Source organism: Cricetulus griseus, chromosome 5 (genome assembly GCF_003668045.3).
Source record: "Cricetulus griseus strain 17A/GY chromosome 5, alternate assembly CriGri-PICRH-1.0, whole genome shotgun sequence".
Classification (NCBI taxonomy): domain Eukaryota; kingdom Metazoa; phylum Chordata; class Mammalia; order Rodentia; family Cricetidae; genus Cricetulus; species Cricetulus griseus.
In genome coordinates, this window is record NC_048598.1 from 129,524,842 (window position 1) to 129,596,930 (window position 72,089).

A 72,089-nucleotide genomic window follows, 5' to 3' on the forward strand; every position below is an offset into this window, starting at 1 on the left:
TTCTGCTGCTCTATAGCCCACTTCCCATTTCAAAAAAAAAATTACAGTAAGGTACAAGCATCCACTTTCTTTAGACTCTCATTCTTCTCTATATTTTGGTGTAGGGTGGAGTGTATATTTGTGGGGACTTAGCAGCTTCTGTTGCAACATTTCTCATGAAGAGCTCCTATCTACACTAGTGAGGAACAATGAAAACTATTTATACAATGAACATCATATACATATTATGATGATTTTGAGTTTTAAAAAACATTAACACATATACAGAGAACTATCCTGACTCATTTGCTCATTTGAAACAGAAATGGTGAGGCATATATATATATAAAACCATGCAAGCCTTTAATCCTAGCACTCCAGAATCCAAAGCAGACAGATCTCTTTGAGTTCAAGGCCAGCCTGGTCTACATTGTGAAACCCTATTTCAAAAATAAAATAACACATCAAAAAATGTAAGTTATTGATGTGAAAACGTGTTTGATTTACTGTAAAGACAAGTTCAAGGGTTTTTTTTTTCTGTTTTGCTTTACTTCAAGACAGAATTTTGCTATGTAGCCTAGGCTGGTCTAGAAGTCATGGTCTCCTTGTCTCTATCCTTAGAGTATGGGGATTATAGATGTCAACAACCATGCCCTAAAGCTTCGCAGCCTTAATTACTAGAACTTTCTTATACTCTGGTATCTGTAGGACCAATTCAAAGACAGAAGTAGCTGAGACTTTCCCACACACAGAAAGTGAGATGGAGGATATGATTATTTGATTCCCCATGGCTATTTCCCAGCATTCTTTTTTTCATAGAAAACTTGGGAAGTTGACTTTTCTTCTATTAAACCTATAAAAAGTGGCCAAATTCCCCTTCTTTTAGCTAAAAATAAGCAAACTAGAAAATATTCAAGACTGTCTCATGTTAATCACATCCGGTGTGGAGCCCTATCCTGTGTCACTTACACCCAGAGCAAAGAAGGGAGAGGGTGGGGTCTTGCTCTAAACACTCCTAAGGGCACTTTAATTAAATCACTAATTAAACATGCCCAGCAAGTTTGGGATGACTCAGCAAGGTGAGTCATTTGGCACCATCCACCCCAGGAGTATATAGGCATGTCCAACCACCACATGACCGAGGAGAAGGGCTAGCAAAGCCGGATTCCTCAATGAACGTTCAAGTCCATCCCCGAGCGGAGCAAGGCTGGGGATCCTGCTGAACACAAGAGCATCATGGGTTACCTTGTATCTAACTCCTGTGTTTGCTAACTGCTTCTGGAGAGGGCGCTGAGCCAAACTCTTCCATTGGTTTTGATTTGAATCTTCCATATTAAGAGGGTCTTTGACTGTTGATATCCACATCTCTTCTTTGTTGTATTAGAATCTGTATCGCACAGATGTGTGTATACACATACACACAGATACAGACACACACACACAACACACACACACACACACACACACACACACACACACACACACACTGATCTAGTATTTAACATTAGAAATGCTTCTGACCATCCCATGACCACCTATGTCCTGCTTCTTTCTTTTTTCATTCTTGTATCTACCTGTAATTTAGAACACTCTGAATGTGTGCTCTGCTGAAAGCATGAACAGTCTGTGTAATTTGCTTGCCTTGCCATTCTGAGGTTTATTATGCACACAGTTCAGACATCCTGTTTGTTTAAGATGAACAATGCCAACTTATCTACCGCAACACATGTACTTTTTAGTTCTTCTGAGGAAAAAGAAAACCAAATACCAAAGACACATTTAAGCCCCAGTGTCTGATGCAGAGGATGCTGAGAAATCCATTAACACAACATCAGGGAATTCTCAATCCCACTTTTCTGGTGTGTGTACTGTATAGATATGATATTGTTGTAGTAAGGGCAGAAGACTATGTTTTGGGATCTGACTGATCATAGTCTCTTCATTCACTTTGAAAGGTTTAAAATTGTCCAATTCTGATAGAGGAGAGTTAAGAAATGAATATTTGTGGCAAATTGCACGCTCATGCTCCGTTTTGTGTTTCAGTGATTTTACACAGTCAGATGTTAAAATACCTGCAACTACCCTAAAAGTTCTGATACGTGATGTTTCTGTTGATTTTTGGATTATGCTTTATAACCTGCATGCTATTAACTACATGTTTGTGGGTTCTGCTACTTGGCTCAAAATATATGCTTTAGTTTTGTTTCTCAGCATTTTTGCATTTGTTGCAGAAATCACGAGTAAGAATTGCTATCAGGTAGCTCAGGCTAGGCTTGAACTCAGTAAGTAGCTGAGTTCTGGTCCTCCTGTCCCCACCGCCCAAGAGCTGCAATTACTTCATGGGTGCATGAATACACTGTCCTGTGTGGCAGAAACTTGTTCTTTGTAACGCATGTTCACTGGATTTTCCCTAGACAAAGAGCACAGTCACTCGCACTGGCAATGATTAGGCTCTCAGCGGGACCACTGCTGCAGATTGTCTGAAACACTGTATCCAAATTGATTTCTTACTGCTTTACAATGAAGGCCCTGAGAATTCTACACTGTCAAGAGCAATACTTTCTTAGATTCAACATGCTTTTTTGTTTGTTTGTTTTTTGTTTGTTCTGCGTGGTGGTTTTTGTTTCTTTTGTTTATGAAGTTGTTGCTAGGAAATCATTTAAGAAGTCTGGTCATCACTGTACCGTGGCATCTCACGCCCACCCACGGCTTTTCACTCTGTTACCCACCTGCTTCCCATGTAAACTAGAGCTGAAAGGAATCGGATTTAAAATGTCTTCACACATATGCATCTACAGACGGAGAGTACAGTCTTTAAAAATAGATAAGTGAACTCAACTTTTTCTTCTGTCTAGTGTATTAATCACTAGAGCATTTTGATCCCCAAAGGAAACCTCCAAAAGTCATGTAACCCACTCTCAGATATCTGGAGGGAAAGGCTACCTCTATGCTTATCTTCACCATTGCTTCTTATTCATTTTTATTGTGGCTTGATTTTAATCTTATTACTGCTTTAAGGGTGTTTTTATTTTTTCTCTCTCTCAGTTGAACATATCTTGTTCAGAGTAATAAGTCAATGGCAGCTTCCACCTAGAGAAGTAGAAAAGGGAAAAAGATGAGCCTGGGTAAATTTAATGGGAACAATTACAATATTTAATTTGAAAACCATCTAATACATAAGCAGATAGTGACAAGCAAATTTTTACAGCCCGGTTCAAATGCGACCCTCAAATCCTTTCTCTTGCTTCTACCTCCTAGCCATTGTTCTCTCTCCAATTTTTCTAGAAAAGCCACTCAGCAATGGAGATTTCACTGTCCTAGTCTAAAAGTTAACAGCTGTTGATCTCCATCGAGGAACATCTGGACGCCCAGTTCAAGCCACAGGCACCTAGACCAGGTGCTTATTTTAGGAATGGCGATGACAAAACATTCTTTCTTCCTTCTCTGGTTCAACAAGTTGGGCTTCCTTGTGGCTCTGTGACAGCTGTGCGCTTCTTACCCCACTCATTGGTTTCTTCTTGTCTGCTTCAATCCTTTCCCAGATTTTCAAGGTCCACCTGTAACTTAGCACATCCCTGGAATGATGCCCTTTGGGAAAGCACCTTTCTCAGGAATGTGGCTTCCAGTACTTTAGCAGTGTGATTCATCAGATCCCCTCTTCCACTCCTATCCTAGCTGCAGGATTTATTTAGGGTCAATTTATTTACGTTGGTGAGAGCTGTTCTTCTTACAAAGAACAGGGAGTTTTGATTGTGAAAGAAACCTGTCTAGTCTATTCATTTCAGGATTGAAAAAAAAATCAGACTCAGAGAAATAAGTGAGTCTTTCAGTTAATAGTAACAGGGAGCAGTTGACTAGAGTTGAGACTAGAAATTGGGTCTCTCTGACATCCAGGCCAGGATTGTTTCTCTCTTGTGTGTCTGGGAGAGAGACCATTTCATCCCTTACATTCATTGTTACCAAGCTTTTGAAAAATCATAATTAATCACATTATATCAGCAGTGCTTTACTGATTCTATTTTTTTTTCTGACACAAGGTCTCAGGTAGCCCAGGCTGGTCTCAAACTCATTATATATGTGAGGATAGCCTTGAAATCATTTTCTCTGTTCCATTTTCTAAGTACTGGGATTATGGGGAGTTTATCATCATTTCCAAATTTAGTGAATTAAAACGTATCCCAGGTCTAGTTTTCTCCCACTTGGAAGCAGGGATTTCTCTTTCCAGACCAGTGCTTCTGGGAGGTACTAAACACAAGTAAATTATTTATACTTAGGTGGATACAGTGTCCAATCATTTGGTTTGCTAGTCATTAATTGGTCTGTATCTTTGTGATGGCTGTGTTTGATTTTATTTTCTCCTTCCAAGAAACATCAGTAGTTCACAAACAGCTTACACTCACCTCCCTGCCTAAACACCATTAGAAAGAATTTCAGGAAATCACATGCAGATAAACCATACTCAGGAATTCAAATTTTATCTGCAAAAATAAGCAGGGCGTGTGTTTCCAAAAATCAAAGCAGTAGGCAAATCTGGGAAGAAGCAGAGAAATGGCAGCTCCCAGTCAACTCTTGCGGAAACAGGGATACTTGGTGCTCTTCTGAAGGAAGCCAAGTTGAAGCTCTCCAAGCAGCTCTTTTCACTGGCAAGTAATATTACCAAGTGGGGAGCTGGACTAATCCACACCTAGACTGACTAGGTAGCAATCAGCTTAGAAGACAGAAATGTATGGGAGCCTGTCTTTAAGGGAGCATGGGTGAAGAAAGGATGTGCTAGAATTGTGTTTCTCAAGTACTTACTGAGCTCCATTATGGTTTTCACCTCTTTTACACATGTGTATGTTCCTCCCCTGCTTCTCCCCTGCTCCTCCTCTTCTTCTACATAGTAGTCATCAGATCTAGGGGCTTTTGTATGCTAAACACACTTCCTACCACTAAGCAATATATACACCAGCTCTGTTTTTCCGTATGTCAAATTCATTTAAAAACGTATTTTTTAAATGTATTTTTAAATGTATTTTTTAAATGTAAAGAATGTATTTTCTTACAAAGAAAACCTCACATCTATAAATGAGAAACCAACATCATTTGCCACAAGTAGACAGTAATTGTAAAATTTTAAAAAATCATCCTTATCCCTGAGGAAAATAAGACCTAAGACCACTTGGAGATTCCATCTCATCCCATTTAGAATGGCCATCATCAAGGGAAAAAAGACAGCAAATACTTATGAGGGTGCAGTGGGGGATGGGGTGGAATGGGACACACTTGTGCACTGCTTGTGGGAATAGAAATTTGTGCAGTCACTATGGAAATAAGCATAGAAAATTGTCTAAAAACTGCAAGTAAAACAATCGTATTGTGGTGGGTTTAAAGAGAAATACCTCTCTTCAGGCTGGTGAAAAGACTCAGTGGGTAAAGGTGCATGCTGCCCAGCTGGTGACCTGAGTTCAGTGCCCAGGATCCACATGGTGGAAAAAGATAACCCAGTCCCCCCCCCCCCACACACAAACGTGCTCGTGAGCAAACATAAGAGTTGAACAAGTAAAGTGTAGTAAGAGAGAAAGAGAAGAGATTCTCCATGAACCCAAGTATTTGAACCCTTGGTTCCCCCATCAGTGATGTGGTTTGGGGAGGTTAAGGGCTGCAGGCATGAAGCCTTGCTGGAGGAAGTACATCGCTGGGGACTGTGCCTTGAGAGTTTATAGACCTACCTCACTTCCAATTCTTCACTCTCTGGCTTTCCTCTGTGCACTGGAGAAATACTCTCTGAGCTTTCTGGTTCAGACACCTATTGCCATGCCTCTCCTACCGTTATGGACTATATTTGAACTGTGAGCCCAAATAAATCCTTCCTTCTACAAGTTGCCTTTGGTCATGGTATTTTATCACAGCCACAAAAAGTAACTGATACACATATGGCCCAGCTCTGACACTCTAGAGCCTATACTTAAAGACTCTATATCAAAACAGCACAGAGATATATGTGCATCCTTATTTATCAATGCACTATTCACAATAGCCAAGAAGTGGGACCAGTCTAAATGTCCATCAGCACATGAATGGATAAGGAAAATGGAGTACATACACACAATGGGAGTTTCTTCAGCTGTGAAGATAAATGAAATCATGACTTTGGCAAGAAAATGGATGTTAAACAAAATAAGCTAGTGTCAGGGAGACAAATACTGCATATTTTTCTGTCATACGTGGAACCTAGATTTGTAATTATGTGTGTTATTTATACATGCATTATAATATTCATATGTGTGTATATGTGGATGTGTTTTATAAATATACATACATATATATGCATATATATCTACAACATATATGTTTGTAGATATATATATATATATATATATATATTATATATATATATATATAAAAACAAAACTAGAAAGGGCATCATGAAGAGAAGGAAGATATCTTTTTTTTTTTTTTTTTTTTTTTTGGTTTTTCGAGACAGGGTTTCTCTGTGGCTTTGGAGGTTGTCCTGGAACTAGCTCTTGTAGACCAGGCTGGTCTCGAACTCACAGAGATCTGCCTGTCTCTGCCTCCCAAGTACTGGGATTAAAGGTGTGCGTTACCATCGCCCAGCGAGAAGGAAGATATCTTAAGGGATGGGATGCAGAGTAACAGAATTCATGTGATGTGAAAGTAGACAGGAAACAGAATGTAGGGAGGGTACCAGCCAGAGGAGGGTCAGGAGGCATTGGAGAGGCCATGGTAGAGAGGGCTGGATTAGAACAAAGTATCATAACTCAGGTGAATGAAAATGCCATAGTGAAATTCATTAGTTTGTATGTTAACTTTAAAGATAAATAATAAAAAACAAGCAATATGCCGGGGGTTGGTGGCACACGCCTTTAATCCTTGCACTCGGGAGCAGAGGCAGGCGGATCTCTGTGAGTTCGAGACCAGCCTGGTCTACAAAAGCTAGTTCCAGGACAGCCTCCAAAGCCACAGAGAAACACTGTCTCAAAAAAAACAAAAAAACAAAACACAAAACAAAAAAACAAGCAATATTATTATGTTACAGTTAAACATAATTACCTCAAAAAACTGTAATCCCCAAATCTATCTTTGTGGAAAGTTATAAATGCATACATCAGCAGAATGTCAAGTATGTGTTAACATCAAACTAAAAGGGGTTAAAAACTGGAAAAAAAGAATTTCCATTGGCAACAGCACCTGTGGCCTCTCTAGTCTATATTGTCCTGTGCTAGCTCTTGGGTTTCCCTTGCTGTTGTTCAACCCTCTGGGCTCACTCCTGCCTCAGTACAGTTGCATGTGCATCTCACTTCCACTGTACAGGCATTTTTCTCTGGATTCTTGCAGTAATTCATCTGGTCTCTGATCACATGCTGGTTTTTCAGATAGGATGCGGAATTGACTAAAGTTAATAAACACAGTTATGCAATTGTCCACCAGTCAGCCATTTTGGGTGAGCATTCTTTGTAGTCTACCCATGTGCTTTCTTCTCTGTCTTGATCCTCTTCACTCTGAAGGGCTGGATTCTCTTTGATATTCAAACAACTACACAATGTAACTTATCCTCCTCTGGTCCCAGAAGCAATATGATTTGAAATATGTAGTAGGATCTTTTTTTTCACAAAAATATGAATATAAAAAAATACAAGCCGGGTGTTGGTGGCACACACCTTTAATCCCAGCACTTGGGAGGTAGATCCAGGCATATCTCTGTGAGTTCGAGACCAGCCTGGTCTACAAGAGCTAGTTCCAGGACAGCCTCCAAAGCCACAGAGAAACCCTGTCTCAAAAAACAAAAAACAAACAAAAATTCAAAAGGGTAACACTGAACATCTAACCATTTGACCTTCAGGTAGCAGTCACAGTGACTTTTATTTCCCTTGTTACCCTGCTCTGTATTGGCTGATTTTACTTCAAAACATATAAATCAGTTGTGCTAGTCTCTTATAAACAACAACAACAACAACAAAAACCAAAAACAAATGCTATTTAGCATAAACCCTTACCATGTGACCCCAGAGAGCCAGTAAGAACAAGGGCACAGGCTTACTGTGTGTTTAAGGGAGTAAATTCTGAGAGAGAACCTGGGATATACCAAGTCACAGTTTAGACCCTCAATTCCAGGCAGCTATTTAGATAATGATTTTCTTTAGTCACTCAAGGAGGCACTGGGTTAGTTATAATAACGTTAGAAAAACCCATCAGGGCTTCTATTCTGCTGTGGGGTGGGGAGGTGAGGGGGGTCTTATGTCTTCCTCCCGTGTGAAAGAGAAGGGGGTTCTATAATGCTATAAGCTTGCCAAGTCTGCAACACTGAGCACTTTGCCTCTGTCCTCACCCTGAATTCTGCTTGAGCCATTAGCACACAGACTGATAATCTAACAAAAAGAATAATTTTCCTATCCCATGAATAAGCCCATCTTCCCAATTAAGAATTATTTTGCACTTAGCAAAATTGAACAAAAATTTTAATGTGGGAAAATATTAGTGAAACAAACTTGTCATCTTTGTTTATGTATTTTGAAATAAGGTTCATTTGTACCCAGAGAAACAATAGCTTTCCTGGCAATTTCGTCTTTTCCTGCAACAGAAAGCTTAATCTTCCTGTCTGAAAATGATTCTATTTGGGCAACAAATCTCACACTGAACATTGCTCCAGATCTTGAGTTACATAAGCCAACAGATGGCATTTGCCTGGCATTGACATGTCAGGCTGCAATCCGAGGGCATGCAGAGCAAGCTGCTCTGAGCCTTCCAGATGGGCAGGCAGATCACATGTGTGGGTGGGTCAGGTGAAGAATTGCCCTCTGACTCAGCTCCCTATGGTCTTCACCAAGGAGCAAATTCCTCAAGATCATGATAGTTACAAATGGTCTTGATGAAACTGGTGTAAATTGGATTGTTCATCAAAGTCAACAAATCTCTCCTGTGGGAGCAAACAAAGCTTCCAGGGAATGCTATAGGAGAAGAATGGCTTAGTTTATGGCAATAGTTGAAATACCTTAGGTCGGTGAACCTTGACCTGGATGTGGTCTGATTGCACTTTGGGCCAGAGCATAAAATAGTAAGAAAGGGGGGAAAACAAAAACAACAATAACAAAAAACAAACCAAAACAAAACAGTCTTGATAGCTTGCAACTTACTTCAGGAGAAAGATAAACTGTCACTCCATCAGTAAGCACATGAACACACACTCACGTACACACACCAGTGTCAAACAAAGAAATAATGACAATAAAGAGTTTTAAAAGATGTATATATGAAAGTTTAAATGGAAGATTTTTATAAAAAGATGACATTAGAGTAGACATCTAAAGAAATAGAGAAACAAGGCATTGTGCATCAGGGGGAAAACCTTCTAAAGACAGCCTATGGGAAACCCAGCTGTGTTTAGTCCTTCAGTTTGGGAACTATCTAAAAATAAAAGATAAAACCCAGTGTGTCTGGTGCCGAGCACTTAGGGAGGAGTCTTGGAAGATGAGGATTGGTTACTTACTGATGTAAGATCACAGTTTTGAAGTCCATCATTTGGAAATTTGCCTTTTTTTCTAAATCAGATGGATTGCATTAGAAGGAAACAAATGAGGCATTCTGAATTAGTGTTATCTAGGACCATTCTTTGTGAGCAGCAAGGGCAGAAGCTTTTTATGAAATTTCCTGGAATTAGCTAGATGAGAAATAATTGTCTGGACCAGCATTGCATCAGTGGAGGAGGCAAGAATTGGGCAGATTATGATGCATTTTGAAGGTAGAATCAATATTTTTGGCTATTGGTAGTGGGGGAAAGCCCAAGAGTGGTCTGGGATCCTAGGGGGATGGAGTAGAGCTGAGAAGATTCATGAAAAGAATCATGGGACAGAAACATGCTTGTGGGGTATCAGGAAGTCAGCTTGGGATTCGTCAGGTCCAACATGACTGTTAGACTGCCAAGTGAGAGTATTCAGGAGGCAACTGGACATACAGGTACCATATGACAAGAAGAAACCTAGCTAAAGATACAAACTAGGGAAAGAGCAGACTGTCCCTGGTTCCTCAAGCCATGAGGCTTCATCATTCTCCAAAGGACAGTAAGTGTCAAAGCCAGGTGAGTATGGGAAGAGTGGTAATCTGTAGGGATCATTCCTGATAAGCTGACCATTGGATTTGGGTGTACATAGGTCATCACTGCCTTGTAGAATCTGCCATGTAGAATCTTGGCCAGATGTCTTGCCGGGTTGGGTTCAAGAGAGTGAGCAAAGACAATTCTTTCTAGAACATTTCCTTTAAAAAGAAAGAGATAAGTGGAGTGCTGATGGAAAGATGGGATCAAGAGAAAACCTGACGAATTTTTTTATGAAATTATACTATATGTGGTGAAAGGGATATTTTTTAAGAGTATAGCTCTATAATTTTCACAATGAAGCACACCCAAGTAACATACTCATTTCAGGAAAAAAAATTACACCCAAGATGTCTCTCCTGGTCACTGTCTCCACCCCCAGGGCAGCAACTATCCTAAGCTGAATTTAAAACCCACAGGTTTTTGGTCTGCATCTGCACTTTTCGTGAATGGAATCATAGTTTTTCTTGTTAACATGATGCGATCTGGAATCACCATGGAGACACATTTCTGTGTGTGTCTATGAGGATGTTTCCAGAAATGTTTCACTGTGCAGGAAGACCTGCTCTGAGACCCCTGAGCTGGAGTCTCAGCAGAAGGAAAACGATGAAATGGAGCTGAACACCAGTGTTCATCTCTCTCTGCTTCCTGACTGAAGAAATGCTTTGACTGGTGCTGTCACCCACATGCTGTTGGGATTGACCTGACTAGGTGAGATGGGGAATGAAGAAACAACAGTCACACATACAGAAAAGCTGGGACCAGGTAAGCTGTGTGGTCTGATGGAGAAGCAGCTGCAGTAGCCTGGACACTCAGCACATTTATTATATACAGCAGGAATGAGTAGGCAGGAGGTTATTGTATACAGCTGAATGGAGAGGATGGATTTATTGTATACAGCTGAAGGGAAAGACCAGTTAGCTATCTCAGTAGGAGGTCTCTGAAGGTCAGAGGTCTCAGGCTGCAATCATCCTGGAGGAAGAAACTGTGCTTCATATTTTCTACATGCTGTCAACATCCATATTCAGACCAGGCGAAGGCCTTGCCATTCCCATGGGTCTGAAGCATCAGGGTCCTTGACTCAACTCTACAACAAATACAACAACTCTGTAGAGGTGGTCCGTGTTCAACTCTATAACAAATATTCACTCAGGACCTCATCTGCTCCCTACGGACTAGCTGCCTCATGTTCTGGTTGCCATGACTTCCCTGCTGTGACTCTTCCATCAAAACTGTGACCAAAATTAAGTCTTTCCTCCCTTGGGTTGCTTTTATCAGATATTTGATTATAGCAACAAGAAAATCGACAACACAATATTATTTTGTAATTGGCTTCTTTGTCTCCATAGGGTGCTTATATTAGCCATCCACATTGATTCCTGTAGTTATGATTTTAATGTTGTATTTTTATAATAATCCTTTATGTGAGTATGACAGGATTATCTATCATTACACTATTGCAGAACAAGTGACTATGTTCTAGGTTTATACACAGTGCTACTACGGACATTCTAGTATATGTTGTTTCACGAATAACTGTGCATATTTTATTGAGTGTCATTCTGTAAGTGGAATTGCTGGGGCATAGAATATGCATATGTTCAATTTTAGCTTTCCCAAAATGATTAGACTAATATATGCCTTGTCAGAACTGTAAGGGATGCTATAGGCAACAGGGATATTACCTCTACTGCCCACTCCTCAATTTGTTGAGCATTAAGGAAGTGAAAGAGGATAGTGCTTTTACAAAAATAGCTCACTCTATAACTTCCACTGCCTCCTTCTGTCCCATCCAATGTTCCTCAAGATCAAGATTGCTGGCATGTGTGTGTGTGTGTGTGTGTGTGTGTGTGTGTGTGTGTGTGTGTAAAAAATCTCCTTAATTTCTTTGACTTACAAGACTTTCCAGAATTGTCTTATACACATGCTAACCCAAGAATCTCTGGTTCCTGTAACTGGAGAATGACATAAGAACCAAGATCCTCTCCTTTCTGGGGTGTCATTGCTCTCTGGGTTCTCTCATTGACAGAATGAGAAAATATGCATACACATGTGTATATTAGCTTCTGCATGTACATATGTGTGTCTACTGTATACCTACATAGAATCATCTGCATTAATGCTTAGCTAAATGCGAGTTCATACTTATATCTCCAGTTCTAATCATTTTTACACGGACCAGCATAGCCTATTCTCATTGTCCCTTTGTGCATTTGCTGAGAAACCTGGGTCTCAACTGCTCACCAGTTACACTTTTTATTGTTCAGCTGCAGTACGAATGTGGAACATATTAGAAATGTTAGCTGAAATAAGGGAAAGCAGATATGTCCATTAAAATCCTTGACATGTCTACTTCTTTTGCCTTTAGGCTTTCTGACTCTACCTCGAATCTCATTCAGCAATGTTGTTTCCTGCATCTTAATATCATTAGATGATATTGTCACTTCCTGCCTTCCGTTCTAGGAGCTCAACCTCTTATATGATTTTTTAGGTTTGCACATAAGATGGTTACTTCTTGTTCTGTAACATCCTGTATCAGTTATCCACAGCCACATTGCTGTGTAGAACAGCTTCACCGCCCCAAGGAATCCTCTATTTAATGTTCCTTCCCTCTTCTTGGGCTCTGAGAAACCACTCATGTTTTAACCACATCTGTAGTTTTACCTTTTCCAGAATATCTTATATTAGGAATCAAAAAGTATGTGGCTTTCATATTGGCCTCTTTCACTTGGCTCTATTCCTAATTTACTATTAATATCTCTATGTAACTTGATAGCTCATTTTTTAAATCATTAAAAGATGTTTTATCATCTGGATATATCACAGTTTATCCACTCACTGAATGTTTTAGTTCTTGATTTTTGTCTATTATAAACAGCTATATATAGTGGTGTGTGTGTGTGTGTGTGTGTGTGTGTGTGTGTGTGTGTGTGTATGTGTGTGACTATTTAGTTTATCAGTTATATTTTTCTTGCACATGTAGCTCCTCAAAATCAGGCAGACTGTTCACACAGCCCACCCTCTTTTTAGTTTTTAGCACACGAGTAAGTCCTATGTAAGAATTCTTTATACTTCAGTCTTTCTACACACAGTGTCCCAGCAACACTGCTGTGAATGGAGAATCTTAGCTTTGACCCTAACCTATAGCCTCACCCTGGAAAAGTGTCCAAATCCTTTCACCTACAAAAGTAGGTGCTAACAGCACCTATCCAAACCTACCACTCCATGTTGAGGAGAGCCAAGAGTGCTTAGAGAGGTAGCCTACTTTGACCAAGCTGTGCCTTTGTTTGAAGGCTCAGCCAAGGTCAGAATTGTGACCATGTCAATTTCTATGCCTATGCCCCCTCTACCAGAGATGAAGTTACACCTGTCCCAACCTCATAGTCCTACCACCTAATCACCATGTGGGCCTCATTGACATCCAAACAATTGATCTGGCCAGTTAGTTAAGGAAAGGCTCTGGTAATATTTTGCATTCACATAGGAGAGTAGGTTACATTTTTAATCAAATAGGATGATCCCATAACCATCAGCAGAAATTGCCTTTTCTCATCTTTGACTGAAATAAACAACAGGTTTGATTTTAACAGTGACACTCTTGACTCTTTTAGATCAATAAATGGCCTAAGCACTGAAAGAGTTTAATGAACCATGGATTGAACTGTAAGAACATGAATTAGTGTACTAAACTCTGCAGACATAAAATAGAACTGTTCACAAACAAGTTTGGGCAGTTCTCATGAGGTACAGAGTGTTTCCAGAGTGAGGTTTAATTATTTTAAGATGTTTTAGCATTATGTAGCCCAGCCAGAGAATGCTTATCTGCTTTATGCTAGTTTTTACCTGCAGAGTTTTTGTCTCTGTGACATCATGTATTATTAGCTCGTGTGTTTTTAAAATGCATTGTGCAACATTGGGAGCTGATCTACTAAGGTTAATCATACCCTGGCAGTCTCTGAGCATGCTGGCAGCAAGTGAGAAACCTTCAAGAAGGGCTTTAATGCAGGAGATACTAGGTTTTCTTCTCTGTGGTCAAGTGCTCAGTTGCTCATTCAAACAGTGGAAGAGGGAATGTCCTGTAGAATTAACTGATCAACAAAGGCAAATAGTGTTCCAATAAAATAAGCAAACCCCAGAAATCCACATCGCTCTCTCTCTTTCTCTCTCTCTTCCTCTCTCTCTCTCTCTCTCTCTCTCTCTCTCTCTCTCTCTCACACACACACACACACACACACACACACTCATGCACACACACGTACATGTGCAAGCACACCTTTGCTGAAATCCATTTGGCTTTGGCAAAGTGTACGTGTGAGACGTGACTGTAACTATCATAGAAGATCATCAGATTTTCAAATGACTTGCAAAGATGTCAGTCATCAAAATGAATTACCTCATTGATCAGGGCCACAGTAGAGTTTGGGAAGCACTGCAGATAAAATTATATTCTAGTCATGATAAAATTTAAAGATAAAATACCTTTATAAAATATTTCAGCTAAATGTTAATCATGACAGAATGCCATTGGGCAAGGACAAACAATGATCAAATCCATGCAGCATTTTGTTTGCAGTGATAATCAGGGTAGGTGGGCCATGTTTACATGTTGAATATGGGTGTCAGAATATATAAACATTTAGTGACACATGTCTCTACTAACAAAACAAAACAAAAACCAGGAGTCACAGCACTTATTTGTTCCTCATTTTCACTTTGCGTCTTCATTTTATAAATGTTCAGCATTTAATATGTATCAAGTTTTGGATCTAAGACAGTGGAACAGAAAACTCTACTGAGCATGGTAGGCACTTCTATAAATTCAGCACTTGGGAAGGAAATTGACATAGAAGTAGGGTTACCATGAATTCAAGGTCAGTCTAGGTTACTGAGCATGACCCCATCTCAACAAAGAAAAACCACAGATTGTATAAACCTGGATGTGCAGTCGTGGTATTACAGATGTGGAAATACCTGCATTTTAAGAACAGGGAGGCTGAGGCAGGAGGATCACTAATTTGAGGCTAGCCTAGACTGTATAGGAAGACCCTGTCCTTCAAACACACAAACTAATGAAAACTCACAAAACAAAACCAAAACCTAAAAATTCTTATTGAGCAAAAGATCTAATCAGACATTTTCACGTAAAATTTAAGAATTGGTTCCTGTGCCCACTCTATGTTTATACATGTCTTCCTAAGTCTTATATCCTAGTCTGTTTTCTAACCATGATCTATTGGCTCTTCTTCTCGATATTGGCTATAACTGACCAACTTAATGCTGTATAAATGCAAACAGTCGTGAACTTTGCTCTATGGGGGCCAAATAAATATGCCATTTTAGAAGGTGAGCCAAGAATGGTGGTGCACACCTGTCACCCAAACACTTGGAAGGCTCAGACAGGAGAGTTTGCGCATTGAGGCCATCCAGGGTCACACAGTAAATTCTTGTCTCAGAAAGTAAAACTATATTGAAATTTAAGTGAGGTATAAAGTTTTAAATTTCCATTTAAAAGCAGCTGGACCCAGACTTGACCATAGCAGAAACAGATTCCTTAGAAATTAAAAAAAAATTTCCATGCTTCTATTTCCTCAAATCTCTGGCTTGCTTCTTCATTTGGATCACAGTCAACTGTTTGCTAAGCGTGTTCAGCTCCTCTGCAGTTAGGTCTGCAGAGTGTGTTATTTCATTTTAATGGAAAGGTTTTTGAATCACAGCCAAAATGCTGTGGGACAAGCAGATTTTGTTTTCTCATAATTTCATTAGGAAAAAACGAGAATAGCAATATTGAAATGTCACAAATACGGAATTTTAAGTCAAACATCTGTGTTCCCTTAAAGAAGAATGTCATTTCTAAAGCCTGGGAGATTGCCTTAGTGAATAAATAAATTAAAAAGACATTTGTAATGAAAGAACTCCTATTAGTTTGGTTGACGTTCCTTTGTTTTATTGTGGGTTTATTTCATTACTAAAAAGAGAAATGGACATAAAATTATGGAAAAAGGGGATTCTTGGTCCCCCCTCAAATAATCTTGGCATGCTTCACTGAACACATGATCCAACCTGAGCCCACAAGAAGCCCATCACCACTCCTGGCTTCATAGAGCACCTGATTCTTAGAGATGCTCCCCGCAAAGTACTCAGCCCCTGGGGTTGCATGGGTTCACTTCTGGTCATTGCATTACTGGTAGCATATCATACATTCTCTTTGTAAGGGATGGAAGTCTATAGTATATTGTATATAATTCCAGTTGCATTTGCCCTTGTGTCAAAAATTAAAATCACAGTATGATCCTGGAGAGATGACTTAGTGGTTAAGAGCACTTGTTGCTCTTGCAGAGGACCCAGGTTCAGTTGCTGGGACCAACATGGTGGCTCACAACCATTTGTAATTCTACTTCCAGGGGATCTGGCCCTGTCTTCTAACCTCCACAAGCAGTAGTCATGAACACGGTGGACAAATACACGTGCAGACAAAACATACACACAAAAGAAATGTAATTTTTATTTTCAAAAAAGAAGAAAGAAAAACCATACTAAATCCATGACTCATGTTTATACAAACAGGGAATAGTGCATCCATCCTGTCTGCTACTTCAGAAAATTAATTGGAAGACATTTATAACCTCTTGTTTTTAATAATTAGTAGCAGTGAAAGTACTATCCCCAAACAAAGGAAGGGACAACTGCAACTGGTCTTAACTCTGAGGACTGTTAACTTCAACAACTTCAGGAAAAAAAAATGGTTTGGAGCTGAAACAGGGTGGGGGGTGAGGGGTGGGGGAGTAGAGGGTTAGGAGGGTATAGTTTCTGCTCTCGCATTTTGAACAGACAGCCCTTGTACAGCACACTCAGCAGAGGATGCACACAGTATTTGTTGAGTGAACGGAAGGAAAATAAGTACAAGTGAGGAGCAGTTCTAAAACGGAGACGGATGTGTAAAGGAAATGAAGAGATTTAACTGGAGAGGACACCACAGGGGACTCAATAGTTCTGTCAAAAGTATTTGAGAGACATTTTTATGCAGAGAGTGTTAGACTCAATCCAAGTCACTCTAGGGAACAAAAGAAGCAACTGCACAGAGAACACACAATTAAAGCAGCCCTAAATGGAAAGCCCTCTGGTAACTTGACCATTCACATTTGTAACTAGTTCCCCCATCTTCCTGTCACTAGAGGTGTTCATTCACTCAAAGACACATTTTAGCACACTGTGTACTTATCTCTAAACTCAGCAAGTTGTAAATATTTAAGTGTGTCCAGACTTCACAGGTGTCAATCATCTCTCCACAAGTAGCTTAAAAACCAGCACTGCCAACAAACACCATCAACAACCATATTGAGCACTGGGGGAAACAAACAGGGCCCTCTCCTCTCCCATTCAGTGTCTTAGCTGGTGAAGGAAAGACAAGAGAAATCAGACTCAACAAAGCCAACCACTTAAACTAACATTATGTGGCCATTTGAAAAAAGAAATCATAAAAATGGAAATTCTGAATTACATGTAAGGGCTGAGCAGAATGTTTTACACTGTTCCTTGCATCATTTGAGGACCCTGGGCTATCGCTTTTTCCCTGCATTCCCAGATAAGTCAGTGAGGCTTTGTGAGGACCACAGGGTGGCCTCCTCCTTCTTACTTCTGCCTTCAGATCGCACCATTGAGTTGTTTTAATTTGTTTGTTTGTTTACTTGACAGGGACTTGTGTATCTCAGCCTGGCCTTAAGCTAGCTATGTAGCCAAGGATGAACTTGAACATCACATCCTCCTGCCTCCACCACCATGTTCAGTTTATGCAGTGGTAGAGGTCAAGCTCAAGGCTTCCTGCATGCCAGTCACAGACTACCAACAGAGCCTACATCCTTATCCCTCACCACAGAGTTTTGACCATCTTAATTCTAGTCACCACACCCACAGGGTGATTGGTAGTATGGTCACTGATAAATCCTGGCCAGGCCCAATCACATCTAGTAGTTTGCAATGATAGGGTGAAACGTTGCATGAGATTATAACACAGATGCAGGAATAAGACGATTCTCAGTAGCGGGTTGAATGGTGCAACCCCCTTGAAGATATGTCTATGCTTGCATTCTAGACACTATGAATGCTACTTTATTTGGAAAGAGTCTGCAAACATACATAATTAAGGGTCCAAAGATGAGATTGCCCTGGTTTGGCCAGGTGAGCCTTCACTGTAATAGCAAACATCATTATACTAGAAGAGGAAAGAGAAACAGAGAGAAGGCAATGAGAAACACAGAGGCCGAAGGGTTGTGCTTACAGCTCAAGGAAGCCACCAGAGGCTAGAAGTGCCAAGGGAAGGCTTTCTCCTTAGGTCTCGGAAGGAGTTGATTTCAGACTTCTGACCTTCAGAAGTACATTTCTGTTGTTTTAAGCCAACCAGTGCGTGGTGCCTTGTTCCCACAGCCTCAGAAAACCTCTCCTGAACAACTACTAACAACTGTTCACACTGCAGTCAGGGGACTGAGAATCTGACTCCCCTTCCCACCTTAAACTCTTTGCTGTCACTCTTTAACCTTTAGCGGCATTTTGCTTCCATGGCTCCACTTGAGGTACATGTGAAGCTCTCTGCAGCTTTTGATACTGTCTACTCCTCTGGCTTAAGAAGAATTACTCTCAAAGTGGAACTGAGTTGGGAACTTCATAGGGATCAACACCATCATGTAATTATTGAGCAAAACAAACACAAACAAACAAACAAACAAAACAAAACAAAACAAATAACCAGAAAAGAACCTATTTTGAGCCTGCCTCGTGCCATTAGATTCCTGAGAACACATGCCTGGTAATGACCTTTTGCTGACTGCTGGGTGTCACCTGGCCCCTGCCTTGTTTCTCCATTTTCTTCCCTGGAAATGCTATGGCTCAGCAGAGCTAGCTCCTTCCTTCTTCCTGACAGGACTCACTTGCTTGGCCTATTTGCAGGCACACATCCTTTTCTCCTTTGCTTGAGATGCTTTCCCTGCAGTTAGCTGTCCTTTGGATTCTTCTTTACTATGTGAAGCCAAGTTCATGCTCCATTCTCTTCCACTCAAAGTTAGATAATGGATTCTCTTTTGGCAATGACCTCACCTCTTTTTTTTTTTTTTAAATAAAACATGAAGTCTTACTTTATGCACTGTACTGTATTATAATTCTTTATGTATCCATTTCTTTGAAGATTAAGTTATTTTAAACACATCTTAGTGTTCTCAGTTCTTGTGTAATAGTCAGTACTAGCCTACTGAATTATATTGATTCAGATTTCTGTTCTGGAATTGATAACCATATTTAAAAGCCATGTTACTTCTTTTCTGATGAAAGGGTTATAAATATCAATATTTAATGAAAACTTTCACCATTTTAGGGGAGAATTTATGGGAAATTGGCAGAGGAAATATATTTATTCCTCAGAGAATGCCACTACGAGGCGGCCATAATGAATTTCATGGAATGGATTTAAGAATGAAGGACATGATTGCTTTAGAATACTTTCATTTCTACAGGAGAAACACAAGTAACAGTGATTCATAATTTTCTCCAGCTGTTTGCCATGCAGATTTGTTGTGGGCCCCAGTCCTCCTATGTTATCATCTATTTGTACCCTTCCATGTAGCTTTCCAAGGACTACTGAGATGTCTTGTTTTTCCTAGTGACAGAGAAGAGTTCTGTGACTCAGGGTTCCTCTGGGGGTTTGGAATAAAAATAACACAATGGTATCATGTCCACAGGTCCTCTAAATGGCACAAAGGATGCCTCTTGCTAAAAGCAGCACCCTATGCTTGTCCTGAAACTGGGTTTCTGCCTGAGCTATTTTCAGCCTTGTTTCCAGTTGCCTCTGGCCAGTGACAAGATTTCACACTCGGCTGCCACCGCTTCTCATTATGGCCCCCACACTGCTCCCTGTTTCTGAAAGGCTTCTCCCAGGCCCATGAGCTCACACTTAGAAACAGGCTGGAGAATTGGGCCTTCCTTACTCTGCCTGGGAGGCACTGGGGCAATGTGGTATGCTTGAGTTTGCAGACCAGGACTCCTCTGCCTTCTGGGGAGAGTTATTTCCTATCTTAGCTACAAGCACAGAAACTTGATTCCTTTCTTAGGAAGTTGCAGTCTGCAAATTTTATTCAGATAAATGTGAATGTAGTCAGCCTTTTTTTTTTTTTTCTACATCAGTTCTGAGAAATGAAACCATGTAGACACACGAAGAGGTCTCCATTGCATGCTGACTCCATGCCAGGATGATATTGGAAGAGGGGAGCTTATGGCAGGCAGGCTGTCTTCTCAGGCTGCCTTTGTTCTTTGGTCTAAAACACTGCCTCTCAGAGATTAGAGCCAGAGCTCTCCAATTCTGTGTCGAAGTCATATTGGGTACATAGTAGTACTTCCCTTTCACTTTTCAAGCCCCGGAATAGCTACCTCACTACAGATTTGAACCTCAGGCTACTGCCCTCTTCTCAATGTTCTGTCACAGCCCACATACACCTGAACAAACAGTACCTTGTAAATCCTCATTATCCAAAGTTGTTCTTTCTTTGCTGTTAGGCTCTTACTGAGAGTTCCCCTGGATTGCAGGGACCTGAAGACTCTAATTAACAGGGATCTTGAGAGGTTTCAGTGGATTATTTAGATTCATTGACTAGAGACTCAGAATTTCAATGAAAACAAGAGAGATTGGAAGGATATAGGAGAATTCAAACACAGATGATGTAGTGGTCCCTTTGAGAACTAGAAAGACTCCGTCTCTTATCCGAGGCATTGCAACTTCTTGCCTGCAACATCTGTTCCACTTTCTCAGCGGTGTACCCTCTTCTGTTCTTTTGAACATACCTCTCCTTATAACTCAAACTCACGTACATGTTTGGCTTTGAAAGATACTGACTTCACTCTTCACCTCTCACCTTGCAGTTTCTCTTGCTAATTAAGTAGAAATTATTGAAGTATAGAGCAATTAATAAGTAAACTGACAGGAGCATAATCATTAATGAGAGGATGAAAGCAAACTCAAATCTCTTCTGGAAAACAGAGCACACGTGAATGTTTGTCAAGGATGGAAAGATAAATTGGTAAGACCCATGCCTAAGTCTATCTCTATAGAATTACAAATACTGATTGTTCCAGTTAAGTTTCTACTGCTGCGATTCAACACCATGATCTAAAGCAACTTGGGGAGGAAAGGGTGATTTGGCTTGCAGGTTCCAGTCCATCACCGGGTGAAGCCATGGCAGAAACTCACAGGAATCTGGAGGCAGAGACCACAGAAAATTAATCCGTGCTGGCTCAATCCCCAGCCTACTTTCTTATACCACCCAGGACCACCTGCCCAGGGGTAGCTCCACACACAATGGGCTGGACCCTCCCATATTAATCATTAATCAAGAAAATCCCCTGTATAAACTGGGTGTGGAGGTGCACACCCTTAATCCCAGCACTTGGAAGGCAGGGGCAGATCGATCTCTGAATTTAAGCCTAGTGAATTTTAGGTCAGCCAGGGCTCCACACACAGAGAAAATAAAGTGGGAAAGAAGATCCCTACAGGCATTTTCTTGATTGATGTTCTTCTTAGGTAATCCTAATTTGTACCAAGTTGACATAAAGCAAACCAGAACAGTACCATAAGGCTAGTTATATATCTATAGTTCTTGGGAATGGGAGTCAAGTCCCACAGGGAATTGAAAAGGATAGACATTACTGATCTTGGGGACAAACTGGGGTGAAAAGTCAGAGTTGTTTTTTTTTTTTTTTTTTTTTTTTTTTCCAGAGTCCTGAGCACTCTAGTGACTCTGGCTCCTGGCTCCTGGTTTGAATGTTATGGAAGTGTGGGATATGATAATGAATTTTTAACCAGTCAGCCATGGTGGGACGTGTTTATAATTATAGTACCTGGGAGGTAGAGGCAGGAGAATCAGAGTTCAAGGCCATCCTCAGCTACATATCTAGCTCTATGCGAGCCAGGATATTAAGAACCGTCTGAAAAACACACAAACACAAAAACCCAAAACGGACTCCATAGTTACTACACAATAGTCAAGTTCATTTGCCTTCAGGAGATACTTTAAGTAGACTGTAACAGGACCTCTGATCCTTTGTGGTGTGATAACACCCTAAGCAAACTACTGATCCAAACTCTCCCCAGATAGACCTGGTGCATAGGAGTGAATTACAGATAAGAGTAGAGGACCAAAAGTTGGGTTGATTTCAGGTAGGATGACATTTATTGTTAAAAACTATTTACTTTAATTCCTTTGCTCTCTATTGTAACAAACTTTCTTGTCAGACTATCTTTGGACCACCAGCCTGAAAATAATGACCCAGAAACTTATTACTAATTATGATAGCTTTGCCTTTAGCTTAGGCTCTTATAACTCAAGTCAACTTGCTTCTATTAATCAACATTTTGTTACGTGACTTTTACCTTTCCTGGTAGCCATGTCTGAATTGTTCCGAGTCTGCTGGTGAATTGCATGCCTGGATTCCTTCTCCCAGTTTCTCTCTCTCTCTCTCTCTCTCTCTCTCTCTCTCTCTCTCTCTCTCTCAGTCCTGCCTATTCTCTCCTGCTTAGCTATTGGCCATTTAGCTCTTTACTAACTCAATCAGAAGGTGCCTTAGGCAGAGACACATCTTTACAATGTATACAAATATTATGCAACACCCTATGAACAAATTGAGGTACAGGAGAGCCAAGTGATCCCCTCAGTCATACAGAGAGCTAAGATACTTTCGCTCAACTGCTTTTTAGTTGGTTAACTCTGAGACTGGCACTGTTTTCACATTCTATATGTTTATGTCAGAGGAAGATCTCAGTGTTCATGGAAAACCCTGGGGACAGTGAGTTCCACTGGAGGTTGGTAGGTGCTAGAGGTAGCTGTTGCATTTAGTGTCTGAACTGAGATCATTAGGAGAATGAAAGAAGTGCCATTAATAAAATAGACCAGAGCATTAGGCCAGTATGGGACTGTCTCTAGATAAAGAGGCCACTACATGTAAGTGTTAAAGAGATACAACTACAGTTCTGAAGGAACCCAGTGTGGACCGTAGAGTGAGTGCCTGGGGCAGGTCTTTATCAGTTGTATTTGCCAGGTTCTCAGCCTCTGGTTACTAAACCATGTAGGAGATGGAAAATCTGGAGCCTTAGGCTGAGATTCTTCATATAATTGGGGGGTTAGTGTTCTCTTTGATGGGAAAGGGGAACCATTTATCTCTCTAATTATAGACTATTAATGTGTTGGACAGCTCTCAGAAGCACACTTGTCTCTTCAAATTATGGGGTAAAGCTTTTCACTTTAATACTCATTTGAGGAACAAAGAATTTATGATGTCAATTCCACCACTCGATTTTCTCTGTTTTCTTTTATTTTATCATAAATAGGCAAGAGATTGAAGTCCTCTTCAGTACAGATCAATGTCCTCATTCTTCATTCTCATAAACAGAGAACCAAAGGATGTTCTCTGCTTCTGGGTCACTGACTGTTAGTATTCATTGCTTCCAGGTCATTGACTGTTAGTGTTCATTGTGATATGGCACCACCACTGCCAAGGTATTGTACTAACTAAAGCTCTATGCCTAAATTGTAGGAAGCTGAGATGAGTGTAAGTCCCATTTGTTTCTATTATGCAAGGATCCTAAGAATAGGATCATTGGTTCCAGGTAGAGCAAAAGAACATTTTCTGCCAATGACTTAATTCTACTTTTTTCTTTTTTGAGACGGAGTTTTTCTGTGTAGCTTTGTAGACCAGGCTGGCCTTGAACTCATAGAGATCCGCCTGCCTCTGCCTCCTGAGTGCTGGGATTAAAAGTGTGCACCACCACCATCCGGCTAATGTATTCATTTTTTTATGTTCATTGGTGTTTTGCCATGGGTGTCCATTCCCCTGGAACTGGAGTTCAGACAGTTGTGAGCTGTCAGTTTGGGAACTGAACCCTGGTCCTCTGGAAGAGCAGTCAGTGCTCTTAACTGCTGAGCCATTTCTCCAGCTATTCCTTTTTTTTCAAATGAACCTACAAACCAATAGTTTGTAGGAAGATCATCATAGCTAAAGATCAAATAAAGCTGAACTCTTCAGTTGATAGTCTTCTTCACATAATGGAAATGTGAAACAGCTGTACCAGTGTATTCATTACTTCTCTGTTGCTGGAATAAAACACCATGACAAAGGTAAATTATAGAAGGAAGATTTTACTTGAGCTTATGGTTCCAGAGGGGTAGGAGTGGTGGGGAGACATGCTGGCAGGCAGGTGTGGCAGCTGGGGCAGGAGGCTGAGAGCTCATATCCTGTATAGACAGTGAGAAGCAGACAGAGTGAACTGAAAGTAGCATGGGGTTTTTCAACTTTCAAAGTATATTTCCAGTGTTTTATTTCTTCCAACAAGGCCATATCACCTACACTTCCTCAAACGGCACCACCACCTGGGGGGCCAAGTGTTCAAATATCTGAGCCTATGGGAAATAATTTCATTCAGATCACTACAAACAGATGGGTTATTTATCCATTCATTTGGGCTTTTTTCAGGACTAGTTGCTAAATTCCTTTAGCTTGATCCTTAGCATAATTAATCACTTCAGTTTGGGCACATTTTCTTCCAATACATTTCGCAAAGTTTTATCAATAATTATTATGGAAAATTAGATTCTTTTCAGAAGACTTACAGGGCCAGTGTGTGTGTGTGTGTATTTATTCATTCCTGTATGTACATGTGCATGTACATATGTGTGCCCAGGCATGGGAGGTCAGAGGTTAACCTCTGGTGTCATTCCTTAGAAGCCATTCATCATTCATCATGTTTGTTTGTTTGTTTGTTTTTGACCTTAGCTTGCTGACTGGGCTAAGTTGACTAGCTAGTAAGTATCATAGATCTGCCTGTCTACACTTCCCCAGTGCTGGGATTATGGAAAATGCACGATGATGTCCAGCTCACATCCTTATACTTGTGTAGCTTCACTGGCTGAGCTGTCTCCCTAGCCAAGTCAGTCCATTTTTATATCTGTATATTTTTTGTAATTAAAAATGCTTTTTTCCCTTATAGTATATTCTGATCATGATTTCCCCTGCCTTGTCTCCAGATACCCTTCATCATCCCACCCATCTAACTCTATTTCTCTCTCTCTCCAAAACAAGCAGACCAATAAACAAGCAAATAACCGAGAATATAACATACAGACAAACAGAATGGAAAACAAAAACAAAGAGAACACACACACACACACACACACACACACACACACACAGACCCCATACAAACACAAAATCAGAAACCGTAATAGCTAAGCAAAAGATAAGTAAGGTTAAAAAAAAAAAAAAGCCCAAACAAAGCAATATGAGACAAAACACCTCCAAAAATACCACTGAATTCGTTTTGTGCTGGCCATCTGCTTCTGGGCATAGGCCTCCCTCCTACATTTGTGGTTTGTATACCCAGTGAGACTCAAATTTTTTCCTTTGTGGATTGATTGTCAACTGGATAGCTTCTAGGTTAGGGATGAGGGCTCACATTCAATTCCCCTCTCATCCATCGCTGGGACCCCATCTGGCTTAGACCTGTAGAGGCCAGTCTCTGTGAGTTCATATGTGTTAAGGGGTTTGATGAAGACCTCTCATTTAGAACTGAGTGTTCCAAGGTCTCTCAGTCACTGCACATTGTCCAGTTGTGGGTCTCTGTGTTAGTTCCCATCTACTGTAGAGGGAGGCCTCTCTGATGATGGCTGAGTGAAGCATTGATCTATGGGCATAGCAGAATGTTGTTAGGAATCATTTTATTGCTGTGCTTTTTTAGCAGAACAATAGTATCTGGTTCACCACTAGGACCATGGCCTCCCTAATCTCAGGTTCTTGTGTACATGAACACAAGTGGACCTTAAATCCCATCAATTGGTTACTCACACAGTGTTTGTACTACTATTGTACCAGTGTATCATGCAGATAGAACACCACTGTAGCTCTTTAATACCTACTCTTAATAGTTGTTTTTAGAATAGTGCTTTCTGTGATTGTCACAAAATGAATCTTCATTGTCAAACCAAGTTCTGGTCTAGATGAACAGCCAGATTCAAAGGATTTCTTTAGGAAATAGTAGCTTGATGTTTGTGATAGTCGCATAGCTTAGGCCAACACGAGGGAGTAATAATTCTCTTTGTCCAACTTAGAATCACTATTCTTATTTTACTTCTGATTTCCAAAGACCCTGACTAGGTTTCCTTAGAGTCAAAAATGGTGACTCCACACTTTACAGGGTCACAAAATGCCTGTGAAGCATCAAACATATGGAAGGGCAATCCAAAGTTTGTTATTTCCTTATTCTTCTAGAATCTAGATTCTCTAACATTTCTCCCTGTATTGAGAGAGCACAACTTTCAGCCACAGTGTGTCCATAAACCTCTATGCCTTTTGTGTAATATAAGAAATCCTATTTCTGTAATTTGTTTTTCCACTCACAAGTAGGGTTTTGTTCTCTCCTAATCCTCCTAAGTCCAACACCAAAGGAGAGTGTTTCATAGGAGACTCTGCCAGGAAACACCAGGAAGGAGGAAGTCAACCAGCCATAGATTTAGAATTTTTTTGCAATGTAGTGCTATGTAGGTAAATGTGGTATTTCTGAGTCATTCCACTCCTCCTCCAGGTTTGATGAAATAGAGGCTTATATTTCGCTACCCATTTTACCTTAATTTTATAAGAGCTAAGTGAGAGACTCCATAAAGACATCACTGTCATTGACCCTATGTGAAGGTTCAGGTAGAGTTTAAGCCAAGAACCTGCCCAAGGTGTAGAGGGTCTTGATGGCAATACTATAAGTTATTCTGTTCAGCTCATGTTTGTCACCCGAGCATTGGATATCAGCTCTTTAATTGGCTTGATATGAAAGTTGAGAGGAATCATAGAGATAGACACGAATCTAAGCTGTAAGTAACTTGATACCAAAGCTACATGTCAGAGCTTTGCCAATGACTTACATTTTTCTAAATAAAGCAAACAACAGCCGTAGCAATGCTCCCTTAATTTGCATTCATGTATGCTTTCTTAACTGGAAGAGAAAGGAAGGAGGGAGACAGAAGGAATTAATTTCATGTAACTTAACAGTTCTGTGGCAATTCGTTATACTTGTGAGCACACACACACACACACACACACACACACACACACACACACACCTACCTACCTACCTGTTTGGCAAAACCACAGAATCAGATCATCAAAAAATAAAAAATAAATAAATAAGGGCCAGGCATACTGTTGCAGACTTTAATTGCGGCACCGAGGAGGCCAGCCTGGTCTACAGAACAAGTTCCAGGACAGCCAGGGCACACAGAGACATAAATCATTAATCAAGAAAGTTCCCTATATAAACTGGGAACCCTGAATCCAGCACTTGGGAGGCAGAGGCAGCCTGGTCTCTGAGTCCAAGGCCTGCCTGGTCTATAGAGTGAGTTTCAAGACAGAGAAACCATGTCTTGGAAAACAAAACAAAGAGTTTATTTCACACAGTTTTCCCAATTAGATGTCTTTACTTAGTTAGAATTCAATATTATGCTTTCAGGTTTTAGATAAAAGGGCAGAAGAAGTTCTTAGAATATGCTTAGAATATTAAGAAATTCTAGTTGACATTATGTTCCAATTTTTAAGGACAACAGAGTAGTTTATTCTTAAATCTATGTAGAGGTATTTTATTGTAGAGCAGTAGTAATTGCTTCCTTTTATCAGACAAGGGGCACAACACATCTTTACATACAGTCCATTATGTTTCTATTTTTGTCAAGCTACTCAAAACCCCCAAATGAGGTTCCGTGACTAGCTGTAACAATTAATTTAGCTCAAGTATGCAATGAATTTTATCTTTCTCATTTAAAGAATTTGGAAATGTGTTTTTAATTATGACGGCTTATGTTAATCATAAAGGGAAAGGTATGAATACAAAATAGATTAGGGTAGGCATTTATATGCATAAATTCTGCTTGATTGCCGTTTTAAAAAATTCCAATTATTTGTGGGGTTGGAGAGATGGCTCAGCAGTTAAGAACACTGGCAGCTCTTCCAGAGAATTGGTGTTTGACTCTCAGCACCCACATAGCAGCTCACAACCTTCTGAAACTCTAGTTTCGGGAGATATGAGCCCCTCTTCTGGTCCTCATGGGGAATGTATGCATATGATGCACAGACATCTAGGCACACATACAAATATATTTAAAAGTCTAAATATGTTTTTTAAAATGCTCATTATCCAAGAGTTGTGAGACTCAACTGTTTTTGTTTGGATAGATGGGGATCATTTATGAGGCTGAAATAGTCTTTTTGATATTTATGTGGTAGTGATTTTTAAATAGCTAGTTAAAAACTGTATATTCTTTTGCACAACAGTTATGAGTGGTTATCATAAAATTAATTTCCATAACTCTTTGCAAATAGACCAAACAATGGTCAAAATATTGACTGTTCTATTAATGTGTGTTTTTTTTATCAGTGTGGTTATAGGTTTTGTTCAATACTTCACAGTCTGAAGTACCCACCATGTCTTGGTAGAAAACGGGAATATATTTACATGAAGTAAGTAGCATATTGCCTGGGGGAGAGATGAGCTTGAGCTGAAAAAACTGAATTAGATTTATGTGGCAGCAGCTGTGCTTTGGTATGTGTGGGAATAGCAACCAATTTTGATTTTTGAAATAAACGTGTTTGTATTTCTTATTGTTCCAACTGAAGTTATGCTTAGGTAGGAATTGGACTTCATTAGGACTCACACTTCACTAACAATACATGGAATAATTACAACTAAAATACATTTTATGATTTGTAAAACAGATAGGCAGGCGCCAAAACTTTTGTCAAATTCTGCATCAATTAAGACTATACTGAGATACCTAGACTGTATAATAAAAGAAAAAAACCCCACATGAACATGAAAATAAAATTAATATCATCTCCATCAATGGTAATTTTATCACAGACTACAAGCAGATCTAAGATTAGCTATTTATGGTTCATGTAGCACCTCCACCATGTCTTGCATCTGTTTTCCTTATTGTATCACCTTAGTGATACAATATCTACTTGCATCCCTACCTTCATGTCTGCATCCCAGCCAGGAGATAGGAGGAATCAGAGAAGAGCTTGTCTCCCTGTAATATAAGGAACCTCCCCAGCAAGTACCACCTTTAAGTATTAATCAGAACTTACAGGATCACAGCTAGCTGTCAGGGAGTGTCCCCATTTAGCTGGGGACACCGACACCTCCAATAAGTGTGGAGTTCTTTGCCTGAGAGGGATGTTATACTAGGGAGTGCTTTCATTCTGGAGGAAGAGTGTCATGTGTGGTGGTGAAGGGTATAAGCTTGGGGACAAGTCATTTAGGTTTAGACTCTGGCTCTGTGCACGTGACCTTTGAACTTGAATCAGGTAACTGGGCTCAGTGACTCCATTTTTAAAGTAGAGGTGGTGGGGACACCAACCTCTAATGCTACTGATTGGAAAATTGTAGGTCACTTAATGCCAAGACGGATAATCAGCTGTCAGTGTGTTTTTAATGTTCACAACTCTTTTATTTTTTAAAACTTTTTATTGAAAATTTTTATATAATATATTTTGATGTTTTTCCCTTCCCCAATCCCTTCGAGATTCTCTATACCTCCCTACCCACACAACTTTATATTCTCTCTCTCTCTCTCTCTCTCTCTCTCTCTCTCTCTCAGAACAATTCACTGATGTACAGATTCTTAACCCCATTTTACAGCATAAGAGCATGCAATCTATGAAGACAAAATGTTTTCTCGGTAGCCAACCACTCAGCAAATGGTGAAGATCCCATCAGAGCAAGAGCTCCTTGACTCCAGCCCTCATTCTTCCTACCACACAGACACAGCGTCATTACTGGATGTCTGTCATGTGGTATCTTAGTTAGGTTTTCCAGAAACTGAACTCCAAGAAAAATATGGATGTTGCCTGGAATCTCAGTCTCCACAATTGTTTTATGGAAATAACATGAACTCATATTTCAGCTAGTGTGGGAGTAGGGGGGGGATCTGTATTCACCATCTTCCGTCTGCCACTGATGAAAATTTTTCTTCCTGTGTGGGTGGCAAGTGGGCCTCACAGCATCTCACAGTTTAGAGCAGTGGTTCTCAACCTTCCTAATGCTGTAACCCTTTAATACAGTTCCTCATGTTGTGGGGACCTCCACCATAAAATTATTTTGTTGCTACTTTATAACTGTAATTTTGCTACTGTTATGAAACATAATGTAAACATCTGATATGCAGGATATCTGATATGTAACCCCTATGAGAGGGTTGTTTGATCCCCAAAGGGCTTGAGACCCAGAGGTTGAAAACCACTGGTTTAGAACAACAAGAGAGCTCTGGGGTGGAAAGTGAGATTTGTTCTTATAGACAGACACCATGTGAGTCATGGTCAGGCTTCTCTTCTTGCAAAACTGATGGAAGCCACAGAGTAGAGTTGGTGACACATAAAAGGTTCAGGCACAAACACAAACAGACCAAGGTTTCTAAGGAAAGTAAGGTCAAGGAGATATAGGAGTATATAAAAAGTGTTCAGCCAATATGGTACCCTACACTCCCTTAGTAAGTCTTTCCTAGCTCATAGCTTGAAGCAAGGCCAAGCAGGATATTGCTTAGGGGCAATTGTCTAATTTATGTTTGCTCTTTTGGGCTTAATAGTAATTAAACACAGACAGCAGTAAGTGCACTGTTGACTAAGGCACCATGCCATTAGGGTTACCAGATAAGATAGGGGACACTCAGGAAACTTTGAACAAAACAACAACAACAACAACAAAAAACAAGGTGTAAGTACTATTTTGAATATTTAATGGGCATCCTATAAAATTGGACTTCCAAGGAACTAGTGATTAATTCTTTCAATATAAATGCGATTCCAAGATTGTACAGGTTGTGTGCTCATTTTTAAATGTCTCCGATGTTTATCTGAAATTCAAGCTAATGGTGGTGTCTCAGTTGCTTTGCTTATTGGTCAACTTGACACAAGCTAGAGTTATCTGGGAAGTGGGAACCTCAACTGGGAAAATGCCTCCATCAGACTGTCCTGTAGGCAGGTCCATAGGGGATTTTCTTGATTAATGATTGATGTAGGAGGACCTGGCTCACTGGGGGAAGTACCAGTCCTGGTCACCTGGTCATGGGTGGTATAAGAAAACAGGCTGAGCAGGCCGTGGGGAACAGGCTGGTGAGCAGCATTTCTCCATGGCTTCTGACTCAGCTCCTGCCTCCCGGATTCCTCTCCCTGACTTCCATGAGGATGGACTATACTTTAAGGCGAAACAAATCGTTTCCACCGAAAAATTGCTTTGGTCATGGTGTTTAATCACAGCAATAGAAACCTAACTAAGACATTGCATGGTGTTAATTTTTCTCTGTTAGGCTGACAGTGTCAACATTGGTTCCTGTAGAGAACTGTGAGACTGGCTCTCCATGAAAGTAGGCAGACAGTGATTGCGATTAAGAAGGTAACAGACATCTTCTGCTTAGCAAGTCTTCCCTGGGGGTTTGCAATATAGGAGGGGACATTTCTGCCATTTAAATATTTTATTTAGTGGATGCTAAGGAGAGCTGGAGAGAGGCAATGGTAAGATGGAGCTGATCAAAATAGAACACATAAATGTATGAAATGTTCAAAGAACAAATAAATATGCCATTTTGTCTGCTGAGGTTTTCAGCTAAAAGGTAAGTTAGATAATTTAGAAGAGTTCCTTGTTTCCAGGTTAGAATGGCTGCAACATGCAGACTTCTCAGACTCATAGCAGGGAAAGAGATGAGAGAATTTAGCATGGCCAGGTGCCATTCGGCCTTTCATCGACTATAACAAGCCAGGTGGCTCCATCCAAGAACACTAAACTATACAGTCTTCCTTAATCCACATGAAGAGATACTTGAACACTGGGGATGTCTTTCTCATAGTGCCCTAAAGAAGGGAAACTTGAAAAGCTGAATTTTGATTAGAGACTGCCAGAAGCAATAGCAAGGAGCCTTACAGCAGATGGCTCCATAATTTGTAATATTTCATTGGAAAATACTAAAAGTTACATAAATGTAAGTAGTCCCACTTACTGATTTAGAGTTTGAGCTCGGCAGCAATGGTGCATACCTTTAATCCCATCACTTGGGAGGCAGAGGCAGGTGGATCTCTGAGTTTGAGTCCAGTTTGATCTACAGAACAAGTTCCACAACACCTAGAGCTACACAGAGAAACCCTGTCTTGAAAAACAAAAAAACAAACAACACAGAAAAGAATTTGAGGCTATAAGATGAGATGGCTTAACCTGGTCTCAGAGCTGTTGAGAGGACTGGCTAGGTAGTTCTGTCTGTGAAGCGCTTGCTGCAGAAGTGTGAGGAACCAAGTTCAATCTTCTAGAACCCATATAAAAAGCCTGGAGTAATGGCACTCACTTGTCATACCAGTGCTTGGGAGTCAGAGACAGTCCAATTCTGAGGGTTTCTGGCCATCCTGTGAGCCCCAGATCCCAGAGAGAGATTGAGACCTTATTACAAAGAACAAGATGGACAAGTTCTGAAGAATGACACCAGAGGTTTTGCCTCTGGTCTACTCAGTCTACTCATCTACACACACACACACACACACACACACACACACACACACACACACACACACACACAGAATTAGAAGACAGATTGAACATGTATTTTGTAATTTGAGAGTTCTTGCTCAAATTTATTCAAGTGATAGAGCCCCTAAGCATTAATTTAGGACATCTTTGTTTACAAGATTACTTAAATGTAGTAGGATATGAAACCATGAGCTCATATGTCTGTGTCAACAACTGCTAAAATAAGAGGGAGCCATTTGTGAGTTCCTCTGTGAACATCACCATGGGCTTTAATCTATCCTTTAGTTAGTATAAGAACACAGAGCTGTTGTGAATTGTCAGAAACAGCTCCAAGCTTGAGATAAGATGGCAATTGATAAGTGCTTTACAACTCTTACATGGGAGAGTCTAGTGTTACCTTTAATTTGAATATGAGAAATGAATTACAGAAGTTAGATAACTAACCTAAATAACGATAGTAAAATAGTTTCCGAATAATGTACCTCCCCACCCCACTCCCCATTCACACACTCACACACATTTATTACATTTTCTCTTTATATTCACTACTCCAGTGACTTCAGCTTTTCTTGTCTGTTTGTTTTTGAAACAGTAACTTTCTCTGTAACCCCAGCTGTGCTCCAAACATTTGAGATCCTCTTGCCTCAACCTTCTGGGATTATTGTATAGGTATGGGTGAGCACTTGAAACTCTCCCTCTGTTTTTATTCCCAAGGATATTTTAAAGTGCTTTGTTGTTAGCTCCCCCAAGGGGGCTTTTTAATTCAGCTTTAGCCAGAGGTGGGTGTTTAGCTCCTAAGTAAGTTAGTGTCTTGCTTCCAGGGTTTGAGGATTTTATGTTGGAACTAAACAAGAGAGAAAGAGAGTCAAAAGCATGAGGTAAAGTTTTGAAGTTCATCTTCCAGACTGTTTTCCTGTTACTATAACGGAGGCCCTTTTGTGTCCACAGATGAAAACAAATTGTGCAAACCCAGGTGAGCGTTGATGGTGGTGGTCTAAGTACTTTACGGTTTTTATCATCCTACTAAACACCTGTTTGTATTTTCCAGACCGGAACTAAGCAGTATGGAACGTGGGTAGTTGAGAGAGCTTCATGAATGGAATACACAGAAGAGAAAGGGTAGGCTTGAGGAAAATCAAGAGGGGGTGGTGAAGCTCCCTTTGCTGGCCACACAGCGGAGAATTGCCACTCAGTTGATCTCCAGGTCTAAAGGCAACAGGAACAAGAGATGAAACCCTGAAGGAGGACCACATGGGGCTGACATTGGTTGGGAAATGCAGTCATTATCAACCACAGCTGGCAGAAGAAAGCAGTCACTCTCTTCTTCCTCATCATCCTTCCTTTGCTGATGGCACTTAATCAGGCAGCCCCAGCCAGAAATCTCTAACAGCAAAGAGCCTAATGATACAATCTACAGAGGTCAGACTCTCCGGCCTCCCAGAGCATCGTAGAAGAAGGTAGAGAACAGGTTTGAGTCAAACAAATGAAGACCCTGTAAAACACATGCTGTAACAAAAGATTATCCTGTTTCAAAAACAGTGGAACTGCTCCCATTATGTTAAACACAATGTGTACATCGAGTCTAACAATTACAGGTGCTATTTGTAACCAGATCTTATGTGTACAGCATGACTGAAGTCATCCCATAAAATTTCTGAATCCATCTTTTAAGAACTATGTTTTTATATACGTCTCTTAAAGAAGCCAGAACCACATGAAAAACACTAGTATATTCATGAAAGGCTATAATTAATTTTGGACAACTTATAGGCTTTGAAATGCCTCATTGAAAACCCAAAATTTCTGTCATTTTTTTTCTGGGAGCAAAGTTACCTAACAGGCAAGACCAAAGATGAATTAATAGATATCTGTGTGTATGAATCACCAACATCTAGAGAGTGCCTTGTCACTGAACCCTAACATGGTATGTCAAATAATCAGAAATTCATTTCCATGCCTAAATGGGTTAATATTTGATTCATTTTTTAAAACTGGATGTATTTGAGAATTAGAACATTATTCATTCATTTACATAATTCCTCCACCATGAAACATTTATTGTTGTTATCTGTTAGAAGTTTATTAGACACAAGAGTAAAAACATGAACATGAGTCCTTGTCCTTAAGGTGTTCAGAGTTGAATAGAAATCGGACATAGTATTCTAGAACTCTAGAACTGGTTTGTGAACACTGTGAAAGAAGAATGAACAAGACACTATGTGGAAATATCTACGTCTTGGAAGATTAGAAAAGAGGAGTGGTGAGGGTCAAGAAAGTCTCTTGATGGTGGAATACCTGAAGATAAACAGAAGTTGCCAGGTAGACACAGTAGAGGTGACTAGAGAAAGAAGACTTTGTAGGGCAACTAGGCCCTTCATTATTTGACTCTAGAGGATATGATGCCATGAAAGGACCCTGAGCTCCAGTGATAAAGGGACTTGAACTCTATTCTAAGAAGTCAATGGAGGGTTAGGTAAAGGAGAGGCTTTCTAAGATTTGGTCTATAGAAAAATCATCTCTGAGGAGTTTATAGGGTTAAGCGAAGGAGGCAAGACTAGAAAATGAACCCACTGAAAGAACTTCATGATGTGTCTAACAAGACATGGGCAAGTAGGAACTAGTGAGAATAGAAAGGGCAGAGGGATTCTGAAAAAATACCGAGGGGGTGAATGAGAGTGGTTTTATTATCAATTTGTTGTGTTGAAAGCTAAAAGAGGGTATGAAATAGTTAGGACGTTGTCCATGTTTTCTTCAGGTCTGGGCATAGCTTTCAGTCCCAGTTGACATGAAGAAGATAGGTGGAAGAGCATGTGTGCACAGGGAAATAACTGGGTTTTGTTTAAACATCTTGAGAAGGAGTCTGTGAGAGCAGACTGAGTGACTGGTCAGCCCATGGATGGTGACTGAAGCAATGGGTTGATAGGAGTCCTCCTCAGAAAATGAGTGGAGCAAGCAGGGATGAAGTGTGAAGGCCAATCTTTTCATCCGTGTTTATTAATAGATAATAGAATAGAAGGCAGGAGAGCACTGAGATGAGGAATTTTAAGGAAGCAAGGCCTACAATATCAAGTGTACAGAGACAGGGCATAGTAGCCAGGATGCACTTGGTGGCAAGTGCCAGAAGTAAGTGGGATGGGATGCAGAATAAATGGCTTATCAAGAAGTCTGAAAAATTGACATCAGAAAATATCTCAAGTTGAAATTAAGGAGGATTGGGACATTAAGGCTCTCTCCTGTGCTTTATTCCTTTTTAAGGAGGAAAAAATCTCCACAGAGGACCCCAACAGATTTTTCCTGAGGTGTTACTGACAAGATTCTTTCCCACTCCCACATCAAGGGCTGAGCGTGAAAGTGATCATGGTTGTGGTGTCTGGCTTAGATTAATCATGATTCATCCCTGAGGACTGGACAAATCAAATAGGAGTCCTGTCATCAAGAAGGATATGAAATATGGAAAAACAAAAAACCCGGAATAGCTAAAACAATCCTGTACAATAAAGGAACTTTTGGAGGCACCACCATCCCTGACTTCAAACTCTACATTAGAGCTATAGTAATAAAAACAGTTTGGTACTGGCATAAAAAAACACATAAGCCAATGGAATGGAATCAAGGACCCTGAAATTAATCCACACACCAATGAACACCTGAATTTTGACAATGAAGCCAAAAAGGTACAATGGGAAAAAATGGTGCTGCCATAACTGGATGTCAACACGTAGAAGATGGCAAATATACCCATATTTATCGCCATGCACAAAACTCAAGTCCAAGTGGATCAAGGACCTCAAAAAAAAAATCCAGTTACATTGAACCTGATAGAAGATAAAGTGGGAAGTAGCCTTGAACACATTGGCACAAGAGTCTACTTCCTAAATATAACACCAGCAGCACAGACACTGAGAGCGACAATCATTAAATGGGACCTCCTGAAACTGAAAAGCTTCTGTATAGCAAAGGACATGGTAAATAAGACAAAAATGACTGCCTACAGAATGGGAAAAGATCTTCACCAATCCCACATCTGACAGAGGACTGATCTCCAAAATATATAATGAATTCAAGGAACTAGACATCAAAATACAAAATAATCTAATTTAAAAATGGGGTACAGAGCTAAACAGAGAATTCTCATCAGAAGAATCCCAAATGGCTGAAAGACATTTAGGAAATTGCTCAACATCTTAATCATCAGAGAAATGCATATTGAAACGACTCTGAGATACCATCTTATACCTGTCAGAATGGCTAAGATCAAAAATACCAAGAACAACTTATGTTGGAGAGGATGTGGAGTCAGGGGAAAACTCCTCCACTGCTGGTGGGAGTGCAAACTTGTTCAGTCATTTGGAATTCAGTATGACAGCTTCTCAGAAAACTAGGAATCAACCTACCTGAAGACCCAGTGATACCACCCTTGGGCGTATACCCAAAGAGTACTCAATCATACCATAAGGAAACTTGCTCAACAGTATTCATAGAAGAATTATTCATAATACCCAGAACCTGGAAACAACCTAGATGTACCTCAATCGAAGAATGGATAAAGAATATGTGGTACAGTTACACAGTGGAGTATTACGCAGCTATAAAAAACAATGACACCATGAAATTTGCAGGCAAATTGATGGAACTAGAAAAAACCATCCTGAGTAAGGTAACCCAGACTCAGAAGGACAAACATGGTATGTAGTCACTCATAAGTGGATATTAGATGTATAGCAAAGGATAACCAGGCTACAATCAACAGCTCCAGAGAACTTAGGTATCAAGGAGAACCCCAAGAGGGACCATGGATCTCTCTGGGAAGGGTAATTAGATGAGATCTTCTGGGTAAACTGGGGGTGAGGGAGTCAGTAAAGGGGAGGGGATGGGGCATGAAAACATGAGGGAATCAGATGCTTGATAGGAGGAGGGACGGAGAAAAAGAGCAAGGAAAGAGATATTTTGATAGACAGAGCCACTGTAGGTTTAGGGAGAAACCTGGTGCTAGGGAAATTCCCAGGAATCCACAAAGATGACACCAGCTAAGACTCCTAGCAATAGTTGAGAGGATACCTGAACTGGGCTTCCCCTGTAATCAAATTGTTGAATACCCCAACTATCATCATAGAGCCTTCATCTAGTAATTGATGGAACCAAATACAGAGATCCACAACAAAGCACCAGGCTGAGCTCCAAGAATCTAGTCAAAGAGAGGGAGGAGGGGATTCATGAGCAAGGGAGGTCTAGATCAGGATGGAGACATCTATAGAGACAGCTGAACCAAGCTCATGGAAACTCATGAACTCTAGACCCACAGTTGTGGAAGCATCCTTGGGACTGAACTAGACCCTCCATGTATAGGAGACAGTTGTGAAGTTTAGGCTATCTTAGGGGCTCCTGGCAGTAAGACCAAAATATAGGGGCTGGAGAGATGCAACAGTGGTTAAGAGCACTGACTGTTCTTCTACGGGACCTGGGTTCAATTCCCATCACCCACATGGCAGCTTATAATTGTCTGTAATTTCAGTTCTTTTCTTTCTTTCTTTCTTTCTTTCTTTCTTTCTTTCTTTCTTTCTTTCTTTTTTTTTTGAGACAAGGTTTCTCTGTGTAGCTTTGGAGCCTATCCTGGCACTCGCTCTGGAGACCAGGCTGGCCTGGAACTCACAGAGACCCACCTGCCTCTGCCTCCCAAGTGCTGGGATTAAAGGTGTGCAATATCAATGCCCTGTAACTCTAGTTCTAGGGGATCTAACACCTTTATACCAATACACATAAAATAAAGTTAAACAAATTATTTTTTTTAAAAGACCAAGATCTATCCCTGGTGCATGAGCTAGCTTGTTGGAGCCCATTCCCTATGAGGGGATGCCATGTTCACCCTTAACACGGAGTGGGAGGGGCTTGGTCCCGTTTCAAATTAATGTGCCAAACTGTGTCGAGTCCCCATGGGAGCCCTTGCCTGTTGGGAGGAGTGGGTGGGGGTGGGGGGGGGGTGCCTGTGGGAGGAGGGGTGGGAGGGAAATTTTGGTTGGAATGTAAAGTTAAATAAAAAAATAAATTTAATAAAAATGAAGAATATGAAAATAGCCACTTCAATACCTCTATAGAAGTCTATTAAGTACAAGAATAAAGAGTGCCCATTGAATTTTGGATGGAGGAGCTTGTCGGCAGACTCAGTGAGAGGTTCCAGTAGGCATGTTAGGTGGTAGTTCTTAGTGGGTTGAAGTACAGAAGGAAGCTGTGGACTACTTCAGCTAAATGTGAGCATGTGGTGTCAGTCCCTTGTTGGTAATAGTTTTTCATGGATGGAGAGGAGATGTTTGTGATCTGAGAGGCCAAGAAACCAGCAGCTAAGCTAGAAGTTCAGACCTGGAAGACAAACTTCATCCAACTCATCATTTGGAAAAACCCTCTTTGGGGCAATAATTTTGGAGGATGACTTTCTCCACTTTGAATTTTCATTGTTGTCCTTGGCTACAGGCTGGATTTTTTAGAAGTCTGAGTCAGCAACAAGAGAGAGGAGGCTCTTATGAAGTGCAAATAAAGCCTTCTTCCTATTCTAACTGTAGATCAGGAGAGAAATATGATTAAAAGGTTTCTGCAACTCACTTCAATTACATTCGCTGGAACAGATTCAATTTTGAACTCCTTCCAGGATTTTTAAATGAGGGATTATATATTTCAGAGGCAAAAAATAATGTGGAGGGCTGGTGAAACGTCTAATTGAATAAAAGCATAGATTTCCCACCAAAGCCTTGCACTGTAGGCTTTCACTGGTACTTAAGAACCACCTGTGTGTCCCTCTGAACACATCTCTCAGTCTGCCTGCTGCTGGGTGGAGTGGTGGACAGCTTAGTCTTCAGAGCAAGCAATCGGCTTGAGGACAGATGTAATCAGCTAATCTCTTGCCTCATGAATTGTCTCATATGCTGCTCTGGTCACCAGCGTCTTAGCTCTTGAGTTTAAGGAAGACAATATAAAGCAGTAGGAGAAAGGTCGTGACTTGCAAATGGTAAGTCCCGATCTGAGTCATCTGAAGGCAACCATGACCTCTCTCGGGCTTGCAAGCCCTATCTCTAAGCATGCATTTTCGGGAAAGAATCTTAAGTACAGAGAAGCTAAATACAGGGTAATTCCGTCTGACTCTATCTGCCTGGCGCCTTTTTTGAGCTGCTTTGCCCAATTTGGAACAGAATTCCCTCTGGGCTTTACCAATTTAGAAGCAGAGTATCAGCCATGAAGGATTTTAGCAATCCTCTGATTCATATGGGAAAACAGAGATCTGCCAATCCCCATCGCTTACCCAGCCCTAGCCTTGCTGTACTAGAATTGAGCAGTTGTGCTTTCACAATATCTCAGCAATTAAAAGAAAAACCCTAAACAAAATAATCCCCAAACCCTTTGTATCTGAATTGTTGTCAACACTCCCTTTATTTTCAAGAGCTTAAAATAGCTTAAACCCTGGGTTGACCTTGCAGCTTTTCTAGGCAGCGATAAGCTGCCAGCTCAGAAAGGCTTTCTATGTATGGAACTGCCAAAGGGAGGTTAAAGTGTGATTTGCTTATGTGGTGGTTTGAATGTGGAATGTCTCCCACAGGCTTGTGTGTTTGAACACTTGGTCCCCACCTGGTGGCACTGTTTTGAAAAGCTGAGGAATCAGTAAGAGGTGGAGTCTTGCCGGAGGAAGTGAGTCACTAGGGTGGGTCTTGAGGTTTGGTAGCCACGCCCCTCTTCTTGTCCACTGTCTCCTGACTGCAATGTATGTGATCAGTTATCTCACTCTTCCAAGGTGACTACATCCCGTGTAATATGGAATACACATCCCTTTCTTAAACTGTTTCTTATAAAACATTTGATGGTAGTAAGGAGGAGCATAACATAACCAATATATCCAATTCCTCAGATTTCGTCTTTTACATTGAAGGTTAAAGAGCATTTTATTTGGTTCTTTTACTCACTTGTTGTAACAGGGCAAGTTAGACATTGTGCCCGTGAGGACTCTCAGATTCAAGCAACAGGCACTGAGCTGGCTAACTCAAGAAGCAAATAAAATATAACCAAAAGATCATTTTTATCATTCTTACATTCTCCAGATGGGGTAGGATCAATGTAGAGCCTACATAAATAAAAAGTTTTGAAAATCCTGTCATACAATTAGTTTTATGACTGCATATAAATGCCATTGCTGTTGGGTGGCAGACACTCTGGATGGCTTTCCTAGCATGGCTAGCACTGGGAACTGGGTGTAGTCACTACTCCCACCACCATTTGTCACATTCAAAGATTTGTTCAGCACCCTCTTTGTCCCTCTAGATTGCAATTTATAGCCTTGGGAAAGTACATCTGTTAGACAGAAATTGGTCATACAGCCAATGTTGTAGCAGCAAAAGAATTAGGAGCAGAGAACATGTATCTGAGATAGTCAGCTTCTATAGTAGAAGGTTTAACTGGCATGAGTAGCTAGGATGGATGGGCAGCCAAGAAAGACAAATGTTGGTTATAGAAACCTCATTTAGCACTTTTTACTATTTTCTATGGTTTTTAGAAGAGAATATGTTAATAAGTTGCAAAATTCAAAAGAGCAGATAAGATACATAGAAAAAAAAAACAGCAAAACCCCAAGTTGTCCTCTCCCCAGACTCCCAGCCATCCATGGTAGAGCATTTATTGTCATCAGTATTAATTTTCCCTCCCTGGAGCAAGATTTTATTCTCTCATGTTTTGTAGTCAGGTTCAGTTATGTGATTGGTAGAGGTCAATGCTATGTAAGTGTAGTGGGTAGTTAGAAACAAATTTATGCTTAGCTTTGTTTTCTTTCCTTACGCTTTGTTGAGTGGCAATGTTTCAAAAGACATCAGTCTAGGTTCCAGGGTGTGCTAAATAGTTCACCTTTGCCCAGGGTCCATGATTTCCATGATGCTTTTTGCTTTGAAGGCTGCCTCTTATGGACCCAATCAATAGCTTTTCTTTTCTTTTTCTTTTTGTCCTCTGCCATTTGCTTAAGTTCTACTAATGAAAAGAAATAGCTAGAGCAGAACTCAGAAGATAAATGAGAGTGATTCTTGGTAATATCCTTTACCTTCCAGGTTGCTGTGGGCTGGTTGCATCCCTCTATCAAAGATCTCCAATTCTTGCTGAGTGGTACTTACTCTTTTTTCTGATCACTGATGTTGGTTATCCTTGCCTTTGTAAATAGCCTATCTATCAACATCTCTTTTACCATTCAGGTGAGTATGTCATCTTCTTTCTACCAGGACCCTAACACACTGAGCAAAGACAGATATAGAAACAGACCCTTTGCCCAGCCAGCATCACTCGTGAATCAGGAACACTGGGACTTGGGGGTTATTTATTACATCAGCAATGCCTTGAGTCTTTTGGATGATCTGAAGTCATTCTAGTTTCGTATGTTATTTTCATCCAGTCATTGCTGTCTGTCTTAGTTACTTCTCCTGTTGTTGTGATGAAATCACCTGTATGAAGGAAGGATTTATTTTGGCTCACAGTTCTAGGTTACAGTCCATCATTGTGGGGGTGTCTCAGTGACAGAGCCTGAGCAGTCGGTCACACTGCAGTCACAGTCAGGAAGCAGAGAACAGCGAATGCTCATGCTTGGTTCACTTTCTCCTCTTTGTACACTTCAGGACCTCTGCTCAGGGAATAGTGTCGCCCACAGTGAATGGGTGTTCTGACCTCAATTAACCTAACCGAGATCTTTCAAAAGAATGCTCAGAGGCTCATCTCCCAGGGGATTCTATAGCTTATCAGATTGACAACTGAGATTAAGCAGCACAGTGCCACAGTATGGGACTTAACAAAAATACGCATGCCCCAGTTCTATTCCTGGATAATTTAATTCTGGAAAATCTAATTCAGTAAGTCCAAGATAGAGCCTAGGTTTATTAAGCTCCAATAAACCTCAAACTATTGACTTAAGATTTATTTATTTACACCTCCACACCCGGTGTGTGTGTGTGTGTGTGTGTGTGTGTGTGTGTGTGTGTGTGTGTGTAGGCATATTCATGCCATGGCATGCATTGGAAATCAGATGATGACTTCCAGGATGCTGCTCCTATTCCCTTATATGATACAGGAATTGAACATGGTTGCCAGGCCTAGGCACACATATCTCTACTCACTAAGCCATCTCACTGGCTCCAAACCATTTTTGTTTTTTAACATTTTCAATATTGAGACTATGTCTCATGATGGCTTATCTATTATCAGATATGTCTTCCGACTTGTGAACTTTTGTGGTGTTTTAGAGTTCACCAGTGAAACAGAACTGGTAGGATGCATTGACAAATTGACTCATGTAGTCATGAAGGCTGGCAAACTCAAAACCAGCAGTTCCAGCTTGAGGTTACCTGCTGCCAGAGTCTCCTTGTATTTGGGGGAGGGTTTTTGTTTGTTTGTTTGGCTTGTTTTTCTTTTTTTGCCTATTCAAGTCCTGTCTATAACTGTATTACCTTGAACTTGCCCACTCTCATCTGTTCAAATCTTTAGATGAGTAGAGGAGACCCACCCACATCAAAGGCCACAAATTGAAATGTTAATCTCTTCCAAAAATACATTTACAGAAACACCTAGAATAATATTTGATCCATGTCTGGACAGCATGACTCAGCTACATTGACACACAGAATTAACCACCATAGGCAGCTGTATGATTGAACATAAAGTATTAAGTAATTAACTTTGGCTAGAATATTAGAAAAATATCAGTATTGGAATGGTGAGATGACTCGGAGACCTCCAAGCTTAACAACCTGAGCCCAACCCCTGAAAGCCGCATGGTGGAAGGAGAGAACAGATTCCTAAACATTGTCTGTGGTATTTACACACCCACACACATAACCAAAATAAATACATAAATGTTTAAAAAATACTCAGGAAAATCAGTATCTATATCCATTGCTATCAGTGAAATGAGACATTTACTAAATCTAAAGGTTCTAATTACCTGGGTGTGTGAAGCCATAATATAGGTATAATTTTAATGCACATAGAACAATTCTGTGTACTTTTCCCATTTTGCTAGCCTACTTTTGAGCTCAGGTTCTACTCCTTGTTGTGAATGTGGCTCTGAATAAGTTCCTTAAGGTCTGTTTAAAAACAGATGGCATTGGATCCTGGAGCTGGAGTTACAGATGTTTATAAGCTGCCTTGTGGGTCCTGGGAAATGAACCTGGGTCCTCTGGAAGATTATCCAGTGCTGTTAACCTCTGAACCATTTCCCTAGCCTACCTCCCATTAAACTCTTTATCTTTGGTTTCCTCATCTAAATTATATTTTCTTTAATATGATGATTAAATTGGAAGTTGTATACAAAATACTTATGATAGCACCTGATGCCTAGTAGACATTCAACATAGGCATTATTAAGTATATATCTTCAATAAAGTTTGAGTGGAAAACTTTATGTCAGTTCATGTAATCACGAACAGACAATTGTAGCCTTCTCAATTTAAACAACAATTTTTTTTGAGTCAGGATCTCATTATGTTGCTCCAGCTGGCTCTCTCACAGAGAGAGACCCACCTGCCTCTGCTTCCAAGCACAAATGCTGGGACTAATGGCATGCACCACCATACCCAGATTCATATATATAATTAGTAACTGGGGAGATGGTAAAGAGCTTGCCAAACAACTATTAGGATCTGCGTTTGGCTCTCTAGCACACATGTAAAAGCTGGGTGGGTGCCATGGCACTGGCCTGTAACTTCATTGCTTGGTAGGGGAGGAAAGATGAGCAGACCCCAGGAGTTCAATGGCCTGCTGGTCGAGCCAATCATCGAGCCATAGTTTCAAGGAGAGACCTTGTCTCAAAAAGCAATGTAGCAACACATACTAGACAGATGATATTTTTAAAAAAGACATGATAAATGTAAATCATAAAATTAAATGTACTCATGTTACATAAAAAAAACAACTATAGTCTGCTTTTGTTCTCCTTTGCTTAAATACTCTGATCAATTACTGAATTACTTGGTATGTAGAGCTAGAACCATGGGGAGGTATGCAGGTATCATCAAGCCTATGTAGTTTCCCTTGAGGAATAACAAAGCATGATTCACAGCTTTTCTAAGATGTTTGAGAGTCTTACTACTAAGTAAAATTCTCAGTTGAGAATGTAGCCCATGCCAAGTCATAATTAAATTTCTATTTGTCTTGATGATGCTTCCAAAATAGTATTGATAAGTTGAAACAGTTTGGCATTTTAATTCACTCCAGTGATTAGCTCAGTTTACCTGGAGCTTTAATCCATTGCACACATTGGGTTCCTGATCCTTGGTGCGATGTTTTAGTTACAGGGAGTCTGGCAGGATGACCATAAGGCTTTCCCTCATTTGGGATTCAGAAGGACATGAACAGTATATTATAACTCTTTAATACTTCCACTTTTAAAACCCAACATCTTTTTTTTTCACAAGTGTTGGTAGTGTGCCTCACTACCTCACTGAGTCCGGGTGCCTCAACTGTAGCTTGTGTAATGACTATCTATATCTTACGGCTTCCATTAATGGCTAATTGCTATTCAAAAACCTATTTCTATGTTTTTTGAAAGTGGGGGAGAAGACACTAAATGATAATTTGAGAAAGGCATATTGCTTCCAGATTCTGAGTGGTGGGGAAGTGTTATTGCAATGAATTGTTGATAATTTACTGTAACAAGTAGCCAATAGTTTATTTAAAAAAAATCAACTTGTACAGAATAATAAACCTTTTCCAAGGAAAAAAAGAAAAGCAAGGTGGAAGACACCAGACAGGAAGTGTCAGCCTCCGTGGGCATACACTCACACAGGAATGTGCACACATATCTCTCTCACACTACACAAACAAAAATTAAAGTTGAGAAATGATGGTGATACATCTCATCTCTTCCAGACTTTCTTCTGACACACATCTGCAGGGGAGAGTTCCTGGAAGCGATGCAGAGTAAGGGGTGTGGCTGGGGGAGAGAAGAACAGCTCAGATGTATCTGCCTCACAAATCTGTGCGGGAACAGTTTCTGATTCAGAATCATTGCATAGATGTATTGCCAAAGAACCCGACTCTCCTTCAACCCTTGTGATGACTCATTCTTAACCTTACTGAGAAAAACGATACAGGAAGTGCGAGCCCAGGGGCTGGCAGGCAGCCTCTAAATACATTGCCTTTCACCTACCAGCAATCACATCTGCAATGTACCATAGAAATAAAAGCCTCTCTTGAACCAGGGGTATACTCTGTTGAGTATAAGATAGGGGAAGAGGGATAAGTTACAGCCTTGCCTTTTTCATAGGCAGAGGTAGCCAGAGGTCTCCATGTGTACCATCAGTTCATATTCTTGACCTTTGCTTCTTGGTTTTATTTTTTGTAACATTTCTGATTGGCAGCATCAAGTCAAAATCCATTAGTCCTTTGTGGTCACAGACTTTATCTTTGTTAAATTGACTTCACAGGATACCGCTTAAAAGATGGTGGATTTGAAACAGTCTTCTGCACATGTCTGTGTATGTACATGTGTGTGGCGTGCTCAGTTGTGCATGTGTAGGTGGAGCCCAGAGGTTGACTTTGGGCATCCTCCTCTATTGTTTTCCATGTTATGCTTTGAGACAAGGTCTCTAACTGAACCTGGAGCTCTCTGTTTCAACGAGGCTGCCTGACCAAGGAGTCCCCCTGTGTTAACCATCCCCTTGCCCAGACCAGCCTCCCCATTGCTGCAGTTCCTTATATATCACCACACCCACATCTTATGTGGGCACTGGGGGTGCAAACTCAGGTCTCCGTGTTTGTTCAGCAGGCACTTTAGCTGCTGAATCATTTCCCCACCCCCTAAAACAGTCTTGAGACATTTTAGAGTCATTTAAGTCCACACTTCCTACAGTGCTCTGCAGCAACCTAGAAGATCCCCGCCCCCTCTGTATGCAATACCTGGTGCCTGTGGTTCTTTGTTTTGTTCTGCTGGTTACCAAGGTCCTGGGTACCACAAGGTGCTGTTGAGGTGGGCTTTGACTCTTTTGAGTACCTAGGAATCTTTGCCAAGTGTTGCATCCACAGACAGGATATTTTCAGCAATATTCCCATTTCACCACCACCCCATTCTTAAATATAAAAACACAAAGCCATGATCACAGGAACTTACTACAAGAAAATGTCAGGTGCAAATATTTTACAACTATGTAATATTCCATCATCTTTGAGATGGTAACTTTTTCTTTTTTTCAAAAGCATCCTTATAGAAGCACCAAGACTTCATGTTTGCTGTTACATTTGGGGGTCTTCCTTTCTTTCCTTTTCCTTCCTTTGCTACGGATTACATCTCCAAAGATAAAGTGATGCAAGTAAACAAACAAACAGAATGAAACCAGGATGGATCAAGAAGGGTAGGAAATCAGGAAGACCTAGTTTTTATCATTCCCAGGGTCTGTTATCTGTAGTGTAACTGTGATAGGTTTTGGGAGGCAAAACAGAGCAGGACCCTATCATCTTCCTTTCTCTCTAGCTCCATGATTCTAGGACTTCCTGGAGTATATAATCAAGGGTTCCATCCTTTCCAAATGCAGACATGCCTTGGGCACATCAAATATTTTTCAGCCTGGTGAGATGTCTCAGTAGGTAGAGGCCCTTGCCACAAAGCTGATAACCTGAGTTTGAAATCCACATGAGAGAAGAGAAAGTGTGTGACCTCCACATGGGTGTTGTGACACATGTGCACATGCCTGAACTAGCAGATATGCGTATATTACCTAAATAAATAAATTAATAATGAGTAAATAAATGTAATTTTCAATATTCTATCAAATAAGGTAAAAGATTTTCTTCATGGGACATAATTTTATCCCTATGTTGAAAAATTGGTTATATAGTAGTGCATTTAAAAAGAACTATCTATTTAAGATACTAATATATAAAATGTCACTATATTACAGCAATATCTTATTTTATACATTATAATAGTAAAACATAAAATTTATCATCTTAATCATTTTAGGTGTCCATCTCACATCGCTATGGAAGAACATATGTACAGAACATATTCATCTTGCTGAACAAATCTCTAGATGTATTCAGCAACAACAACAAAACCCCCAGTTCATCTTTTTTTTTTCCATTTCATCTTCTTTCAGCCTAAGGACTTCCGCGCTTTCTGCTTCTGTGAATTTGACTTTTTAAGAAGGACTATATGGTACTTATCTTTCTCTTTATAGCTATAATAACTGTCTTATTTCTCTTAGCATAATATTCCCCAAGTTTTAGCCATACTGAAGGATATGACATAATTTCCTTCATTTTTAAGGTTGAATAACATTCCATGGTCTGTATATGCCACATTTTTTTTTGTCCATTCTTCCATGGAAAGACATTTGGATTGTTTCAGTCTCTTGTTATTGTGATATCTTTGTGGTTTTAATATTAAAATTCAACTCTTTTTTTAATTCCTACAGTGGGTTTAGTATAATACTGCCAGCAAGGCAATGCTGCAATAGGGGAGAGTGTATAGCATTAAGAGAATTGGGATAGGAAGCTACCTTAGTTAGGGTTTCTATTGCCACAATGAAACACCATGACCAAAGAAAGCAACTTGGGGAGAAAAGGGTGTATTTGTCTTACACGTTCATATCACTGTTCATCTTGGAAGGAAGTCAGGACAGGAAATCACAGTCAGGAACCTGGAGACAGGAACTAATGCAGAGGCCATGGTGGGGCACTGCTTACTGGCTTGCTCACCATGGCTTGCTCAGCTTGCTTTCTTATAGAACCCAGGACCATCAGCCCAGGGATGTCTCCACCCACATTGGGTGGACCCTCACCCATAAATAACCAATTAAGAAAATGCCTTACAGGGTTGCCTACAGGTCAATGTTATGAAGGTATTTTCTTAATTGAGGTTCCCTTCTCTCAGATGACTTTAGCTTGTGTAAAGTTGGCATAAAACTATCTGGCACATAAGCCAAGGGAATGTAATTTATTTAAGATCAGGAGATGAGGAAAGGCTGAGCAGGAAGACTCATGAGGGATGGGCTTGTTTCCAGTGGAAATGGATAAATGTTAGGAACTATAGGGAGGCCCAGACAGATAAAGGCAAAAGAACGTCAGGATTTCTCATTGCAGAAGAGGCTGGAAGGCTGACTAAAGTGAATGGAGGCATGAGAGGGAGACACAGAGACTTGACCAGCACTCAAGGTTAGATGTGAAGCAAAGAAAAGAGATTGGGTGTCAGCATGGGGAGGATGTAAAGGTTTCTTTTTGGAGTGTCTCTTCTTTTTCAAAGTTATTCTTTGGCAATTCTGTGCATGTATATACTAACTTTTGGAGCTTTCTACTCCCTGTTGCACTCTCTCATCCTCTTCCCTTTCTGGCTGAAAAAGCTTCTCTTTTCCGGCAAGTCCCCTCCCTGCTTTGATGTATTTGTTGTTGATGGTGGTGGTGGTGGTGATTGTGGTGAACCAGTGAGTTTAGTTAGGGTCTCTAGAATGAACATGGGGTTATTGTCCTTCCTTCCTTCCTTCCTTCCTTCCTTCCTTCCTTCCTTCCTTCCTTTTTTTCCTCTTTTTAACTGGGTCTCAACTATGAAGACTTGGAACTGCCTATGTAGACTAGGCTGGCCTTGAACTCCCAGTCCTCCACCTGACTCTGCTTTCTGCAGTAATGGTATTTAAAGCAAGCAGCATCATTCCTGGCTATTGTTTCTTTATCAAATTTAAATTTTATTTTATGTGCCTAAGAGTTTGGCCCACATGGATGTCTGAGTGCCACATGCATGTCTGGTGCCCACAGAGGCCAGAAGAGAGCATTGAGTCTCTTGGAACTGGAGTAACAGATGGTTGTGAGCTGCCATGTGGATGCTGTGAATTTAACCTGGGTCTTCTGGAAGAGCATCTAGTGCTCTTAACAACTGAAGTACCTTTCCAGCCCCTATTGTTTTTTTTTTTTTCTTTTTTCTTGGTTTGGTTTTTTGAGACAGGGTTTCTCTGTGTAACAGTTCTGGCTGTCCTGGAACTCACTTTGCAGACCAGGCTGGGGCTTGAACTCACTAACATCCACCTGCCCCTGCCTCCCAAGTACTGGGATTAAAGGCATGCTCCACCGTTGCCTGGTCCTATTGTAATTTATTTTATTTTAAGTAGAATTTTTTTATTATTAATTTATTTTTTACATTTCAAATCCCAGTACTATTGTAATTTCTTAAGCCAAGAGCTCGAGTATGTTTACATGATTGTTTCAGATTAAATATTGTTACATAAAACTATCCAATCATTAAATTGATTTAATTGAAAAAATTCCAATGATTTTTGTAGGTCAGAATTCGAAGGTTTAGTGAGGCAGTTTGGCTCTGAGCCCTGAGGTGTCAGTGGCGGCTGGTGTAATGCATCTATTTCCAAAATGGCAGTTCCACAATGTGTAGCACTGTAGTTCTCCTCAGGCATTTCTTCCTTCTTCAAGGATATTTTTATTAAGGCTGGGAACAATCATACTCATTACATTGTAATTTAACTTCTGAGACATCCAGATGGAAGGCACAAGGTTTTTATGTCCTAGATTTGAAAGTCAGAGGATGTCGACTCTACTTTCTATTAGTCATGCATGTCATGAAGGCTTGCACAGACTGAAGGGAGCTGAAGAGAAAGACTAACTCTCAATGAGCGATGACGTGAGGCCACTGAGAGGGAAGGACTTGGGGGCAGCTATCTTGGAGACAAGGAGGAGGAAGGGAAGTTCCTCAGATACCTGAGGTGGTGGTAGTACATGGGATCTGAGTTCAAAACTGTACCTGAGTTGCTTGCAAAGTCTCTGGCAAGAGGGCGGATAGCCCTTTATGACATCACTCATGCTCAGACTTCAAAGGTAACCTGAGACATTTTAAACTATCTGGCAAAGTCACAGTGATTTACCTAGTTTCTTCATGGACCTGGCACCCTTCGGGAGGAAGTGCAGGGAAAAGCTTGGGAGAGCACTTTGCTAAGCCCAAGGATACTATGGTATACATGGGTAAATCAACAGGTAAATACGGTAGATGGTTGGCTGAGGTATGCTGGTCTTCTGGACGTTTCCATCTGAAGTGGACATTGAAGAAAGCTCTGGTCAAAGGTCTTTCTCACTATCTTTCCCCACCTACTTTTATGAGCACTCAGCTGCTGCCTTTAATGAACCCGTTGTTCTGCCTCTTGGAGGGGAACCGGCAGCATAGTCTCTGCAGGTAAGCTGCCTATCCAAACTGCTCCACCTACTAGCTATATATGACCCTTATGCAAAGTACTTGACTGAACATCTATTTTCCCATCTGTCCCAGAGGCACCAGTCACCTTTCAGTAACCCCAGAAGGTGGTAGTGAGAATAAAATAACATTATTCACTAAAAGGGGACCTAGCTCTCAGGAAAGATGAGGTGGTTTTTACGGCCACATCTGTGTGTCTTCAGGGGCATTTCTCAGTGCCACCTCTGCACAGGAAGTAGAAGTTTAGCTCAATGTCAACCCAGTACACTTTCTAAGAAGCTGGAGATGGTGGTGACTCACTTCCCACAAGTGGGGCACTTAGGGCAGGAGTGGAATTTTACCCCACGCTTCACAAGGGCTTTACGAGCTGCTCCAGGTTTACAAGGAGAAAGTATCTTGGGCACTTACATAAGACCATAAAGTTCACTGAATCAGAGGTAAGAAAGGGACTTTGAGCATCTCTCTGCTTTGCCTAAGTCATCCTGACCTGTGAGCCTGCCCATGTGAACAGCTCATGGGATTCGGCATCAATTCCATTTCCAGCCACTTCCTGTCCCAAGCAGGGCTATCCTCCGTGGACCCAGAGAGGTACCTGAAGCACAGTCTGGTCTGACTTAGAACCTTGCACTTCCTTTTCACCCAAAAGAAAACTTGGACAATGCTGTGTATCATCATTTGCCCAACACCATGAGTGGCTTCTTTGGGACAGGTTCAAGAATTCAGAGTATCATGATGGCAGGCATAGATACAGAGCAGACTCAATCTCTTTGTTTGGGCAGCCAGACTGTCTAGAACTACCTTTTTGGTTCCTCCATCTCGTCTGTGCCCTTCACAGTATCCAGCCTTCACACTGAGAATCGATTCCACGCATGGTCCTCTGCACACAGCTGGCCATTTCTCTGGAGTGAAGACTAGATGTAGCCTGACCTCAAAGCCTCACGCAACGCCTGCTCTTGTCTCCCATGCTTTCCACAAAAGCATCGGGACTTGCTGGATCCTGGATCTCCTCCCTCCAGCCTTCACATGATTCTTTCTTTCTCTTTTGTCCTCCCTTGTCAGAAAGTGTCTCCTCAGCCATTCCTCCATTTGCACACTTCCCATGCCACAGAGGTCCTGCTCTGCCCTTTCTTCCCAATTTCTGTGTGCCTTTGGTGGATTTTATTTATTTATTTGATAGGATCCCCTGCAGTTCAGGCTGGCTTGGAACTTGCTATAGCCAAAGGTGAACTTGCACTAGTGACTCCCCTGCTTCAGTCTTCAAAGTGCTGGGATGGTGAGTGTGCACTACCGTGCAATGCCTCGTGAATTATTGAGCCCCTCAACTATACAGAAACATTGCATACTACATGTATATGTTCACTTTATGTACAAAAGAGTGAAGTTTTGCTTTCTATGCAATCCATTTTCATCCTTTAGGGACTATATCATACCTATTGATCATGAATATTCCCAAACTAAATGAACACAGGCACATAGTTTATTTAGGAAACAATGATAAAACTGGTAGGGGGTGGGTAAGAGGTGATTGAAGCTTTGAGGGGACTGTGGTAAAATGGGGCAATTTACCACTATGGGCAGCCAGAGTTCAATCTAGCTGGCTTTGCTAGAAGCCCTTACCCCCAGGTTACCCGGCCCTGAGGTACTGGTTACACTTGGCACCACTGTCAGTCATTTGCTGGAGGTTGCTTGAAGGATATTCGTTCCTTAATAATTTTGTCTTCAATTAGTAGAATGAACTAAGAGGGACAGAGAAAACCCTTAGTGGCTGTGTAAGTGTTGGCAGTAGTCTTAGGTGCTGGCTGAGGAAACACAAATGGTTATCGTGAGAGGACATGCCCCAGGGATATGGACATTTGTGACATCATTTCTTATGTCTCTCTTGCTTATCCCCATGACATGCTTGCTATTTTTATGTAGCATTAATTACAGGAAAGATATGATTTTTTATACTATGTTATCCCCCCTGGAAGTATGCTTTCAGTTTGATACAGGTTTTTTAATGATAACTTAGAAAAGCTACACAATTTCACCTCGTGCATATTCCATAATTTCCATAACCATCCCTTCATGGCTAAACATTATTTCATTTCTGTTATTGTAATTTGCTAAAAACCAAACTAAACAAAAACAAAAAACCCAGAACACATGAATTAGAATATAACATTTTAAAAGCAGTTCTCTTTAAGTGACAGAATTATAGGCATTTTTGTTCTATTTTCCTATAGTTGTTTAATTGATAGGAAAATAACAGTTTTATACACTAATTTGGCCAGGAGAAGTAGTACATAGTTCTTCAAACTCTAATCTAGGTGTTGCTGAGAAGGTATGTAATGGCAGTGATAAAGGTCTACAATCAGTTAACTTTATGACAGGGGGTTATTCTGAAAAACCTGTATTGATGTGATCCAATCAGTTGGAATTGAATCGAAGCCTTTGGCTTGGACAAAGCCTTATTTCCTGCCTGCATTTCTAGCCTAGGTTTCCTGATAACCTGCCCTATCTAGCTTCCACAATTGCACAAGCCAGTTCCTTACGAGGAACTTCCTATCTACTTCTGTGGAACTCTTATTTTAAAATTTTTATTTACTTTCTTATCTTACATACTAATCACAGTTCCTTCTTCCACCCATCTGTGGGACGCTTAATAAACCAACAGTCTCTCACTTTCCACCACAAAAGACTCTGCAAAGAATATTTTAAAGTATGTAGTACTAATAGGGGGCTTTTTTCTTCTTCCCTACCCCAAGATCAAGACCTCTAGATGTAGCTTGAATATATCCAGTAAGTACAATCTTTATTGTAAGTCCCACTCAACTGGTGTGGTGAACTTCAGCCAAATTAAAGAGTGAGCCATGCAGGCATTTGATGAGGTGTCGATTTAAGACATGTCTCAAAACATAACCTGAAAAGATGAAGAACATGCTGTTCATCCAGAGTCCTCCCCGAAGAGCCCTGAGTGTGAGCAGAAGGTATAATTTAGCAAATTGTTTGAACTGAAGCAGTGAGACTTCCAAGGAGAAGGTTCAAAGAGAAGCCGAGTGTTCCTGACCTGACCTCCAAAGTGGTGAATCCAATGGTCACTGGGAATGTGGGCTGTTCCAGTTTGGGAGGAGTACTAAAGTTAAAGGGGATCCAGGGAAAGCAAACTTTACCACAGTATTCCATCATCCCCACAAATTCTTCCTCCTTAAGAAATGTAACTATTTAAACACATGCTACTGAATGGAGTGTGTTTGGGCTGTCCCTTGTCTTCACCCTCCTTAATGAGCATCAGTGGACATCTAGTGTATTGGCGGTGTTGGGTAAGTCTTGGGACATGTTTACAGTTTGAAAGAGAGAGTTTTCATGGCAGTGGGGATGTGAACAACCCCACCCCTAGAACGAGCTCAAAGACATGGGTTTTTGGAACTCATTTCTGTTCATTCAATAAGCAGTGGATTTTGAGGACTAGACATTACACTAAGTGCTAAGCCTCGGGATGAGAGAGGCAGCTTGGACCTCCTCCTGATGGAGTCTAGATGAGAGACAGCTGGGGACTAGATTGTGACTCCATCCATACCTACACAATGGCCCAGGAAAGCCAGCAAGAGGCTGCCTAGGGACTGGGAAGGCAAACCTTGCAGAAGCAGGTGTTTTCGTGGCATTGAATATCAAGTTGCCTCTTTCATGCTGTCTCCAAGCTCCTGCATTCATGTCCAAGTGTACACATTAGGGGTGGAGGGAAGAGCAGGTGGAAGATATCGGCACCTCGTGGTTTTTCATTTTTGGCACTGGGAAAGACTACAACCACCTCTCAGCAAAAGTGGCAGAGAGAAGACAAATACTGTGAGGAGATGAGCAATCTGCCAGTACCTCAGGTCCTGGACCTTAGCAGGGTCTTACTAGTAACTGAATAAGGGCTCAAGTTATAGGATCTAACACAAAAGCTGCACATTGACAACAGAAACAGTAGAGGAATGGGGCCAGAAAGACCCATGGTGGACAAGATAGAGCAGGCACTGACCATTTCCACTAACTGGCATTTATTCCTGGGATGGAGTTAGTACTTCCTGCAGCTTGCTGAGGAATGACTCATTCCTTTGTTCTAATAGTAGTTAGAGCAATCAACTAATGAAAAACTAGTGTTCCCTCCCTCCCTCCCTCCCTCCCTCCCTCCCTCCCTCCCTCCCTCCCTCCCTCCCTCTCCTCTTCCTTCCTTCCTTCCTTCCTTCCTTCCTTCCTTCCTTCCTTCCTTTTCTTATTTGTTTGAGACAGAATCTCATCATGGAGCCCTGGCTGGCCTATGTAGACCAACCCTGACCTCAGAATCAGAGAGATTGCCCTTTCCTCTGCTTCCCATGTACTAGGATTAAAGGTGTGTGCCACTCAGTAGATCAGGCTGGGGTGAGACATTTCTAATTGGGATTTTTATTGTTGGTGGGACGTTACTTTCTGTTTCTCATTGTTTCTGATTACTTTCTATTGACTGTAACTCTCACTAGATTTTTTTTTATTAAATGAGCCTTGCCTTTACTAATTTATTTTAAATCTAACAAACTCTAAAGCAACTCTCATCAAAAAGACCCTCTGGACTTTTGTCTGGTCAGACCCCTATGATCTTGTCAGGGTGGTCAAGGACATGGTAACTATAAGCAGGATTTGACGAGCTGTAAGATATGCATTGGCATTTCTAGCAATGCTGTGTGTAATGTCAGATACTAGTCCTGGGGCTCCAGAGATGGCTCAGCAGGTAAGAACGCTTGTTGCTCTTTCAGAGGACACAACTGCCTGTAACTCCATCCCTCTTCTGGCTTCCACAGACACCTACACATGCATGGCATACACTCACACAGACACATAAATAAAGTTTAAAATATTTTTAAAAGTCCAAAGAGTTCTAACTTTAGTAACTCTACACTACCAAAAGATATTTGGTAGGATATCGGGGGAAAAAAAAAAAAGCTTGGCAAATACACAAAGGCTAAGGTAGCCAGACTTCCAGCTAAATCACAATGCTGGGAGGATCTGCTTAAATATCTTTGCTCCTAGACTTTCTCCTAAACACAGGGATTTCGTTCCTGTAAGAATGATTTGCAAGCCAAGAACAGTGACACATACCTGCCAACCCAACACTCAGGAGACAGACACAGGACAATTGTGGATTACATAGCACCAGCAGCTTGGGCTATACAACAAGAAACTTGTCTCAAGACACAACTTCCAAAATACCTTGCCATTTTTGAGTCCTTATTCCAGATGCTGTGATGGAGGAGAAAGGGAGAATCTTAGGTCGTATGCCAGAGCCCTGGCTCCTGAAGCTCAGAGAGAACACACACACTCTTTTTGGCAGCCACAGCAGGCAACACAGCCAAGTGCAGGGGTGGGGCACAAAGAACACTGCAACGTTGGCTTTTAACATTTTTTTCAACAATTCGAAATTTTCATAAAAAATATAGTAGAATTGAATTTTCATGCTACTGGAAGTCAGTGAAATATTTCAAATATGAAGTAAAATTTGGATCTAATGAACAAAAGTATCATACCCTGCAATTTAGAGTGGTACAACAGGGAAGTAATAACTCACGTGCTATCTCCTCATCTGGCATACAACTCTGTACCATTGCTGATGATTCTGAGCCTGTTTAAATGCAGACATGTGTGATGATGTCCCCTAGGTTAGAGACAGTGTGCTGAGGAGGGAGCTTGCATGGCCCTAAACTGTCACAAATGTCTCTGAAAAGACACCTCTGTGGCTGAGTCCCACCACCTGTTTTGAGGGCAATAGCCACTGCATAGAACCTACGGGCTGGAACATTTCAACAAGGACATGGTTTAAATTGTCAGCGTTGGACAATAACCGGCAGCAATTTGGCTTGGACTTGCTTTCTTTCTTATTTTAATTTTACTCTATTTAATGGTTCTGGGAATTGAGCTTAGGGCCCAGCACACACTAGGCAAGCATTCTGTCTCTATGTTATAGCCTCAGCCCTTGTTTTAAATTCTTATGCCAAATGCCTCTCCCATTGTGTGGGCCTATACCCAGGAAGCCAGTAAGAGACACTCACAGGGGAGGGGCAACAGCAAAGGGCTTTGATTTGTACCAGGTCCTTATGGCATATCCCAAAATGATAACAATAAAGCAAGATTGGTGGTGTCTTAGTGGTGTCATAGCTCTAGCTCTGTCTTGTGCTGAGGTCCAGAATGCACTAGCCACCAGGAAGGCTGTGAGCACAGAGCCATGTGGCCCAGTTAGTCATCCCTGGCTCAGCACTGGCTAGCTGCCTTCAAAATGAATGCCTTTGGCCATACTGGCAATAGGGATGGGAGACTTTTCAGTACTGTTTTATATTCATAGCTATTGCAAGAAAGACAAGAGAAAGCCCATAGTCTGCCACAACATGTACTCATTTCTGGAAGGAAGACTCTGATTAAAATCAAATTCCCGCCCTACAAGCAGAGCTTCCACTAATTAGGCACATTTGCTTTGTGCAAGGCTGGGTATAAAATAACTTCCATTTCCCTCATTTCTAAGGCAGGGCTGATGGGGACCAGGAAGGTATGTCCTACATAACATGCTGACATTCCATATGAGAGCCATTTTATGGATCTTCAGAAAGCATTCTTTGCACAAATCAGTCCAAATTTTCATTGTACTCACTCCTTAGAAGACAATTTTATAAGCAGTGAGGTTTTTGTTTCTTTGTCTCTGTATTTTACATATTTAGTTGTGTTAGGAAACATAAGATTTACTTAACCCTACCCACCCCCAATAGATGGGAATAATGAATTCCCAGACATACAGGCTGGCGATAACTATTTCACCCCCCAAATGGGCACTTTGCACTAAGTGCTTCTGACACTAATATTCATGCTTAAGCAAACACATTACTGACAGAGAAGAATGGCTCTCTGAGCTTTCCTGGGATGCTGGGCACAATGGAAGCTGCAGTTGCCCTGGGTCTCATTAAAGTGGGCACGCACAGGGAATGCAGTCCTGGAGATGCACCGGGGATCCTCAGATTTGCAGGCTGCTGTTCACATATCACACACAATCAGCATCAAACAGTTAGTTCCTGCAGAGAGAAAGAAAACTTTACTGCTATGAATAAGCCCAAAATATTTGCATCTCTGGACTCTCTGCTCTTCTCCTTTATTGTTCCCATTTTTCCCTTGCCTGAAAATATTACACACACACACACACACACACACACACACACACACACACACACACACACACACACACACACAAGAGGTCCGTTAGAGAATCAGATGGTTTCTAGAGAGAGCTATATGTGGGATCATTTCTTAATCTTTTCCACTGTTCCTGGTTCTTTGGAGTGTCTATGTTCATATTAGTGTTTCTGTCTGGAGCTATGAATTACACTGTCCAAAGGAGTTTCAAACTGGGTTTGTTACCTGGTTACCCACAAATATGCCTGGTCTGTTTGTATAAGTCTCAGAGAAAACCTTCCTTGTCCTTAGGAAACTAGGCCATTCTGCATATTAGGAAGGGGACAGTGAGTCCAAGCTCCCTTCAGTGCTCTGGGCAGTTTGGGGAGCAGTGCCTGGATAAATAATGGTAGAAGCAGCCCACAGTCTACTTCTGACTGGGTTGGTTGTATTCAGTTCACAAGGAGGTAGATTTATGTGGCTGGGGATGCAGCCCTGAGCATGCCATCAGACATCCCTAAAGGCAAGCCCAAGACCACATTGCATCTGTACACTGTCACAGCAGTCACTATTACGATGCCCCACCACATGGTGCACAATATGCCACGAAACAGCCCAGCTGTTGAAGCACAGAGCAGAAACAGAGACCAAAGAGACAAGGGTGAAGCAGAAGCTGCAGGGATAACAGGGTTCAATTGCTCAGACCATCTGTACCTGAAAGAGACTATTAGATCTGCTGAGAGATGGCCCAGCCATTCTTCTTTTATCAATCCAGGCTCGAGCACTGGCATCCGGCTATATCTCACGTGTGTCTTTTTACACCCCACCGTCCCCTGAACTGCAACCCAATTGAGAGATTGTTAAGAGTCGGGCTGAGCAAGGCTGTGCTTAGGACACCCTGGAGGCACCACATCCAGTAGCAGACTTGGGAAGATGCCTCCAGTGGCTTCCTGTCCATGGATATATTCCCCAGATGGCAATTGTCAATTTCTATCATCCAAACCCTTTGGGCGAGCCCACTGAGACTGACTCATGAAAAGCAATGGACGAGAGGCAGTCTGTGCTGACAGGACCAGCTGCTCTTGTATCTTGTCTTTGCTGCTGATGTTAAGCAAATGCCCTGTGGCCACCACCCTACTACTCATCTGTTAGCATTCCCCTGATTTGACGTAGTTTAAGGTGTCTCCAAGTACGATTCATGGTCCACTTATGGGAGAAATCATCTCTGCCTAAAATGTAGGCTCAGAATCTCTGGGTAGGGGACTTACGAGTTTTGTTTGTTTTTTCTTTTAACAGTATTTTGAGTCGATCCTCATGTATGTTAAAATTTGAGGAGCACAAGAGTTCTTTGGTCGCTGGACCTACTATGTATTTATAAATTATTTTTATTGGCCCTTAGGAGTCTGGAGTAGAGCTTATTGCTCAGGTTTTTATGCCACTGTTACTGTTGAGTCATTAAGCTTTGGAGCCAGTGAGATAGCTCAGTGGTAAAGTACTCGCTACCAAGCCTGACAATGTGAGTTTCATCCCTAGGACCCACATGGAAGAAGGAGAGAAGTGACTCATGCAAACTGTCTTCTGTCAGTGCCATGGGCACTGTGCCCCCTTCACGCAATAAATGAACAAACAAATAAATAATGTTAATAACATAAATTATGTGTATATACATGTATATAATATAAGTTATGCTTGGGTAAACCATCCCTGTCATTATATGTAAATCTCACTAGTCTTTGTAGTTTGACTAGTGATCCATGTTTTTTATGCTCAACCAGGCCATTATTTTATTAGCAAATGCCATGTTGTTTCCAAGTGCTTGCATACAGGGAGACACACACACACACACACACACACACACACACACACACACACACACTCACACACTCACACACTCACACACACACACTTTCATACTCACACTTTTATACATATTCTCATACACACAGTTGCATACAATATACTCTCACACATGCTCACACTCAGACACACATACACTCACACATGTACACACACACAGATGATGAATGCCCTTCCCATCTATCCCTATTATCTACATGCTAATGTTCACTTTGTTTTATTTTCTGAGCTGACAGGGTAGAATGGCTATACCAGTTTACACCACTAACATTGCATCTTTACTGTGTTTTATTGTGATTTTCTCCCACTGACTTTTCAATTAGCATGTTCTGGCTGCTAGGTACACTGGACAACATCTTCCAACCAACCATTCACCTGCAGGACTTTTATGGCCTTTTTTGTTTAAATTTTGGTTGTTGTTGTTTTGGCTTTTCAAGACAGAGTCTCACTAGGCAGCCCTGGTTGTCCTGGAACTCGCTCTGTAGTCCAGGCTGGCCTCACCAGTGATCTGCCTACTTCTGCCTCTGGAGTGCTAGGATTAAAGGCGTGTGCCACCATATCTGGCTTAAAATAACTCTACAGTGTTATTTTGCAGACAATTCTATCAAGTTTTTCGTTTCCTTATGGTTCTTCCTTCTTGCGTTTTCTTTACAAAATGTCTCCACTTCCAAACCATAGGAATAGTCTCACATTTCCCTCAATTACCACAGAATTTTACCCTTGACATCAATGTCTTTAATCTTTTGGTGTTTCTTTTGGGTGGTCTAGGGGAGGCTGAATGGCCCCACACTGGTAAGAGATTCATCTATTGTCTCCCAAGAGACTTGTCTCACTCTCTACTACATACCAAGTCCCATGGACAGCTGGCCTCACTTTCTGATTCTCCATTCTCTGTCTTTTGGTTTTTGCCTTAAAAGTTATAATTTGTGATTCACCTTAATATCTATTAAGTCAATCTATTTTTTGCTTGCTTTCAAATCTATTTTTTGCTCCTTTCAAAGTGAGCTGCTTCTGATTGTTAACTCGTGTATATAAAATCCAAAATTGTTTTGTTAGAGGGTGCAGGAGGAGCTTTTATGGGAATTGCCTAGGACTGCTAACTTCATTTGAGAAAAAACTTATACTCTGTTTACTCATGTTGCATTATTTAGGCTGACCTTAAACTCACTACATAAGCCCAGGCTAACCTCTGCCTCTGGCTCCCATGGACTGGGATTTCAGGTACACATATATGCCTCATATGTTGTTATGAACAGATATTCTCAAAATGCTAAATTGCTTCATGTAACTGATGTATCACTCCATATTCATCTCTTTTTTAAATATCTATTACTATAATTTAAAGTTTCTGAAAAAAAAACCTGTATGTCTTTATTGGCCCATTTTCCAGCTAAATAAGAAGCTTAAAATTTCCTTTCTGGATTCCTTGGATGCCCCACCCCATTGTGGACTATTTGCTGAACTTTTCCCTCTGCCCTGGTCTTATCTTCCCCTTGACAGCTAAAAGTATTTAATTAATAGATTATCTGCTTTGTATCTCAAGTTTACCTTGAACTTGCTAAGTACCTGAGGATGACCTTGAACTTCGGATCCTGTTTCCACCTCCTGCATGCTGGCTGGCACTGGGGACAGAGCCCAGAGCTTCATGCAAGTTAGATGAACACTACCAATTTCAGACATGCCCTTTGATTTTCTTGGTCCCTTGGTTTCCCTTTGCTTTTCTGGCTTCAGCTTTTGCTGCTCATCATTTTTGATCCTGTCTCCTCACCCTACAGTCTTGACCTGCAGTTCTACCTGATCCTAACTGTGATGGCTTGGATACTCTGTTTTGGGTGCTTCACAAAGCTCACATAAGGCTGTATCTGACATTTATCTCAGGTTGAAGTCTATGACCCAGAGTGACAGGATAAAAACAGAACAGCTAAAATGCTGACCCAGCTTTATTTGGTTAGTGAATGCATAGAGTTGGATTAATGCCAAAGGGTGTCAGTTAAAGAAGAGACGCCTCCTAGCAACTGAAAACTGAAGTAACAGTAGCTTAACTAATAAAGACAATTTTGATTTCACACAAGGAGTATGCTGCTAGTTCAGGACTGGGATCCTGGGTCACTGAGGGTCATCTGGGCATTTCTTCAGTCTTTCTGAGATGATGGCTGGATGAGCATATGGCTCTGAATGGTAATACTCATATCTTATCACATTGAAAGAGTGCAGGGTAAAGGTAGACAGTGGAAAAGAATAGTCTCATTTTATTTCTGTCTCCCAGAAAGTTTTCCAAAGCCTCCTAGAAGACACCTCGTTCTAACCCATTAGCCAGAAAGATGTGGCATAACACTGACACCTTGCTGGCAAAGTGGATGGAACTGCTATGATTAGTTTAGACTGACATATGATTCTATCCCTGGACTAAATAGTTTTCCACCTGGACCAAAAAATAATCAATGTTCTTTTGTTTGTTTGTTTGGTTGGTTGGTTTTTGGTTTTTCGAGACAGGGTTTCTCTGCGTAGCTTTGGAGCCTATCCTGGCACTCACTTTGGAGACCAGGCAGGCCTCGAACTCACAGAGAGCCGCCTGCCTTGCCTCCTGTGTGCTGAGATTAAAGGCATGCGCCACCAACGCCTGGCTATAATCAATGTTCTTATATCAAAGGCTGCACAGAATGGCACTGAACAGAAAACTACGAAGGCTCTTGGTATAGATAGGGAAGTTCAAGTCAAGATCAACTATGTTCTTATGTTGTAGGGCCCGAGAATTATGGGTTTCTCATTAATTTGTTTAGGGGTATTGGTTTAGTCACTGAAGATCCAATGATAACCAAAATTGGACAGAGCTCCCACCACAAAGACGTAGTAGAAAGCATTAAGTGAATACTCCCACAAAAATACAGTTTTCAACTCAAGAAAGTATTACAAAGGACAGGAACAGGGATTTGAGGAGTTTCTAAAGAGGGTGCTTGCTCTGAAACATTGACAATTCTTCTTTTTTTTTTTAACATTGACAATTCTTGCACATTCCAGGAAAGAGTAAGATTGAGGGGATGACAGAAGCCTGAAGTTGTCACAAACAGGGAAGAAGTCTGTAGAGTTAGAGGCAAATGGCTTGGGCTCTGGAATGCAGTAGACCTACCCACTGAGCTCAGACAGCCAGATGGAACCAAGGGTACCCCATTGTTTACACCCAAGCAGACATGTGTAGCTACCACATAACACAGGGCAGACAGGTGATGGGGTCTCTGGTATAAAGACTCCAATGTCTTCTGTGCTGTCATAATGTCATTGACTCACGGTTTGTTTTTCTCATGTAGTCAAATGCTCTAGAAGAAACACAGTCTCAATAGAGGAATATAAAATGGCTGAAAGATACATAAGAAAGTGTTCAATATCCTTAGCCATCAGGAAAATGCAAATCAAAACAACTCTGAGATACCATCTTACTCCTGTCAGAATGACTAAAATCAAAAACACCAATGATAATCAATGCTGGAGAGGATGTGGAGAAAGGGGAACACTTCTTCACTGCTGGTGGGAGTGCCAACTCATACAGTCACTTTGGAAATCAGTATGGAAATTCCTCAGGAAAATGGGAATTTGTCTACCACAAGATCCAGCAATTCCACTCTTAGTCGTATACCCAAAAGAAGCACATTCATATAACAAGGACATCTGTTCAACGATGTTCATAGCAGCATTATTTGTAATAACCAGAACCTGGAAGCAACCTAGATGCCCCTCAACTGAAGAATGGATAGAGAAAATGTGGTACATTTACACAACAGAGTACTTACTGCTCAGCAGAAAAAAAAATGGAATCTTGAAATTCACAGGCAAATGGATGGAAATAGAAGAAATCATTCTGAGTGAGGTAACCCAACCACAAAAAGACAAACATGGTATGAACTCACTCACATATGGGTTTTAGGCATAGAGCAAAGGATTACCAACCTACAATCCACACCACCAGAGAAGCTACAAAACAAGGGGGACCCTAAGAGAGACATACATGGTCCCCTGGAGAAGGGGAAAGGGACAAGATCTGAGCAAATTGGGAGCATGGGGGAGGGGAGAGGGAGCTAGGAGAATGAGAAGGGGAGAAGAGGAGGCATGAGGAGGACAAAAGGGAGCAGGAAGGTTGAGTTGGGGGAAGAATAGAGGAGAACAGATAAGATAAGAATAAGATAAGAGATACCATAATAGAGGGAGTCATTATAGGTTTAAAGAGAAATCAGGCACTATGGAAATGTCCAGAGATCTACAAGGATGACACCAACTAACAATCTAAGCAACAGGGGAGAGGCTACCTTAAATGCTCTCCCTTGATAATGAGATAGATGACTGACTTATACACCATCCTATAGCCTTCACCCAGCAGCAGCTGATGGAAGTAGAAGCAGAAACCCACAGCTAAACACTGAACTGAACTAGAATCCAGTTGCAGAGTGGGAGGAGTGATGAGCAAAGGAGTCAAGACCAGGCTGGTGAAACCCACAGAAACAGCTGACCTGAACAAGGGGGAACTCATGTGGTCCCCTGACTGATAGCTGGGAAACCAGCATAGGACTGATCCAGACACCATGAATGTGGGTGTCAGTGAGGAGGCCTCAGAAATCTATGGGACCTCTTGTAGCAGATCAGTACTTATGCCTAGCACAGGAATGGACTTTGGGAGCCCATTCCACATAGAGGGATCCTCTCTCAGCCTAGACACACTGGGGAGGGCCTAGGCTCTATCCCAAAGTATACAACAGACTCTGAAGACCCCCCCCATCCCTGGGAAGCTGAAAGGGTAAGGGATAGGTAGGGTGTTATTGGGGGGGGCAGGGGAGGAGGGTAGGGAGAGAGAACTGGGATTGACATGTAAAACAATCTTGTTTCTAATTTAAATAAAAAAATGGAAGGAAAGGAAGGAAGAAAGAGAGAGAAAGAAAGAAAGAAAGATATGCCATTTTAAAGAATTAAGCATCTTGTACTGGAGAGTTGATACAGTGGCTAAGAGCACTGGCTGTTCTTTCAGAGGACCTGGCTCCAATTCTCAGCACCCAAACAGTGGCTCCTGGCTATCTGTAACTCCAGCTGCAAGGGATCAAACACCCTCTTCTGTCCTCAAAGACACCAGGCACATATGTGGCATATAGTGTGTGCAGGCAAAACCCTATATCCATAAAATAAAAAAAATTAAAAGAATTAAACATCGTAGCATCTTAAGGACTTTCTCCCAAGAACTTATCTCCCTAAATAAATATTCATGGTTTCAAATGGGAATAAAGTGAGTATACTGGACCCCCAAAATAATGTTCTTTCTACAATACTCAGCAAATGGAATTTATGAAAAAATCCAGAACAAATGAAATATATTGTCATTGCAATTGAATTAGTATAAATATACTTGAATTCCTCAAAAATATCTTCTGAGGAAATTACCACTATAGGCAGTTAGAAGATAAAGTGAGGCATATTAAATCACATTTCACTGAATGTATTTGGTCAGACAGATTGCTTGGGATCTGAGCAATTCCAGTACCGGTTTGGGGCTCTACCAATGGCACACAAGGAGATAGCTTTTGGAGGGGGAGAATGTGGAAATTGGGTAAAAAAATATTTGGTTAAAGTAGAACAGTAGGGGCTGGAGGGATGGCTCAGTGGTTAAGAGCACATGATGGTGATGGTCTTTCAGAGGACTTCAGTTTGGTTCCAAGTCCTTATGTAACTTAAGTTCTGGGGATCTAGTGCCCTCTTCTGGACTCTGAGGGCACTGCATGCACATGGTGCACATAACACACACGGAGGCAACACACTCATACACCTACAATAAAAACAGATGGGCTGGGGGCTGTAGACATGGCTCAGAGGTTAAGAGCACAGACTGCTCTTCCAGAGGTCCTGAGTTCAATTCCCAGCAACCACATGGTGGCTCACAACCATCCGTTATGAGATCTGGTGCCCTCTTCTGGTGTGCAGATATACATGGAAGCAGGATGTTGTATACATAATAAATAATTAAAATCTTAAAAAAAAAAAAACCACAGATGGGCTCTTGAAGGGTAGATAGCCAGATTCACATCATACCGGCGAAAAATCCCTGGCAAAGTTAGTTAAAGCTACACAGGCTTACGTAAGAACTCAGGATGCTAGAGTTGGGGCAGCCTAATCACCTCCCAATTAATTATCTTAATAACTCCATTTTATAGGCAGGGAAACAGTCATGTGCAAATAAGCCAAGTAGCTCTTCCAGGGCCAAACAGTTAACAAGTGGTTGGTCTTGAACTTGATTGAGACATGATTTTATAATCACTGTGCTTTGAGCCAAAGAGTACTATTTATATGGTGGTAAGTAGAGCGAGCCATGCAGGTAAACTGTCAGGATTATCCAGAGAAGAGGTGTTTGCTGCACAGGGGTGGTGGTGGTGGTGGTGGTAGGGAGCTTCCTGGAAAAGATGGAGTCCACTGTGTATGCTTTCTTGTCTAGAATGCATTGTCAGTTACTTACTGTCTGTTTTTCCCAGCATTAGCATCCATTTGTGTCTACTCTTTTCCCTTTGATTTCTCAATCACATGAGTCCGACTTGTGCTGTAGTTAGGACATTTTAACTACATGCTAGTCATGGAGCAACTACAAATCTGCAGAGACTTTGAATGCAATCTCCTTTTAGAGAGGGTACATTCTCCATTTCTGTCTCCAGCTCTTTTGTCTTCCATTGTCTTAGAATCAGAAAGTCCTTGTTGAAAATAATTCATAAACTAAAAATAAAATGAAAACATTTTGGAAGTGCCCATGGTAAAGGTAAAAGACACCAAGTGGGGAAAATATGTGTGACTAAGATCACAGACTAAGCAGCCAATTCCCCTTCAGTGTGTCTGAATATCACTGACAAATCACATGATAAAGACTGATATTTGAGATGAAGAGGATTAAAGGTGTGAGCAATTTTATAAGACAGAAATACAATGAAAAGATTCACATCACCTGTGAGAAATACAAATTAAAAACACACTGAGACAACATCACTTACCTATCATATTAGTAAAGAGTTTTTAAGGGTGACAACACTCACAGTGGTGTGAGGGCACAGGCGTATCCTGTATCACTGGGAGGGCGTGAACTCAGTAGTCTCCAGGTGGGGATAGTAAGCAATTTCTGACAAATACTTATGTTCTTGTATCCTTGGTAGGCAAAAGTATCTCAATTATAGCATCACTGTAAAAGCAAAATTGGGAATAACACAAACATCCAAGTACAGGGAAAATGGTTAAAAAGTATTCCTCATTCATGTGACTGAATGGTGCCACAATGAAGAACTATTCAACTGTATTTCCTATTAAAATAGATTTAAGTATAAAATCACTTTAGGAAATAAACTATGTTATACACTTTAGGGCCCTTACTAGAAGGTCATTTTCCGGGAAGAGGTTTCCACAAGTAGAGAGAGTGAGATATAGACAGCTGCCTTTTTTCGTAATCTTACTAAGCTATATACATTTACATATTTTAAAATATTTTAATTATGCAAATTTGTGGATTTTAACGTTCATAGGTTCATAGTTTGAGAGTTTCCTCAATACAGAAAACACATTTATAAGCCTCCTCAGACTATCAGTGCTTCTGGCGAGGCCTTGGCTATGAAAGCTTTTCTCATGCTGCACTTGCAGAGTCACCGTGGTGTTTCCTGACTCAGCAATACTTACTGACTTCCCACCTGGATGACCTTTGTAAGTTGGTTAGCATGAGAGGAGCCATATGAGAAATGTCTGAACTCTTAAGGCTCAATTGCTGCTGGTATTCCCTCCTATGGACCTGTGTGTTTACTGTGTAGGGGGTCTGCGATGGCTCCACTGTACTTTCCTCTCAAGTTGGGGTTCAGGAAGCTTATTTCCCCACCAAGGTTTAGATTTTGATTATTGGAAGATCTCTCCAGGGTTATTATGCTTTTGCTATCATTGGGAGACACTTACTGGAACTATCTTCACCCAACTTCATTTTAGGAGACCATACCTTGGTTCTGTATCAAATCTATATATAAACCAGCTTTGGGTCCTCTCTTGATTCTCATCTCCATTCTCAGGAAGTATTCTCAACTATAAACAAGTCTGTTTCTAACATTCACTCATTAAAATAGGGCATTGGAATAGAAGGCAATTTAGGTCTTTCCACATCTGAAAATCTGTGATCCAGGAGAGACATTCTCACTCTACCAGACCTACAAAGTAAATTGACTTTGTTCTTTTAATTAAAAGCACCAGCCATTTCAGTTCAGTGTTTAGCTGTGGGTATCTGCATTTACTTCTATCGGCTGCTGGATGAAGGCTATAGGATGGCATATAAGTTAGTCATCAATCTCATTATCAGGGAAGGGCATTTAAGGTAGCCTCTCCTTTGTTGCTTAGATTGTTAGTTGGTGTCATCCTTGTAGATCTCCAGACATTTCCTTAGTGCCTGATTTCTCTTTAAGCCTATAATGGCTCCCTCTATTATGGTATCTCTTATCTTGTTCTCCTCTATTCTTCCCCCCAACTCAACCTTCCTGCTCCCTCATGTTCTCCACCCCTCCTCTTCTCTCCTTCTCCTACCTCTCTCTCTCCTTGCAGAGAAGGAGGAGTGATGAGCAAATGGGTCAAGACCCATTTGCTGGTGAAACCCACAGAAACAGCTGACCTGAACACCGGGCAGCTCTTGGTCCCCAGACTGATAGCTGGGAAACCAGCATGGGACTGATCCAGACCCCCTGAACGTGGGTATCAGTGAGGAGGCATCAGAAATCTATAGGACCTCTTGTAGTAGGTCAGTACTTATCCCTAGCATAGGAATGGACTTTGGGAGCCCATTCCACATAAAAGGATACTCCCTGATTTTAGACACATGGGGGCTGGGCCTAGGCCCTATCCCAAAGAATATGACAGACTCTGAAGACCCCCTATGGAAGGCCTCACCCTCAATGGGGAACAGAAAGGGTATGGATAGGTAGGGTGTTAGTGTGGGGGGGGCAGGGGAGGAGGGGAGGGAGAGGGAACTGGGATTGACATGTAAAATAATCTTGCTTCTAATTTAAATTAAAAAAGCACCAACCATTATTCCAAGAGCTTGAATGGTCTACTGAATAAGAATTTTCAAGCCAGATAAGCAGTGAAGGGTAAACAATTGTGAATTATGAGGATTTCTTAGAAATCCATGGAAAGGCAAGATACAGTTCAAGCAATCAAATTACAAAAAGGGAAATTTTAAATAGATGATAAACATAAAAATATTTCACTTTACTACTAATAAATGAAGTGCCAATTAAAATACAACCGAAAACACTTTTAACTCATAAAACTGAAAGCATTTGAAAACAGTAATAACTAGAGTTGTGAGGAGTGAGATAATAGGGAGGAACATGGAGACACTTGCAGGGAGTGTAAATTGATTCCAAGTTTCTGGAGGGCAGTTTGGCAAACTGAAATCACTTTCTAAAATGTGAAGAATCACATAGAAATGTTCACACCTGAGAATCTATTCCAGGGAAATAGCAGGATAATGTAAAAAAAAATCAGACAAAATTCTTTTAAAATTTCTAACATTTATTTATTTATTTATTTAGTGTGTGTGTGTGTGTGTGTGTGTGTGTGTGTGTGTGTGCGCGCGCGCGCGTGTGCGCGCGCGCGGGTGCTTAGGTCAGAATTTAACTGCAGGAGTCCATTCTTTCTGGAACTGGACTTGAGTTGTTAAGTTTGTCGGCAAGTGCTCTCTGAGTACCTGTTAAGCCATCTCATGTAGCCCCATAAGACTATTCTTTAGTATGTAACTTGTCATAACCAAACATGGCAAGCTTGTCAAAGGAAAATGGAAGGATAATGCAATAATTTTAAAAGATGGACAGAGGTGTTGCATAACAGAATGCACACAACCTACAAAGGAGTGAGCATGATCATTTTTTTCTGTTTGCACTTTAAGAACTGGAACACAAGATGGTAATAATCATCATATCTGAATAGGTAATCTTTACTTTCTTATGAATATCTGTTAATATTTTCTCAGTGTTCAAAAACAATAAAGAGCATTTATCATTTTTATCATTAGTAAAAAACACAAAACCATGACTCTCTTTCCAAGACCCACAAATTGACCTTAGAAAAGAAAAGATAGTAATTATAGACCAGTGATGTAAGTATTTCTGCGACATAGTTTTTGTTACCATAGCAAATTAAACATAGAAGTAGTGCCTGGGATTAAACCACACCATCTGTCAAAAGCAACATTGGCTTCCCATTGCCCAGGGAAATTCCATAAAACTGCCACCTCACCAGGGGACTCCAGCAATACTATCTCAAAAGAAGTCTGCAACAGCAATGGTCTTTGGTTTCCATTTGTCATAAGGAGGTGATAGCGAAGGTGGAAGCAACATTCAGTGCTCTCTTTACCCTACCTCAGACTGTCTTTTCTTCCCTTCCCTCTTTCATTCTTTTTGCTCTTCCTCCCCTCCCCTTATCACTCTCTTCTTTCCTTTTGCAGTCACTCTCTCATCAGAGATGTCTGAGAGCTTTGTGACAATGCCAGGCCCCCCCAAACATCCTGGAGCATCCTGGAGCACAGAAGCCAACAGTGTTATACAGGCAAAGGAAGCACAAAAGCAAAAACGTAACGCTGGGATTTGGAGCTTATTTTACTTAAACATCGAAACACCAGGGTTGACGTTGTTGTTATATTTTCAAATAGTCATAATTATACAATCTAAGACATCATGGCATCAGGCGCGTAGCACTTTTCAGAAGCACACGTTTACATCAACTTTACAGCTTCCTGAAAGTCATGAGGTGGATGTGTGTGCGCATGGATAAACATTCAGCATACAGCACCATGCTATTATAAGTTAATGGTCAAGTTCATCACATAATATGAAAAATCAGCCTGCAGTGGTGGTGCACACCTTTAATCCCAGCACTTGGGAGGCAGAGGCAGGTGGATCTCTCTGAGTTTGAGGCCTATAGAATGAGTTTCAGGATAGCCAGGACTACACAGAGAAACCCAGTCTCAACATGCCCCCACCCCCCAAAAAAATCTTTTATAAAGTGAAATTTTAATTAAATTTGAAAAAACTACATCTGAACTATTATAGTAATATTATTTGATATTTTTAATGAGGGCAATTTTTAAAAATAATGTACAATGAATGATTGTATCATTATTGAATTGCCATCAATTTTTTTTTGTCATTTTTTTCCCTGTTGTTGGAATTTCTCTTCCCATCTCTGTGACAGTGGGCGAATAGTGAGGGGTATTATAGACTAAGCTATCTGACTCATCTACTTCACACTGCATTCCTATTCTTAGTATTCATGTGTGTGTGTGTGTGTGTCTGTGTATGTGTGTGTGTGTGTGTGTGTGTGTGTCTGTGTGTGTCTGTATGTCTATATGTGCTCATGCGTCTCTGTGTCAGTGTCTTAGTGTTTACCCATGTGTGTCTGTGTATCTGTGTGTATGTTTGTAACTCTGTCTGTCTGTCTGTCTGTCTGTCTGTCTGTCTGTCTGTGTGACTGTGTGCTTGTGTCTCTGTGTCTTTGTGTTTGTGTGTATAACTATGTAATTCTGTGTCTCTGTCTGTGTGTCTTTGTGTTTGTGTGTATGTGATTCTGTGTCTCTGTGTTTGTGTTATAACTATGTGATTCTGTGTCTCTCTCTGTGTGTACTGTTTGTGCATGCACTGTGTTTTGATATAAAAGGAATGTATCATCATCATTTGTAGTAATTTCGTGTTTTTATTTCTGAGTGTGGAGACAGAGGGCACCTGAGGTAATGTGCCTTTTGAGGCCACAGTGAATTAAGGACAGGAACAGAATCTTTCCGTTACAGCACATGTGCTAGGAGTCAATAGTGAGTCACTAGAGAAGGCCAGCATAATCACTTGTCTCTTACATTAGTGGAAAATAGCACTTCTATTCTCCTTATAAGAAAATATCACTGCTTCTCAAAATGTTCAAACTTCCTCAAGTTTCCAATGAAGACTCCAGCAAGGTGACTGCTGTGACTGTTTAAGATTCCCTTCCACTTTAAAAATGCTGCAGTTCTATGATTTTGTAGGAGGAGGAGGAGGAGGAGGAGGAGGAGGAGGAGGAGGAGGAGGAGGAAGAAGAAGAAGAAGAAGAAGAAGAAGAAGAAGAAGAAGAAGAAGAAGAAGAAGAAGAAGAAGAAGAAGAAGAAGAAGAAGAAGAAGAAGAAGAAGAAGAAGAAGAAGAAGAAGAAGAAGAAGAAGAAGAAGAAGAAGAAGAAGAAGAAGAAGAAGAAG